General features: G+C 43.1%; 2 protein-coding genes and 2 long non-coding RNA genes across 8 annotated transcripts; 2 read left to right on the top strand and 2 right to left on the bottom strand.

Annotated features, from left to right (window-relative positions):
• Positions 1–17,719: 17,719 nt before the first annotated feature.
• DNAJB9 (DnaJ heat shock protein family (Hsp40) member B9) lies at positions 17,720–29,058 on the bottom strand. Of its 2 annotated transcripts, none has more exons than XM_083432014.1 (3): positions 29,036–29,058; positions 20,372–20,598; positions 17,720–18,850 (listed from the first exon to the last, which is right to left on the bottom strand). In XM_083432014.1, exons 1-3 carry the CDS (start codon positions 29,044–29,046, stop codon positions 18,414–18,416), a joined length of 675 nt encoding a protein of 224 aa, XP_083288140.1. In that variant the 5' UTR covers positions 29,047–29,058; the 3' UTR covers positions 17,720–18,413. The 2 variants fall into 2 exon arrangements, with proteins under 2 accessions (XP_083288140.1, XP_083288141.1); XM_083432015.1 differs by lacking the exon at positions 29,036–29,058 and adding an exon at positions 26,834–26,985.
• THAP5 (THAP domain containing 5) lies at positions 27,156–32,829 on the top strand. 2 transcript variants are annotated; one of them, XM_083431993.1, is made up of 3 exons: positions 27,156–27,331; positions 29,449–29,641; positions 31,789–32,829. In XM_083431993.1, exons 1-3 carry the CDS (start codon positions 27,249–27,251, stop codon positions 32,800–32,802), a joined length of 1,290 nt encoding a protein of 429 aa, XP_083288119.1. In that variant the 5' UTR covers positions 27,156–27,248; the 3' UTR covers positions 32,803–32,829. The 2 variants fall into 2 exon arrangements, with proteins under 2 accessions (XP_083288119.1, XP_083288120.1); XM_083431994.1 differs by having other exon boundaries at positions 27,157–27,331; positions 29,452–29,641.
• On the bottom strand, positions 29,464–56,679 carry LOC310673561. 2 transcript variants are annotated; one of them, XR_014509106.1, is made up of 4 exons: positions 55,549–56,679; positions 53,968–54,090; positions 33,267–33,299; positions 29,464–29,630 (listed from the first exon to the last, which is right to left on the bottom strand). It is a non-coding gene; the product is annotated as an uncharacterized lncRNA (long non-coding RNA). The 2 variants fall into 2 exon arrangements; XR_014509107.1 differs by lacking the exons at positions 29,464–29,630; positions 33,267–33,299 and adding an exon at positions 43,294–43,764.
• On the top strand, positions 54,423–58,948 carry LOC310673563. Of its 2 annotated transcripts, none has more exons than XR_014509109.1 (2): positions 54,423–55,412; positions 56,673–58,948. It is a non-coding gene; the product is annotated as an uncharacterized lncRNA (long non-coding RNA). The 2 variants fall into 2 exon arrangements; XR_014509110.1 differs by lacking the exon at positions 54,423–55,412 and adding an exon at positions 55,501–55,581.
• The last annotated feature ends 12,557 nt before the right edge of the window (positions 58,949–71,505 follow it).

Raw genomic sequence — 71,505 nt, 5'->3', positions numbered from 1 at the left:
GAAGTTGTGACCCCGGGGCTTAGAAAAAAATTTTCCCCACAGGTTAAGTTGTCGAGGTCTGTTTTCATGTCCTATGATAAAAATCCTTCTGTTTCCACCGCCAAACCTTTCAGGGGAGAATTTGCAACAGTTTGGCACCATTTTTGAATGAATTGGAGAATTTCAGATTTTTGCTGAAGTTGTGACCCCGGGGCTTAGAAATTTTTTTCCCCACAGGTTAGATCTTGGAAGGCTGATTTCATGTCCTATGATAAAAAGCCTTCTGTTTTCACCGCCAAACCTTTCAGGGGAGAATTTGTAAAAGTTTGGCACCATTTTTGAGTGAATTGGAAAATTTCAGATTTTTGCTGAAGTTGTGACCCCGGGGCTTAGAAATATTTTTTTCACAGGTTAAGTTGTTGAGGGCTGATTTCATGTCCTATTATAAAAAGCCTTCTGTTTTCACCGCCAAACCTTTCAGGGGAGAATTTGCAAAAGTTTGGCACCATTTTTAGTAAATCAGAGAATTTCAGATTTTTGCTGAAGTTGTGACCCCGGGGCTTAGAAAAAAAATTTCCCCACAGGTTAAGTTGTCAAGGTCTGATTTCATGTCCTATGATAAAAAGCCTTCTATTTCCACCACCAAACCTTTCAGGGGAGAATTTGCAACAGTTTGGCACCATTTTTGAGTGAATTTGAGAGTTTCAGATTTTTGCTGAAGTTGTGACCCCAGGGCTTAGAAAAAAATTTTCCCCACAGGTTAAGTTGTCAAGGTCTGATTTCATTTCCTATGATAAAAAGCCTTCTGTTTCCACCGCCAAACCTTTCAGGGGAGAATTTGCAACAGTTTGGCACCATTTTTGAGTGAATTGGAGAATTTCAGATTTTTGCTGAAGTTGTGAACCCGGGGCTTAGAATTTTTTTTCCCCACAGGTTAAGTTGTTGAGGGCTGATTTCATTTCCTATGATAAAAGGCCTTCTGTTTCCACAGCCAAACATTTCAGGGGAGAATTTGAAACAGTTTGGCACCATTTTTGAGTGAATTGGAGAATTTCAGATTTTTGCTGAAGTTGTGACCCCGGCGCTTAGAGATCTCTTTTTTCACAGGTTAAGTTGTCAAGGTCTGATTTCATGTCCTATGATAAAAAGCCTTCTGTTTCCACCGCCAAACCTTTCAGGGGAGAATTTGCAACAGTTTGGCACCATTTTTGAGTGAATTGGAGAATTTCAGATTTTTGCTGAAGTTGTGACCCCGGGGCCTCGAAATTTTTTTCCCCACAGGTTAAGTTGTTGAGGGCTGCTTTCATGTCCTATGATAAAAAGCCTTCTGTTTTCACCGCGAAACCTTTCAGGGGAGAATTTGCAACAGTTTGGCACCATTTTTGAGTGAATTGGAGAATTTCAGATTTTTGCCGAAGTTGTGACCCCGGGGCTTAGAAAAAAATTTTCCCCACAGGTTAAGTTGTCGAGGTCTGTTTTCATGTCCTATGATAAAAATCCTTCTGTTTCCACCGCCAAACCTTTCAGGGGAGAATTTGCAACAGTTTGGCACCATTTTTGAATGAATTGGAGAATTTCAGATTTTTGCTGAAGTTGTGACCCCGGGGCTTAGAAATTTTTTTCCCCACAGGTTAGATCTTGGAAGGCTGATTTCATGTCCTATGATAAAAAGCCTTCTGTTTTCACCGCCAAACCTTTCAGGGGAGAATTTGTAAAAGTTTGGCACCATTTTTGAGTGAATTGGAAAATTTCAGATTTTTGCTGAAGTTGTGACCCCGGGGCTTAGAAATATTTTTTTCACAGGTTAAGTTGTTGAGGGCTGATTTCATGTCCTATTATAAAAAGCCTTCTGTTTTCACCGCCAAACCTTTCAGGGGAGAATTTGCAAAAGTTTGGCACCATTTTTAGTAAATCAGAGAATTTCAGATTTTTGCTGAAGTTGTGACCCCGGGGCTTAGAAAAAAAATTTCCCCACAGGTTAAGTTGTCAAGGTCTGATTTCATGTCCTATGATAAAAAGCCTTCTATTTCCACCACCAAACCTTTCAGGGGAGAATTTGCAACAGTTTGGCACCATTTTTGAGTGAATTTGAGAGTTTCAGATTTTTGCTGAAGTTGTGACCCCAGGGCTTAGAAAAAAATTTTCCCCACAGGTTAAGTTGTCAAGGTCTGATTTCATGTCCTATGATAAAAAGCCTTCTATTTCCACCGCCAAACATTTCAGGGGAGAATTTGCAACAGTTTGGCACCATTTTTGAGTGAATTGGAGAATTTGGGATTTTTCCTGAAGTTGTGACTCCGGGGCTTAGAATTTTTTTCCCTACAGGTTAAGTTGTCGAGGGCTGATTTCTTGGCCTATGATAAAAAGCCTTCTTTTTCCAGAACATGTTTTTCCGCAAGTTCAGACATCGAGGGCTAATTCTGTTTCCGATGATAAAAACCAACCTTTTTCTACCGACAAACCTTTCAGGGTAACATTTGCAACAATTGGCACCATTTTTGTGTGAATTGCAGGTCGTCAGATTTTTGCTGAAATTGTGACTGCCCGGCTTAGGGATTTTTTTAAAAAAAAGTTTTTTCGCAAGTTCAGACGTCGAGGGCTAATTCTGTTTCCGGAAATAAAAACCCTTCTGTTTCCACCGAAATACCTTTCAGGGGAACATTTGCAACAGTTTGGCACCATTTTTGAGTGAATTGAGGAACGTCAGATTTTTGCTGATATTGTGACCACACGGCTTAGGGATTTTTTTTAAAAAAAAATTTCCGCAAGTTCAGATGTCAAGGGCTAATGACATGCGATGCTAATTATTTCTCCCAATAGTTAAATGATAACTAATCAGAGGCTGCTACAGTTGCAAATGGCAACAAAATATCTTTGAAAGGAAGAGGAGCAGGTTTGCTGCTGGTAGAAATACTGTTTGTAATGAAGTCAGAGCAGTAGTTTACTTGCTCTAATTAACAGATAAAATTTTGAGAATTTAAATTCTAAATTAAAATTGATTACTCAATGGAGAAGGGGATTGTAACAAAAACACTGGGGCCTAATTTGAATAGTAGAGTGCCTGGTATCTGGTGGGCAGACCAAAGCACTCGTCAGGAGAGCTATGTGATTCAGGTGAGGGTCAGATGCCTTGTGAATCCCAGCAGGTATATAATAAGAAGACCTGGCCTGCCCGGGCCTCAAAAGGTTTACAAAGTTCAGTTATTGCAAAAGTGTTAATTAATTAAGTGTTAATTTTATGCATTTTCAAAAATCACCATGGTATTTAACAATAATATCTTATGTCCTTAAGAGGAGAAATTGTTAATTGCAGAATTTTAGATACCCATCATCATCCTCAGCTTCACTCAATTTTGTTTATAACACTCTTCCATTTTCTTCTAGTTGTGAGGGTGGGGCGGGGCCACAAGTGGAGTAGGTATAAATATATTTGGACACAACAAGTATACCTGGTGTTATGTTCCTGTTCATATGTTGTGAACTTAAAAGTTGACAGACAACCTTTATTACTGTGTAATGTACTTTACAATGTTCCCGACATATATTTCAGCTTTCTGGATTTATTTTTCATCTGGCCTTCAGATATGAAAGGCAGAGTGATTTAACACCTGTATAGACTTTATAGATTTGTCATCCATGTGACAAAATCCTTAAAAAAGCTCAACTCTGGCCCTCTTTGAAAAAATTTGGACACCACTGAATTACACCTTAAATACCAAGGGTTGTATCCAACAAAGTTGGTCTGTTAGCGCAAGGACTTTGACCTGCTCAACAGGACTTCCTATATGCCTTCCTCCTGACATGCCCCCATGGTCCCCCTGTCTGCTCCAGAAGGTTAGGGGAAATCCAGAATGGATATGGGTGACAAGAGGAGAGGAAGCTCTGCTGAGGTGGAGAAAGTCCTTGCCCTAACTACACAACTTTCTTTGTTGCAACCCCAAAATAGTATTAGAGCATCTTTATCCAAAGCCAGCCCCACATGGTTATTCTGCAATCAATCCAAGAATAAGTTAGGAAACAATAGAATATTTACAAGATTTGCTTCTAGTAACATAATGGGAAAATACCCCTCCTTCTGCCAAATGTCAAACATTCTATATTTTAAAAAGAAGTCAAGAAGCTGTCTCACATCACAGCTTTCTTGTTCTCTGCCTGATTTATTAGTCAGGACAAATTATCTGTTCCTCTGGACCAGTATGTTAAATTAGAACTACAGTGGTGCCCCGCAAGACGAATGCCTCGCAAGACAGAAAACCCGCTAGACGAAAGGGTTTTCCGTTTTGGAGGTGCTTCGCAGGACGAATTTGCTATGGGCTTGCTTTGCAAGACGAAAATGCCTTGCGATTCCTGGGGTTTTTTTCCCCTCCCCCCCCCCTTTTTCCCAAGCCCCTAAGCCGCTTAACAGCTGTTCGCTAAGCCGCTTAACAGCTGATCGCTAAGCCGCTTAACAGCTGATCGCTAAGCCGCTTAACAGCTGATCGCTAAGCCGCTTATCAGCTGATCTAAGCCGCTAATAGCCTTTTAGCAGCTAATCCGCTAATCCCTTAAACCTTTAATAGCCGCTAATAGCCTTTTAGCAGCTAATCCGCTAATCCCTTAAGCCTTTAATAGCCGCTAATAGCCGCTAAACCGCTAATAGTGCTAATCCGCTAATAGGGTTGCTTCGCAAGACGAAAAAACTGCAAGACGAAGAAACTCACGGAACGGATTCTTTTCGTCTTGCGAGGCACCACTGTAAATGTATTTTTATCTGGTTCTGACTCTGAGCGTACCCACCAATGCATGTTACCACAGAGATTGCAGAGGTGAAGGCTAAATCCTATTTCTGTGACTAAAGGAAAGGAATTCAGTGAAGTGGTAGCCCATTGCCATGGCCACATAGTATTTCCTCATTTGTGAGCGAAACAAGCCACACTCCTCTTTCGCCATGTGAATTTGCAGGTGCATGCAACTGATAAGTTACATTTTACTTGCCTTCTTCACATGGCGGGGCTGCTTTGCGCAGCAATCTCACTGAAGCTGGCAACCATTTTCCTGGCTTATCTCATCACACAGTCCCTCCCGCCCTTTCACGAGGCTTTTGGGGAAGGCTGGGTTTTCTGGACCTTAAAAAGAGAGCCTCATTGCAAGACCAGGCCTGTATAGATTTCACCCTGCCTCAAGGAAAGGCCTTTGCTGGGAGCACTGTTGGTCTCTGGTTGACAGGGGCAGCAAACAATTTCACTCACACCTAATTGGCCCTGGGCGGTGAGGTTTTCTCCTTCCCCTCAGCAAGAGTTGTAAAAAATGCTTATCAACATGGACGTCTGTCACAGAGACTTTGGCTTCACCCCTTGGAGGCGCACTCCATTGTCTCTCGAGACAGACAGATGTCAATAACGACAACATGTGAGAGCATCTTTTACACATGGGAAATGAGGCAAACTGTTTCAATGAGAACCCCTCTGGATGTTCAGGAAATGGGCCTGGAAGTGCACAAGTAACATAACACACACTTGGAGATTTAAGATCCACACAGCAGGTTGCATAAAGGATAGCTGTCAAGTTGGGAGGGGGGCAGGGAACCTGTCAATTTTAGCAGATGGTGTCCAAGCAAGATTTTCAAAAAACCGAAAAATTGTTTAGGAAAACCTAGGCATATGGCAGCCCATATCAGAACTGTTTTTCTGGCAAATTCCCTTAAAAAAATTGCTTTAAAACTTCCCCAAAAATTGAGATTTTGCAAAAAAGAAGAAGATGAGCAACTTTGCACCCTCCCCAAGAAAGAAAGAAAGAAAGAAGCTCAATAACTTGGGGGGGGGGGTGTTATATACTGAGTTGAATAGGATCCAAATGCAGCAGTCTCATTGGACCTAGAACAATAGGATTCAGAATGCAGCAGTCTGATTGGTCCTAGAACAATGCAGCAGTGTGATTGGTTCGCAGGAGCCACCCAATCCAGCTCCAGGTGGAAGTGAATCCGCAACCTGATTGGCCTACAGGTGAATCCCGGAATTAGCCAATCACGTGGGGCCCATTGTGTAAATAATGTATATAAAGCAGATATTTTGGGAAAATTTTCATTCCTCACTACTATGAGCCGAATAAAGAACATGAAATCCAAGCTCGACTTCGGGTATATTTCGGGGGGGGGGGGGGGAGCTCAACAACTTTTGTGCCCCTACACTATATGAAATGCCTCTATTTTCACAGTGCAGAAGCCAAGAGTAAGCTTTACCCAAGCCTGTCACATAATGCAGCTCACCTCCCCTTTGCAAGCTAATGACATTTCTTATAAAAGCAATTAAAAAAAACTAGAGCAGGATGTATGAAACAACATTTGGCTCTTCCAATTTGGAGATAAGCCTTTTGCGCCTGGCAAAGTACCACCACTGAACAGAGTAGCACCGATTGAACTTGTAACTCATTGATCATGTACATGTCTCCAGAGAAGTAGTGATCAAAGAGCAGCCTTCAAATGGTTCAAAATTAATGGAAAACCAAATCTAGAGGATGCAATCCCTGACCAATCAATAGATACAAGATCTAAGTGAATCTGAAAAACATCTGTCATGTTTTCTGAAATACATCTGTTGTAAGCAATATTCATCTTCCGGATTTCCAGGTTTGGGGCAGTCACACCTTTTATATGTTGTTCCTGTGGTGCAGTTAACATTTGAAAGATATATTAAGGCAGCACAGCTAGATAATTTGCAACGTATTTTAATGTGATGTTGCATGTAGTGTCTGCAGTGCAATGTTGCGTGTCGAGGTCCCCAGGGCCACCCCAATAACTCACACACCACACAGAATTTTTTGTTTAAGATTTTTGGCATAATTTTGGCCACAACTTTATTGAAATACAAATTTGTGAATGGTTGCGTAGGCATTGGTTGCGACTATCTGCCCCCACCATGGGGGACAGACTGACATTCCGCACGATGCGAAAGTCAGAATGGGGGAATACACTTGGGGGTTACGCGGAGCAGGGAACCTGCCCTCACCCCAAATGCAACCAGGAGCTCATTGCTATGGCCCAAGCCCCCTTGACAGGGTGGACAAGCAATAGTTAGCCCCCAATTCCTTTAACGGAATCCCTTGCAGCAGCATTAGAGGGGCAGGCACTCAACCTACCAAGGGCAGGCACTCAACCACTTCCCTTCAACCAACCAAACCATAAACCAATGCCTAACCGCAACCTTACAAGTTGTGATGATTTGCTACGCAGTAGACAAAAAACCAAATGGCCCCAGCCAAACAGCCAGATGGACAAAATTCCTACTGGGCCCCTGCCACAAGAGCAGACGACCCCATGACAGGCATAGCAAGGTCAAAGCGAACAACCCTAATTCTAGGGAGGGGGGGGGACGGGCAATCCGATGCACGGTCGAAAAGAGGAAGCCCTAGCCTCGTACAAGGAGTTTTAGCATTTCTGGCTGTCAATCAACAAATGGCAACATTAACTTCTTCCCAACAACAAGGGAAGCCCCAATCGCATCAGTGGCCAACGAACAATTAGCCCGTCCCCAACTTTGGAGTGTCCTGGCGGCCCCCACCGCAACACGTGCTCTCCATGAAGGAGAACACGCTTTGTGAAGCCACGTAAGATTGGTTATTACAGTCATACCTTGGAAGTCGAACAGCTTATTTCCCGAACGTTTTGGCTCCCAAACGCCGCAAACCTGGAAGTGACTCTTCCGGTTTGTGAACTATTTTTGGAAGTCGAATGTCCGTCAGGGCTTCTGTGGCTTCCTGCAGCCAATCAGAAGCTGCGCTTTCGTTTTTGAACGTTTTGGAAGTCGAACGGACTGCCGGAACAGATTCCATTCAACCTTCAAGGTACAACTGTTTGTACTTTCTATTGGCCACCAGTCAAAGATCGTGTGTGTGTGTGTGTGTGTGTGTGTGTGTGTGAAGGTTTTAAATTATTTCATCCCTATCGGATAGAAATAAAATATGTTTATTTAGACTTCGCCTTGATTGGGTCAATTGTATTCAAACAAACTGATATTGCAAAGCTAGAGTGTTCCTAAATCAGGGTAAGGGACCTGAGGCTCAGGGTCTAAATATGAATCTCTCCCCCCAGGAATGGGCAAAAAATATTTATGGTTATAATGTACAGATGGAACAGTGGTAACATATATGGACAAATGGGTTAAAATAAATCCTGTGTTTAAAAGAGAATTTTTACAAAACAATGTATCATTGGTATGTAAGTTCTTGGTATCAAAAGTTACTTAACGAGTGTATAAAAATGTTTCAAGTGTATAAAAATGTTTCAAATGTTTGTCGAAAGTGTCAAGTGTAAAGAAGCTATATTTTATCATGTTTGGTGGACTTGTAAAAAAAGCTTTAAAATATTGGATACATACGCCATAATACGCCATAATAATCATAATTATAACAAATAAAGGCTTGACATATCTCGCTTTGCATGTCATGAGTCTATCTCATATATTAGTTTCTCCTTTTAAGCTGAATTATTGATATAAATGAACTTTTCCACGGTATTCTAATTTTTCGAGTTTTACCTGTATACAACCAGAAAGAGAGTATGGAAAATTATTTCACTACATGATCACTGTGGCAAGATTGTTATATGCACCAAGAAGGAAGGACTTATTATTACCGACTATGGAAGAATAGTTATTGAGATTAATAGATTTGTCTCAGACGGCAAAGTGGACATGTTTAATTAGAGAAAAATCATTGTTGACATTTATTAATGACTGGAAACCCCTTATAGACTTGTTGCGCAAAGAAGGAAACGAGCTTGTAATATCTCGATTTGAAGATTGAGGAAAGGTTAGTTTATGGAAAGCAGAAGAGTTGGATGCTGTTATAGAACAAGGGTTTTGCAGAAGTCTATAAAACTGATAGGCCTTTGGTTTGGAGCCAATTTGATTCCCTCCCCCTCTTTCTTTTTTCTTTTTCCTTTCTCCTCCTGTGATGAGGCTGCTTTTTAATATTTTATTGTTTCAATATTTTAATGTGGTATTTTAATCTTGTTTTTAAGTTGTATTCATTCAACTTATTATTATTGCTTGTTAGCTGCCCTGAGCCCGACCTTGGCTGGGGAGGGCGGGGTATAAATAAAAATTATTATTGTTGTTGTTGTTGTTGTTGTTGTTGTTAGATGGAGAATCAGAAGCCTTTTTTTCTCTCTCTATTTTAGTTTTTACTTTTGAAAAATCCTTGGTATTTGATATTAACTTTTGTATATTGCTGTTTTCTTTGTTTTTAAACACACCCACACCCCCCCTCAAGGTAGGTCATACGCCTCAACAACCACTGTTTGCCTCCCCCCCCCCCCCAAGTGCTTTTGCCTGGCAGCACTGTGTCATTTAACTCTTAACAATGCCTCTTGATGGTCTGGATGGAGGAGAGAGGGATGTTGCGAGTTGTGCAGAAATTCATCAGCCTTGGAAAGATGCATCTATAGTCAGCACAGCTACATATTTTAGAATACATTGGCATGATATCCGGTGCTGTGAAGTCACATCAGATTGTTTTGAAATTCCGGTATAGTCTGGAGACCATAGGCTTATTCTCTGTAAAAGTTTGAAAATCCTTTCATAGTTATATCTTATATCTTCATTTACCTTGACTTCATTTATTCCTTCACATTGATTAGTTAGCGGCTATACTTCTTAGGATTGCTTTTTGATGCCTTGTGGAACCTAGGCCTAAGTCTAGCATTTCCCTTCATGTTTGCTGTCCAAGAATCTTCTCCTTATGGTTCTGGAAGGTTCAAGTGCATATATAGGTATTTGAGTTACTACAGAATGGGAATGGGCAGACATTAGACTTACAACGTCAACTTTGTTCTTACTAGAAGCCCAGGAGCCCAGAGCTTACTGGAGCCAGTGGTTGCACTTAGAATTAAAAGAATTCTGAGTCCAGGAGTTTGTTATGAGTACCAGAATTGTTGGAACACAATGTCCTTCTATGCAAAAGGCCACACCCGGATACCACCAAACCTTTTTTATTTCAGCAATATAATTTAACGTGCACTGGGTGGTATGTATTCAGTAGTCTGTGTTTGCTTGTGCTTGTGTCTGGACTAATATGGATTCTGAGCCCCTGTGTTCTGATTTGATACATGATATCCAATCACAGAACATTTCAGGATTTGGGCCTCTGCCATTGGCCCTTGAACTCTGAGTCGTGATTCGCAGCTTGGAAATTTAGACAACCAATCACGTTGGGAGTGGGAGTGGCCCAGGCTTTCAGAAATGTATATAAGCAGTTGCTTTGCCCCTGTTGTCCAGTTCTGTTAGTTCCACAAAGGTTCTTACTGTTATCACTGTGTCTTGCCTTGTGGGAACCCACCTACACTTCCGGAGGTATTGGATTGCTGCTATCGTTAAGCAGTTTGAAGTCAAATATCCTTGCCAACCTACTACAAATTATTCTATCCCCTGCTGTGATACACATACTAAGCACTCAAGCCACATAGATAACAAGTACTCATAGTTCAAATTTATAATCAAGCAAGAAACAAAAGCAAGAAGATGTCACAATTACCTCACTTTGTGACTCCATCGCACATGTTCTGTTGGTTTAACCACTCTTCTGTGGGAGGGCAGATGAATGACATTGACTTACTCCTCCATAAAGAAAAGAGGAATTTCTGAAATTCATATGACACAACCTAGTGATTGTGTGGACTCTTGTATTACTGTTACAACCATCTTCCTGGAAATAGAAACAATTTAGTGCACAGTAGTTAGAAAGCCTGTACTGTTCACTTTTCAAAAATAAAAAATATGCAATCTAAGCACAAGGTTTCCTATTTCAGTCTGCCCTCCACACCTAAGACCAATTGCCTCATCTGTGTCCATAAGGGGTGCGAGGAAGGCAATTAGAGCAATTCTGAAGGCGTTCAGGAAATCTGATATTTTCACATATGCGAGTTGCACTGATGCTCCCATCAGCATTGACAGTGATGAAACAGAAATGAGCACAGCAGTGCTGCTGCTAATGCCAGAGTTCGTTACACAAATCACTTTATCAGTTGCCCATAAGGTCTAAAAATGCCCTTCACATTAAACACAGAGGCGTGCATTGAATTGGGTGGCCTGTTCCCCTCCTTTCCATCAAAACAGTGTGCTGCTGACATCCCAATAATTCACTGAAGACTTTCGCATTCCCACTGCGGCTCTGAATGACAGCCTAATGCTGTTATTAAAGAAATTGCTTATCCTAAAGTTTCCCACACTTCATGCATACTGACAACTTGCAACTCAACCAAGAAGATATTAGCATTTCCTATAACCTTGGATCTCCGCAGCGCAAAGCTCAATACTGAAAGCGGATTGGACACTTGCAGATTTAATATTTTCACACCATTGCCCGTCCATACAGAACTGGAATGACCTGTGTTTTACGCAAAGTACTGCACTTATTGTGTAGACACGTGCAACAATCAAGACACACAGGAGGCAACTGTCATAAAAGGTAAAAAAAAAGGTCAAAGGACCCCTGGACGGTTAAGTCCAGTCAAAGGTGACTACGGGGTTGCGGCACTCATCTCGCTTTCAGGCCCAGGAAGCTGGCATTTCTCCATAGACAGCTTTCCGGGTCATGTGGCCAGCATGATTAAACCACTTCTGGCACAATGGGACACTGTGATGGAAACCAGAGCGCACGGAAACACCGTTTACCTTTCCGTCACAGCAGTACCTATTTATCTACTTGCACTGATATGCTTTCAAACTGCTAGGCTGGCAGGAGCTGGCACAGAGCAATGGGAGCTCAGCCCGTTATGAGTATTTGAACCTTCAACCTTCTGATCGGCAAGGCCAACAGGCTCAGTGGTTTAGACCACAGTGCCACCGTTGTCCCTTTCAACTGTCACAAACCAGAATGGATGGATTTGGGGTAGGACTATATGGTGCTAGCATCAGCACTATTCCCCCTGCCTTTTAATTTATTTATATTTTTGCATAAACACTTTTGGGCATCATCACAAGCGGTTGCAGACCTTTGACAGGAGCAGTTAAAAGAAGCAGAGAGAGGAGGAATATTTGTCACGCTGGTGGCGCTATGGGTTAAACCACAGAGCCTAGGGCTTGCCGATCAGAAGGTCGGCGGTTCGAATCCCTGTGACGGGGTGAGCTCCCGTTGCTCAGTCCCTGCTCCTGCTAACCTAGCAGTTTGAAAGCATGCAGTGCAAGTAGATAAATAGGTACCGCTCCAGTGGGAAGGTAAATGGCTTTTCCATGTGCTGCTCTGGTTTGCCAAAAGCAACTTAGTCATGCTAGCCACATGGCCCAGAAGCTGTACACCGGCTCCCTTGACCAGTAAAGCGAGATGAGCGCCGCAACCCCAGAGTCGTCCGCGACTGGACCTAACAGTCAGGGGTCCCTTTACCTTTAACCACCAGATTAACAGTCCCCAAACCCTGCATCTAAATCCATTGTTTGTAAATGGAATCACTTTTTTTGGGGGGGGGGTATCTTTTCTTAGCCCTAGTTTCAGGATGCCCCATTCTTAACCTTCACAATATACATATATGCATATAGGTGAGAGGGAACTGACTGGTCACATTGAATCCATCATCATCTGTGGTTATGAAGTTCTCTCTGACCAGTGGCTTTGCAACCAAGTTGCCATGGGCTTTTAAAGAAGCAAAATTATTAAAGAAAACAAAGTGCACCTAATCGTATTTGTTGACTTTTATGAGGTTAGAAATTGTAACCCTGGGAATATGTCAGCTGTGGTGGCTGGTGCCCTCTGGGGCGTGCGCAAGTTGGAGAATAGTTTCTACCAAAGGCATCATTGGGATGCGGGTGGAGCTGTGGGTTTAACCACAGAGCCTAGGACTTGCCAATCAGAAGGTCAGTGGTTCGAATCCCCGTGATGGCATGAGCTCCTGTTGCTCGGTCCCTGCTCCTGCCAACCTAGCAATTCAAAAGCATGTCAAAGTGCAAGTAGATAAATAGGTACCGCTCTAGTGGGAAGGTAAACGGCATTTCCGTGCGCTGCTCTGGTTCACCAGAAGCGGCTTAGTTATGCTGGCCACATGACCCGGAAGCTGTACGCCAGCTCCCTTGGTCAATAAAGCAAGATGAGCGCAGCAACCCCAGAGTCGGCCACAACTGGACCTAATGATCAGGGGTCCCTTTACCTTTAAAGGCATCATGGACTTTGAAGAAGCACGATCTCAGGGCGAATGGGGAAAATGAGCTAAGGGGAAGGCACATTTGGCAAATCATAACTGTGATCAATTCCCACTCAGATACCTATGGCCACCCTGTGGAAGGATGCGTGGATCCAGAATTGGCCTCCATAGTCATTTATGGACACACTGCTATGACTGCGTTCATGGAAGACAATCTTACTCGGCTACGAGTGATCGCTGAAGGAGGAGGAGGTTGATCAGTAGGCAAGGAGACCAACCGTCACAGCCAATGACAGACACTCACCCCTTGACTGGTTGTAAGAAAGAAGGCAGTCAAGTGGGGACCAGCTAAGGGCACACAGGTTGATGAGCAGTGCCCTCATGGACCAGCTTCCTCTGAATGTGAGGGACACGGGGTGAGAGCTGGCTCTTGATTTGTCTGCCACAAAGTTAAGGTGTCTTTAAACCTAGATTGTCCCTATGTTCTGCCAGTTCCTGCTGTTCTTCTGCCCATCAGTCTCTCAAACGGCAAACAGCTTCAGTCTGCAAGTTTTTGCTCTGTTGTATCTCAAGAGGTGTTAGCAGTCCTCTGCCTGCCTCCACTATGTCTACTTCCTCTTGCGACCATCTACCCTGGGGTAATCGCTGTCCAAGCTGTGTAATAGCTGGAGAGCTGCTCCCCATTGCAGCGAGAGAGACACTTGTGATCGCCTGCTCCTGTATAGGCTCACCTCATTGAGGAAAATACTGTGTCACACACTCCGATTTCCGCTAGTATCATTGTGTTGATATAGAGAGACTTTTGTCCACGTGTTGCTGCTGCTATCTGGCTTCAGCAAGAGAGGTGATGAATCTGCCTGCCTTGAAACATCATTATGCTCTCCTGTGGATGCTGCCAGTTTAAAGGAGAGAGACTGGCCATTGTGATACCATGCTGATGGTGCCTGTCTGAAGGAAGAGACACAGGTAACAAAGGCAGGTTTAAGATTTATCAGAAATTCAGACTTCTTCAGTGACAATTTAAAAGGCCATGTTCTCCCATCATTCCAGGGGACTATATACAGGAGGACATAGCTCCTGAATCTTAATAACTGGCTCAGAGAGGGAATTTCTGCAGGGGAATTTTTCATTATGCATGCATGACAAACTGTTCTCTCAAAATTCTCTCTTCTCAGTTGAAAGGTCTAACTTCAGTTTTCATCATCTCATTCCACTCCAAACCCATCTCCTTTACGTATTAGGCATTTACTTAAAAAGCTATTCATTTCTGTAATCTATTAAAAAGCCCTTTAAGCCTTCATTCACTCTATCAATCCAAGCCAAGCAATATAGTTTAAATCTTTAAGTGGTTTACATAAAAACAAATGTTTCATAACTGAACATCAAGGGGCTACATATGCAGCAAGGCATGTATAAAGTTGTGCATATCAGAAATGTACCTTTCCTTATATGTTGAGCACCTGCAAAAAAACCTCTTGGATCAAGCAGAACTGAAATTCTCTAGTATGAGTATTTTTTTTGTCTTTTGTTAGGAATACTTGAAGCTCTTAGCTACTAAAAACCACTTCTCTCTATATATAGTGAAGTGTTTTGAGGAGGAACATCACTACGATTATTTCCAAGCCACAAGCACGGTGGCACAGAACTCCATTCTTAGATGAAAATTATTACATGCAATTAAATAGCTCGCTTTGTCTTTGCCTAGACCTCAGAAGCTCAGCATTTTAATTTAAAATCACACGGAGAATGCCCTCAATTCTATAATTAGTTATGGAATCTTAGGGTGGTTTTTTTCTCTCTCCCCATGGACTACCAATTAAGCAATTGTAACAGAACAATAATTGAAAGTCTAAGGGGCAAGAAGCTAGAAAATTAATATTCATATTCTGTTGTTGCTTGGATGTTGTTTTCCAAATAGAAAAGGAGCAAAAGGGGGAGTGGAGAGAAGAGGCCTTTAAAAAAAACACACAAAACTAGTGCAAAGATGCACATAGCTTCATGGATGCGATCCACTTTATTCTACCTCATTTGCTGCTGCAGAGAACAGGGAAAGAAAAGGGAAGTGTGGGTATTCATTATTCTTAATGCTATGGCATTCTAAGAGAAAACAAAAGAAAACCCCTATACTGAAAGATTTATACTATCACAGAATGAAAAGCTGACCACAGGGGAGCTGTCCAGACCCCATGTTTAATGCAGCTATTTTTCCTCGATTCTAATAAGAATCTCTGAAGGGTTGGGCTGGGAAATCCAAACATTTTCTCAACTCTCAAGATGTAATTTTAAGTACAGTACATTACTCTTGGCCTTTTATGTCTTTGCCTGTAAACCTGTGTGATAGTTGCAGCAGGAACAAATTACCGAGTGGCATGATCCATGTAAGGGACTTGCAGAGGCTTGCTGTGTTTCAGTGACATGTATTTAAGACAAGGTGGCTACAACTTGTTCTAGACACCCAGAATTGCACTCCGGTGGAAAACCATGGGTGTGTGCCTACACACACTCCTTTGTCCACCCAGTTTGTTAAAGCATGCAGGCAGCTGTTTAAGCTACTTAAGCTGGGCACTTAAGCTCTCTTCCTCTGCTGAATACGTGCTTCATAAATGCCCACCCAAGACCATTAGGGAGGTAGTCTCGCAGTAACTGGTCCTTTAACAAGTGGTTGGCTGCATAAGGAATATCCACTCTGGCAAAAGGCTCACAGTAGAACTCTCTATTAAGTTAAAAACATGTTCACCTGTTAAGTACTCGCAAGGCACTGTGTCCCATTCCACTATTGCAAGTAGTGGCCAGTGTGGTGAGGCAGAGCTACCTTCTTGCCACGGGTCACTGCAGCTTACCTGTGCAGGTGCACAAGGAGGTTTGCTAGAAAGCCTCTACTGGGGCATTCACACAATCCTAAACTCACCACTGCCTTGTCCAGGGAAATAGGAGTAACCCTGGTGGACAGCTTTGCCTCACCTCATTCACTTCTGGTTGTTGCTGCAGACTCACGTCCATGTTTCGAGTTTAAAAATATTAGTGCAGAACATAAACAAATGAAAGCAACATTAAACGCAACTGCTGACAAGATGTGTTAACTATAAAGACCGCATGCTTTGTCTTCAACTCCGAGTGCAAGAATCAAGTTGATACCAAACGTAAGGGTGTGTACTTTTACAGAACTTCTGGAATATTGATTTATACCCATTGCCATTGTTACAGTGAACCTATTTTCCTAGCTAAGTTCTCCAATGCAGGTTATCTTCAACCTTTTCAGATCCAAGACCCACTATTAACCCAAACATGGGGACCCTTTCTGATCTTTTGCCATAAATTTGCATGGTGGCGGTGGTGCTCCTGTTGTGACCCACCTTGGATGAGATCATGACCCACCAGCTGAAGACCATTGCTTACTGCATGAGCTGAAACTTATAAGCAGTTTTTCACTTTTTACACAGGGTGGTCCTCACTAAAGACATCCACAACTCCAGTACCTACACAACTCATGGGTCTATATTCAAAGGTTGCTTGCACTTCCATCACACTTCTGTACATCTATTGGTACCTCTGCACAGAATTCAGAAACTGAATGCATGCCATTGGCTGCTGAATAATATTGCATTTTGCACTGAAGTGAGGAGATACAGAAGCCTTCCCCGTTGAATTGTATATGCAATGGTACCTATCCAACTCAATGTAGTAACAATTATTTAGCAGGCTCACCATGGGGGCGTGGTATGGAGGAGTGCCAATGGTGGGTATACCAAAACTTCCTGCTGCCATTACAAAACACAGTAGCCAGACTACTGAACAGGAGGTGGAGATCTGAATATAAAATTCTAGTTCTGCCAATGTATTTCTGAGCCCAATTCAAAGTGCTAGTTTCAACCTATAATGCATCATGAAACCCTCTTTCCTCAGATCAATAGATTATCGCACATCAACACGTGAGGTCCTTCTGTGTGTTCCCTTCCAATTAATGTTCTGAGGGTGGTAACGAGAGAGGGGCCCATTTCTGTTGGTGGGCCCATTTATAGAATGCTCTCAAACTGGTCTGGTGCAGCTTGTCAAGTTTCTGACACCAAGGGCAAATATGGCTTTATTCTCCCAGCAATGTTTATGTGATTTCCTTTCGATGAGCACTTAACATTTTACATTTGTGCTGTTTTGGTATACAGTGGTACCTCGGGTGAAGTACCTAATTCGTTCCAGAGGTCCGTTCTTAACCTGAAACACCACTTTAGCTAATGGGGCCTCCTGCTGCTGCTGTGCCGCCGGAGCACGATTTCTTTTCTCATCCTGAAGCAAAGTACTTAACCTGAGGTAATATTTCCGGGTTAGCGGAGTCTGTAACCTGAAGCGTATGTAACCCGAGGTACCACTGTATTTCTTATGGCTACTGTATTTTATTATGGTAAATTGCTATGGAGTGCCCTTGGATGCGTGAAGCAATACGTAAATATGGAACTAACTCAACTTTGTTGGCTGAAGGCAAAAGGGGGAAATAATATACATACATAGAAACACACATTAAAGGCCTCTATAAGGAAGGGGTAGCTATACCTCAGCCTTTAAGTCATGACAACAAAAGAAAGATCCCCCCCCCCCCGCCTTTCATATTAACATACGCACTAGGTTAAAAAAAGAGACAAGTCAAGTGTTCTGTTTTATGCGGTACAGGTAAAACAGTAGTTTGTTACACTAGTACTGAGGCAATTCAATGAAACTCACAACTGGCTAACAGTGACAAAGCCAACCTCAGATGCTGGCCATGATCGTCGCTGCTAATGCTTCCCAACTTTCTGTGCTCAGGGCCTAACAATAAGAGCTGCAAGGTCAATTTTGCTCAACACTTGTCACACGTCACCTAAAAAAGTCAAATTTAATGTTTCATGGTATTTTAAAGTGACTACTAATAACTCAGGTTTGGAGTAGGCAAACTAATTAAAAGCATAAGATCAAACAATCACTCAACAGGATAACACTTTATAGAAATAGAAATCTGACAATAATAATGGTTATTGTACCACTAACTCGGCACTAGTGAGGTAATCTGTTAACCTGCTTCTATGTTATTAAAAATAGACCCTAACACTGTCATATGGAGATTTTCCCCCACATGCACATTCTATGTAACCAATTAAATAAGGTCAACATCGTCTCATCTTGCTTTGTTGCAGTTCTGGGTAATAGTTATCAGTTTAGCTACAGCTTATTTCAGCAGTTAAAGTACTCTGATTAAACAATAAATCTCACACAGTTCACAGAAGAACTTCTGTATTTCAGCAGCAAAGAATAGAAAGAAAGAAAATCGTTAAGGGCAGGGCAGAGGAGAAACGCCCAGGTACTATTGTCCAGAACAGTCTGTGAATGTAGTAACCATGTTTCCTCGACGCTGTGTGACAGTTCTGCAGTGCTTACTAGATCCATGGAATTTATTTTCAGTCTGCATTGTGTGTCGGTGTGTGTTCTCAAACCCATTAAATGAAAACATTTTTTCCATATCTTCAAACATGTCATCAAACAGTCCCCCTCCGAAGGAAAATTCTGGGAAAGAACGTCTTTGCCTGCTGTGAGCATGCTGATGGCTCCGAAAATGACTTTCGAAATGTTTCTTCGACTGTGTGTTGTGGTTTTGGCCAAAGAAGTCAAAGTCTTTAAACAAGTCATCAAAATTGAAGTTAAAAGGCTGCTGGAAAGTGTTTCCATTGCTTCTTCGTCCTTCAGCATGGCCAAACTGGTCGTATTCCCTACGTTTGTTTTCATCCGACAACGTTTCATATGCTGTTAAAGAGCAATGCAAGAGAAAGTTTAGCACATGCTCAGAGAGAGAACAGTTTTAGCTCAGTAGAAGTGAATATACTCTGCATGCAAAACATATATTCATTCAGCTCCTGGCCACTTCAAGTTCAAGGTTCTCGTGTAAAAGAACTTTCAAAATGCTGGAGAACTGTTACATCACTGTTGATGATACTAGGTCACAGATAGAACACACTCCACAAAGTCAGACAACTGAGCCATATAGCTCAATACACTAACAAGCAGACCTAGGTCCCAGACTTATGAAGATGGAACCCAAGACTTCTTGCAAACAAAGTATGTGTTCTACCACCGAACCGTTCCAGATCAGTTCCTCATTCTTTTGAATTTAGAATTCTGTCAAAATGTCAACACCTCAGCCAAGGACATGACTTGGGCAAACTGTTTCACACATACTTATGTGAGAGTAAGCATCCCTGAACTCAGTGGGACTTACTTCTGAGGGGGCATGCACAGAATGGCCTGTAAAGATACAGGGCCTGTAGAAGAGCCTCCCTAAGTGCTCTGCAACAACATTGTTTTTTTAATCCACTTGCAAATTCTGTTTTATCAAGGAGCACGTAAAACTTTTTTTAAACATATGTTTTTGAGCCTCTCTGGATCTTTTATGTTAAAGTCTCCCTGGATTTGTCTCACGCCAGCGGAAGATAGAAATTAAGTGAAACAAAAAAAAAACGCCTATTAGTTCAATTTGTGTTTCAATTGTAACTATTTTTAGTTACAATTTAGGAGGTGTAGTTGCTGGAAACTACACTCTCCTAGAAGTCAGAGTATAAATATTTACAATAAATAAAGATGTGCCTGTGTGCAACAGTTTCCAAAGATAGCCAAAAGGGTTATTATGGCCAGTTGACTCTTTAATCCCTGGAATATAGAATTAAGATTCTTCTAGTACTAAGTACAGTGGTGCCTCGCAAGACGAAAAGAATCCGTTCCGTGAGTCTCTTCGTCTAGCGGTTTTTTCGTCTTGCGAAGCAAGCCCATTAGCGGATTAGCGCTATTAGAGGTTTAGCGGCTATTAGCGGCTATTAAAGGCTTAAGGGATTAGCGGATTAGCTGCTAAAAGGCTATTAGCAGCTTAGTGCCTTAGAAAAAGGGGGTGGGGAGCGGAAAAAAACCCCCAGGAATCGCAAGACATTTTCATCTTGCGAAGCAAGCCCATAGGAAATTCATTTTGCGAAGCACCTCCAAAACGGAAAACCCTTTCGTCTAGCGGGTTTTCCGTCTTGCGAGGCATTCGTCTTGCGGGGCACCACTGTACTAGTTCCTTTTGTGCTCCAAGGAGTACACAGAACTCCTACACAAGCAGACAAGCTTCATTACTTTCTGAAAATGCAAGTTTTCTAGATTTGGAGGTAGTGGATGGGAGGGATAGAAAGTTCTATTGTTCCCTGTGTGCAATGATTTAGTTTTCTAGCTTTACTCATCTCCATGCAAAGTGGAGATCAAGAAATACCAGGTAAAACAGAATAGGATTCTACTTGCCTTCTGCAATTTCCCTGAATTTTCCTTCCGCTCCAGGACTCTTATTTTTGTCTGGGTGGTATTTCATTGCTAGTTTGTGAAATGCCTTCTTGATTTGGCGATCAGATGCAGTCTTGGGAACACCTAGGATGTCGTAATAACTCTCAGCAGCCAGGATTAATTCTGTTATCATTAAAATGCAGAGTGCAAATATAAAGACAGCCTGTGTAGTAGCCATTGCAATATTCCTGTGGGGGAAAACAACATGATTAGCAACAAAGCCTCTCACGAGTGAATTATTTACCTATTTTAAAGGAAAGTAATTTTGAAGCTGTATTTTTACTTTCGCGCCAACTTCTCAGGCAGCTAATATGTTTACAGCTGCAGCTAATATATTTCCTTTCACCATGGATACAGTGATACCTCGGGTTACAGAAGCCTCAGGTTACAGACTCCACTAACCCAGAAATAGTACCTCAGGTTAAGAACTTTACTTCAGGATGAGAACAGAAAAACTGTGCGGCAGCAGCGGGAAGCCCCATTAGCTAAAGTGGTATCTCAGGTTAAGAACAATTTCAGGTTAAGAACAGACCTCCAGAACGAATTAAGTTCTTAACCCGAGGTACCACTGTATTAGTAGTCTTCCTTCAGAGCAATATATACTTATCCCTAGCTACTAAAAGACTGATCTTTCTTTATTTTTTAAGGCATTTTCCGAGCAAGGTGTGATGTACACCTAAGTTATATTCAAAATAGACCCAGGGAAAACAAATTACTTTGAGTCCATTGCTTTCAATGAATCTACTTCAAATGCTGAATATCACCCAAAAGGTTTAAACTGTGCAGTCTATTTTTTTACAGTTTTTAATATACAATGGTACCTCAGGTTACAGACACTTCAGGTTATGCATTTCCGGGTTGTGCACTGCGCCAAACCCGGAAGTACTGGAATGGGTTACTTCCGGGTTTTGGTGCTAGCGCATGCGCAGAAGCACTAAATCATACTTTGAGCATGCACAGAAGTGCCGAATCGTGACCTGCACGTGCGCAGACGCGGCGCTGTGGGTTGCAAATGCGCCTCCCGCACGGATCATGTTCGCAACCCAGGGTTCCACTGTACATGCATTATTTAAATATCCTGCCAAATGTTTGGGGTAGGATTAAACGAATGCGTCCCGCCAGCGGAAACCCTGTGCAACAACTTCCACTTGCACAATGGAGGTCCCCCCTCCTTTGCCCCCCAAATTGGCTTGGGGTGTGTCACCAGAACCCCTAGAATATCCTGTGGTGGGAGGAGAGGGAATCATTTCACCAGGCAAGCCAAAACGCTTGCACCAATGGAACCATCAGAAGAGCGTGCCTCTGAATGCTTCCCTTACATTGCTGCTATTGGAATCAAAGAGAGGTAAGTACTTCACTTTGGTTGGATCAGAGCCACATTTCTATATGTATTTATGGTTTCCACCATACAAGGGTTTAGGATCTATTCTCAAATTTCTGCCGTTAAAGATCTACAATCATCAACAAGAACCACAGCAGGGAAATGCTGAATTAGTCCATGTTGGGAGCCTTATCTTTTTAGGCCTGCCTAAAATGCCTCCCTACAAATATAAATTTTTCAGAAACATCAGGAGCAGTATCAAGGAAACATTAGGTGACCTTATAAGGTTTACACACTCTCTGTGAGCATATGTGCAGAAATACACAATATGCATGCACACGTTTCTAAAGATGCCTACTAACTCACATTTGTAATGACTAAAACCACTCGAGAAAGGGCAAATGTGAATGTCTGTGTATCTGTACACTAAGGTAACCTGGTGTTACCTTGTTATTTTTTCAGTAATGTCAGAAGCAGTGGATAAAGTTTGGGCTATTTTGCGTAAGTTGGCTTTATAATCAGGCTTCTCCTTTGTTGCAAAAACACTGCCTACCCTGTGCAAAATAAAAGCAATCAAAATAAATTGTAGCATTCTTTCCACCTGGTGTATCTGCAGGTAACTCTCAACATACATGGGGGGGGGGGGGGGGAGTCTTTTTTTTCCTGGAGGCCCTTAACGTGCACAAGTTAAATGTGTGTAAGTTGCAAGTTACCTGTACTTCGGCCCTTCTCTTTTCATAACAGTATTGCTAAAGACTACATACATCACTTAAAAAGAACTGCAGGAGTGGGGGCAGTGCAACAGGTCCCTCCCCCCCCCCCCATTTTTAGCTGTGTATTTTTGGCATGAGAATGGAGAGGTGGCAGTGAATGGAAATAAGTGCAAGCTTTTTTATTTTAGGGCAAGGGGAGCAACAGTGATCGTAAGTGGAAGCAATGTATTATTCTTAGTGTGACTGCCTTTGTTTCCTCAGCCATCAAAACCTAATGCTTACTGCAAGCCCTTTGGGGACAAAGATAGATGCTGATGAAATGGCTATGAGCTACTCTGAGCCCATGGGATATTGCAGGCTATAATAATAAATAAATAAAATTGATAATGCAGAAATGCACTTCATAACTACCAATTCCCAATTGAAAATTCTGTTCCCTACAGTTGTCAACACTCATACTGACATTTATCACTTCCTAACATGGGCAATTACAATTTCAATGTGTACACTAATACCATTTTTGATACATATGCAAATTATTATACATGTCTACACATGCCTGTTTTGCATCTTATTCCTGGTAATGAGACCACAGCAGGCAAGACTTGGACACAAACAAGTTGTTCTTTATCTACACTCTTACATATGTTACACCCTCCCAAACCCTCCTTCCTCCATTTTCATCTTGCCCCTCCTTCCTTCTAGCAAAGCTCTCTAGGGTTGTTTAGGGACAAGCTCTAAACATATACGTACAGAGAAATGAAATAATAAAGCTATACCTCAGTATAGCAGTACCTCAGGTTAAGTACTTAATTCGTTCCGGAGGTCTGTACTTAACCTGAAACTGTTCTTAACCTGAGGCACCACTTTAGCTAATGGGGCCTCCAGCTGCTGCCGCGCCGCTGGAGCACGATTTCTGTTCTCATCCTGAAGCAAAGTTCTTAACCCGAGGTACTATTTCTGTAACCTGAAAACATATGTAACCTGAAGCGTATGTAACCCGAGGTACCACTGTACTTTGCTTTCAAAACTAAATTGTGCTGTTCAACATAAAAATGAAAGTAAAAATTGTTCTTTCTATTTTGATTATGTATTCTGTGTTTTTATATCATGGTTTTATTCTGTGAACCACCCTGGGATCTGTGGGTATATGGTGGTATACAAATTTTATAATTAATAAAATAAAAATAATAGTAACTACACAACATCCCAGTTTGCTTCTGCTTCATAAAGCTAAGTTTCTATCCAAATGCGATTTTGGTTTTAAACGCAGTGTGAGGTAGTCTCTGTGGGAGTATATTTTATTTATTTATTGGGTATCAGAGTTTTTAGGGGGTTAACCAGGCTGGGATAGCTGGCTTGTTGGTTTCTGAATGTCTGATGTAGAATTTTTCAATTTCGTTGTTCTGTATGGGACAATGACAATAAAGATTATCGTATAGTAAAGATTACTGTATCGTAAGTAGTGATGAGACAGAAACACTGATGGGAATAAGAAGTGAAGGGTTTGGGCATAATATTATGAGAATAATTCAGATTATGGTGTGGCCTGGTTCAGGTAAAGGCTCAATAACCTTCAGGGTAAGCTAGAAAGAACTGCTAACTATCTTGTCTGAGAATTGGAAGTCAGGGGGGAAATGTATTGGCACAATTAAGACAATAGACACCACAATTTTAATTATCAACAAGCAGTGGAAAATTCCTTTTGTGTGAGGTGGGATGGGGAGGAGGAGCTTCTGCTTTCACTTTTTACTAAGCTGTATTGGCCTGGTTTGTAACAACATGGCAAACCAAACTATGGCTTACCAAGAATGCATGAATGCACCTTGGCTACAGCTGATAGTTAGCAAGTAAAGGTGTTAACTAACCACAGTGCAGGATTAAAAATAACAACTAGGGAGGAACAAACCAAACCTCTCCTGGAGACCACATGTTCATGGTAGGGGATAGTATGGCTTACTGTGTCATGCGAACCAGTCTAACTCTAGTTAAGGAGATCAAACCAAGGTTTAATTGTGGTTTGTTTGAATGAGAGCAAGTGTAGGGAACCTTTGGCCTTCCAGATGTTGCTGAACTACAACTCCTATAGTCCCTAGCCAACGGCCATTCTTGCAAGGACTGATGGGAGTTGTAGTTCAGCAAAAGATTCCCCACACCTGTACAGTGGTACCTCAGGTTACATATTTTTCAGGTTACAGACTCCACTAACCCAGAAATAGTGCTTCAGGTTAAGAACTTTGCTTCAGGATGCGAACAGAAATCTGGCTCCGGCGGCGTGGCAGCAGCAGGAGACCCCATTAGCTAAAGTGGTGCTTCAGGTTAAGTACGAACCTCCAGAACGAATTAAGTACTTAACCTGAGGTACCACTGTACCAGGACTTGGGCATAAGCTACGAGGCTAGAGCTTTGCACTCGTCTTCTCCAAGCTATACTACATGCAAGGACTGGGAACCGTGGTTTAGTCCACTGGTCTTCAACGAGTGTGTCAAGTGGGTTTGCAGCCAGATCCAAGGTGGGTCACAATAGGAGCATTACCACCATGCAAATATGGGTCTCCAAATGTATGTTTGGCTTAAAAGTGTGTCCCGGGACTGAAAAGGGTGAAGATAACCAGTTTAATTTAACTCTAGTTCAGGACAAGCCTCTCCTTTGTAACTTAAATTGACAGTTTAAAATCTTAATTATTTTAGGTGATGCATTCATATGCTGAGTGCCTTGTGCTCAGAGCTGAGCTAATGCAACCTGTATTCAGATATAATTACAGGGAGAGAAATAGCAGTCGGGAACACCACCCATTGTAAGCACTTAAACTCACATCTATCTTATTAGCATGCAGTGTAGCTGGAACACAGCTCACCTCCTTCCAAAAGGATCTAGCTCCAGCTTTTCTCCTGGTTTCTTATTTCTAGCTGGTGTGTTTTTTAATGACAGTTTTCATCCCTCAGCATAAGCAAGCTCATCCCCCACTTAGTTCATATCACCACCTCGCCCACTGCAGCTTAATTTGGATCTGGTTTGCACAACATTAGGGTTGCCGCACGCCCGGAATTTCCCGGACATAGCTGGAAAACGGCAGTTGCAAACAGTGTCCAGGTGGAAATCGCTGAAATGCCTGGGGAAATCCGGACAATCCATGTCAGAAGTCAAGATTTTGGTAAATTTTTCTAAATAGCTGAAAAACGTCAGTTTTCAACAACTATGGGCAAAACTTAAAACTCAAAAAAAATATGTTTGTGTCCAAATTTTAACTTATTGAAACATGGCAACCCTACACAATGTCACAATAGATGAAGATGCCTTCAAGTATGAGTGAAGTACTTTCCTCCCCCTCCACCCCCATGTTTACTGCAGCCTGGTATCTTTCTTACCCTTCGACATTACAATTAAAGAAGCAGGAAATTCCATAGAGGTTTGCACAGCTAGAAGACCCTCTAGGAGACCAAGGTTCAAATCCCCCACTTAGCCATGTAGCTTACTGGGTGGCCTTGGGCCACCAGTCACCACTTCTCAGCTACACCTACCTCACAGGGTTGTTTTGAGAATAAAATGGGAACAGGTGGTTTACAAATGCAAAGCATACATTAATGAAAACTCAAGCTCAAAGCTCAACTCAGCCATGACCCTGACCGTGGACCTCTCTCTCTCTCTCTGCCCCCCATCTACATCACAGGGCTGTTGTGAGGAAAGGGAGAGAGAGGGAGAAAGGAAAACCTTTGACCCTGTTGGCCATCCTAAAAAGAACTTGAGATAATGGGCGAGGCTAAGACATACTTGGGGAGAAAAATAGAACACGCTATACAGGCCTCATTCCTGATGCATAAAAAAACCTCCCTAACCTTTAACAACCGATCTCACAGCTATGGAGACTTGGTGGGTGGAGGGGAGGAACCATTTAGGTTTTTTCCACCTCTGAGGGAGCAGAGGGGAGATGAAATGGGGCAAAGTGATGTTAAAAGGGGGGGGGAGGAAAGGGGGTGAAAATGGGAGGAAGGAGAGTTAAAGCAGGGTTTAAAAGGGATGTTAAAAGGGAGGAAGGTGTGTAAAAGTGCTGTTTAAAAGTGGGGGAAAGGGAGATTAAATGGAGGAAAAGGGGGTTAAAATGGGGAGGAAGGTTAAAGTGGGGTTTAAAGGGAAGCAAAAGGGGGGTAAAGGGAGATTAAAAGGGGGCAAAGAAGGTTAAAAGGGAGTCGGAAGGGGGAAGGGGGTTAAAAGGGGAGGAAGGAGTGTTAAAGCGGGGTTTAAACAGGGAAGCAAAAGTGGGGTAAAGAGGGAGCTTAAAAGGGGGCAAGGGAGATTATGAAGAAGCCACGAGGGGGTTCTTGTCCCCCATCCCCCTTCACGGGAGCAACAGCTAACGCTTCCCCACTGCGTCGCCGCCGCCCCACTCACCGGCTCTCCACATACACACTGCCAGGCGCTCTCCCCTCGACGCTCCGCTGCCCCTTCTCCGGACCGCTCCTTCCCGCCTCTCGCCCTCCCCTTTTTATAGCCTCGGCCCAGAGGAGCGTCGCGAGGACGGAGGGGCGGGGCCGCTCCTACCACCACGAAGCGCTCCCTGATTGGCCGCCCGCGGGAGGCTGACGCGGCGCGCCCGCTTTCGGCGCACGTGGAAGAAGGCTGTTGTGGCTCCGCTTCGGGGTGACTCAGCGATTGGCCGGCGCCCGGCTTCCGGGGCCGAAGGGCCGGAAGCCGGAAGCAGCTTCCGGAAGCGGAAGCCAGAGGAGGGTTGGGAGGCTGCTGCTCGTTGGTTTTTTTTTGTTGCGAAGCTGGGACCCGGGAGGCTCGGGGTGAGGGGAGGGGAGCAATGCCTCGGTACTGCGCTGCTACCTGTTGCCGGAACCGAGCGGGGCAGAGCGCCCGGGACCAGCGGAAGCTCAGCTTCTACCCGTGAGTACCAAGGGGAGGCTGAAGGGACGGGCTGCGCGATCACCGACCCGCCAGCTGAGCTGGGAAGTCGGTGGTGTCATGAAGCGGAGGGGAAGGAGAGTGGGTTGTGGCAAAATACAAGGCGGTTTTTCCTTTTCAGCTGGTGCTGAAACGACACCAAAGAAAATCCCCTGTGTTGCAGAACAGAACACTCTGAACAACATCAAGCAACACATTGGCTAATAATAAACTGACAGTATTTTTATAACACTATACTGTTTCAGAATTCATAAACAGAAGACATAATGTGTGCATGGAGTCGCAAACTAATAAGAATCAAATAAATGTTCCATGAACAGGAATAGTAGGAGTGGTAAGTCACTGTCAAAAATCACTGAAATGGAGGCAAAATGCCTTTCCAGTCAATATCCTACAAACGTGATATGATGGGTGCGCCAAAAGTCACAATAAGGTGCTCCGAGCACAACAGCAGACAGTACAGTTCTTCCAGGATAATGAACAAATTAATATCCCCAAAGGTACATCAAATGGCCATGGATGAGCTGTCACTAAAAACTGACTTCAGAGCAATCCACATCCGTTACAACCCATTGCAGCCCAACAGGAAGCCCCCTCTGGAATTTGTCCAGAGACATGTAGATGTTAATGTGTTTTAATCTGCCTTTAATAGTCTTTTATGGATAATTGTAATGGATTGTGTGGGGTGTTGTTGGATTTTTTGTAAACTGGTCTGAGGTTTATTGCAATCTTAACGATATGCAGCGCTTTTTTCTGGGAGGACAGGGGTACACATGCCCCTGAACATTTAGGGGATCTTTGTCCTTTTACTGTATTTTTCCTGATTTGGACTATAAAATGATGGTTTTTCTTGAGTCAAAGTGAGAGTACCCATTTGTTTAGGGGAAAAAGCACTGACAATATGTAAATATGAACTGGGAAGTAAAGGAATGGAGAAAGTGGGAGTCCACTGAAACGTTTGTGTTGAAAGGGTAGCAGTCATTTGGCAGATTCATGTAAGCGAGCATATCTGGTAGACCGGTAACATGCAAGTGTCAATCTGTCTTTGCTTGGCTACTCGGCACTTAAATACATGACCTTTCACACCCCCGTTACTGTGCAATGCTGCATTGTATCAATTTACTTAAATTACAATTCTTTCTAAGTGCTATAATAAATTGGCCAAAATAAATAAATACTCGGCACTTTACACACATCCATTCAAAAAGGGTAGGTTTTCAAAAAGTAATGTATTTCATCCTCTTCTCTGCAGCTTGCCTGATAGTCAATTTTAAGAGTGGCTGGGTCCAGTAAGAATGGTGTCTCTAAGGGGGCTACATACAGTTTGGTTAACAAGGTACAAACTAGCAAAGAAACATCATAGTATAGTCTGGACCTAATTGAGGAAACAGAGAGGCAGGACCTGCTAGCCAAGATCTAGGTCTGGAGGACTATACCTGTTGCTGTGTGAAAAGGCCACGTAAGCCCATTTCAAAATATAATCAATGCTTTTTACAAGCAGCATACTGTGTGATACTATTGTGAATGCACACAGTGTCCATATGAATGCCTAGCATTTGTTTGACATCCTGCTCTTCAGAGCAAAGTTTCCAGAGAAGTTCCCTACACAAACAAGCTATATCTGTTGTGAAGTTTATCAAAATAGCAGCAGCACAGATAAATAAAATTTGAGTCTATGATATTGACCTTAAAAGCATGGGAAGTTAAAGATTTTCAGCTGTCTCCAATCATCACCTGCCTCTTGTCTGAAGGGACCCATGGAGGGAGCTCCAAAGCAGATCTTAATGAAGCAGCAGTTTCATTGGGAAAAGCAGTCCCTGGGATACCCAAATCCTAAGCCATTTAGGATTTATGTGTTGGCGCTAGCATTTTGAACTGTGATGTAATGCCACTGGCTGAATTGTGATGTTATGTCACTGGCTGATGTATTATTAAAATCACATAATTTATCCAGAGCTCTCGTTCTTGCGAAGTATCTCCAGTAACAATATGTTTTGTAAGAAACTTAAATGGATACCTTTGCACATAAAGTCTAAAAGGTTGCAGGTATGAATTTTACTTGAAGCGTAACATACTGTTCTTGTAAAAATCTTTTAAAGCAGATTTCCTCTTCATGATAAAGAAAGATTAGAGAAATGGTTACGGAATATGAAACGTGACACTTGGACTCCCAGCAAGCACCAGGTTCTCTGCAGTGACCATTTTACGCCAGATTCTCTTGATGTACGATGGGGCATTCGATATTTGAAAACGACAGCAGTGCCGACTATTTTTTCATCATCTGTTAATCAGGTAAAACAGAGAATTTCAAATTAGAAACAAACTGTGTAATACAGAGTAAGGATGTGCACAACCCGCACCCTCTTGATCCACCCCTGGCTCTGTTCTGAGACTGCTGGATGATGCCAACTCAGGGGCCACCTGCTCCTGAATTGATTAGGGGGCAGGACTACCATTTAATATTTGTTTAAAACCCCAAGTAAACAGAACTAGGTGGGAGGAAGCAGAACTAGGTGGGAGGAAGGAGATACCGTGTCTTCTTCCCTCCAAAACAAGAGTGGAGGGTGCTTTGCGGAACATCATGGGACTTGGTTTTTTTTTTCCCCCTCTCCTGGTATGCCCCACAGAGAAACCTACGGTCTGCAAATAAAAACATCCTGAAGGTCCCAGGCCTCAGAGAGGTTAGGCTGGCCTCAACTAGAGCCAGGGCTTTCTCGGCTGTGGCACCAATCTGGTGGAACGCTCTGTCACAAGAGACTAGGGCCCTGCGGGACTTGACATCCTTCCGCAGGGCCTGTAAGACAGAGCTGTTCCACCAGGCCTTTGGTCAGGGCGCAGCCTGACCCCCTCCTCTGGCAATCTGCACAGGGTCTTGCTTGCTGGTTGCCATCAATTTGTTTTTGATTGATTTTATGGTGAAAAGTTTTTAGAATGTTGGATTGTTCTGACCGTTGTTAGCCGCCCTGAGCGAGGGCGGGGTATAAATAAAATTTATTATTATTATTATTATTTCTTAAACGTAATAATAAAAATTATACTCCTATATACCAAAATGGGCTTCTGTGAAAGGTTTGTACTGTTATACCCAAAATTCTGGGTTTAAAAGGTAAAGGTACTCCTGACCATTAGGTCCGGTTGCAGACGACTCTGGGATTGCACGCTCATCTCACTCTATAGGCTGAGGGAGCCGGTGTTCGTCCGCAGACAGCTTCCAGCTCATTTAGCCAGCATGACTAAGCTGCTTCTGGTGAACCAGAGCAGCGCACAGAAATGCCGTTTACCTTCCTGCCGGAGCGGTACCTATTTATCTACTTGCACTATGATGTGCTTTTGAACTGCTAGGTGGGCAGGAGCTGGGACCAAACAACAGGAGCTCACCCCGTCGCGGGGATTTGAACCGGCAACCTTCTGATTGGCAAGCCCTAGGCTCTGTGGTTTAGACCACAGCGCCACCCGCGTCCCTCTATTCTGGGTTTACAGTGGGGGGGGGGGAGTATTTGATCCCCTGCTAAATTTGCCTGTTTGCCCTCTGACGAAGAAATGACCAGTCCATAATTTTAAAGGTAGGGTTATTGTAGCTGTGAGAGAATAACAACAGGAAAACCCCCAGAAGACCAAAGTCAGATTGATGTGCATTATAATGAGTGAAATAAGTAGAGTGGTGCCTCGCAAGACGAAAAGAATCCGTTCCGCGAGTCTCTTCGTCTAGCGGTTTTTTCGTCTTGCGAAGCAACCCTATTAGCGGATTAGCGCTATTAGCGGTTTAGCGGCTATTAGCGGCTATTAAAGGCCTAAGGGATTAGCGGATTAGCTGCTAAAAGGCTATTAGCAGCTTAGTGCCTTAGAAAAAGGGGGTGAGGAGCGAAAAAAAATTGCAGGAACTCGCAAGACATTTTCGTCTTGTGAAGCAAGCCCATAGGAAATTTGTTCTGCAAAGCACCTCCAAAACGGAAAACCCTTTCGTCTAGCGGGTTTTCCGTCTTGCGAGGCATTCGTCTTGCGGGGCACCACTGTATTTGATCCCCTATCAACCAGCCAGATGTCAAGCTACCTGGTATCTTCACTGTATGTAACGAGCTGAGATTAGAAGCACCTGCTGTAAGGGTCTTACAATACCTGTACAAAAGACACCTGTTGACAGAAGCAATCAATCCAGCAGATTCTAAAGTAGCCACCATGACCAAGCCCAAAGAGTTATCCAAGGATGTCAGGGACAAGATTGTAGACCTGCACAATGCTGGTGTGCAAGCGTCAAATTTATTTTGAATGGTAGGACTATGGAATAATATTTCAGGTTGTAGTCCTGTGCTCACTTTCTGTGGACTAAGCCCTCTGAGAAAACATGCATAGGCTTACGCTGTAATACAATATAGGAGAGGGAACCACCATGCAATGTGTTGTAGCAACTTTTATAAAATCAATTATTTTCTCTTCTTTAGGAAAAAGGATTTTCCCAGAAAAGAAAACAAGAGAAAATAGATGTCAAACAAAGGGATATGAGTGTAGCAACTGCATCTCTTAAACTTGCTTCACCAAAGAAAAATATCATTGAAGAAAGCCTATATAGAAAAGCACTTTGTACAACTTTAAGCAAGTCTCCAGAAAACAAAGGACTGCTTAAGAACACAGTAAAAGTTGAGGAGGATGTTTCCTGTCTAATTAAGTCTGTTACACAGAATACGGAGCAAACCAGCCCAGTCTTAATGCCAGCTGATGTGCAGAATTCAACAGGCCACAATTACAGCTCCCCAGAAAATTGTAGTTTTAATAACTCTATAGATAACATCTTCAGTAGCACAACCACAATTTTGCAAACTTCAGTTCATGATCTTCATTCGTGTCTTGAGCGCATTTCAGAATCCAAAGTCACAGTTCCACAGACACATCTTGAACACTTCGGTTCGTCTCCAGAATTAAATAATATCACTGTACCAATTAATGACCTTCCATCTGATCAACTGGACTTTCCCATTACAAGCTGTTCGGTGGAATTGCAAGAAACTGATGAAAACACTGTGTTGCTCCACACTGTTTCACAAGCTTTAGAACAGTTGAATGGTAATAAAGATTCTGTTATCACCATTATAGTTCCTTCTGAGGGTTCAAGAACTCCCTTGCTGTTAGAGGGTTCATTTCTACCAGCAGAACAGGAATTAATAAACATAGGAACTGAAACATCTGCATGTATTGCCAGTTACAGTGGAATTGATGTTCTGCAGACCGAGCATTCATATTGTAGGCAAGACTCTGACAGGGAACAACTCTGGCAGAAAATTACAAAGCTGCACTCCAAAATAGCACTTTTAGAAATCCAGGAGAGAAAAACCTTAAACAGGCTCAAATCCTTAGAAGCGCTTATCGCCAAACTGAAGCAGGAAAATCTGCTCTCTGAAGAAAAACTCAAGATTGTAGAAAACTGTTTCACAACATTTGAAGTTACTATGATACAATAAAGGTTTTGCACTGATTGTTACAACTGATTACTACTTTGTACTTTGAAGATGATTGAGTCCTTCATTCATTTTTAAGGGTACTATTTAATGGCATTTATCAAATGCTCAAGTTTCTTAAAGGTGCAACAGCCAGGTTATTCATAATGGAGAAGCCTTGTATTTTATTTAATGATTGCACTGAAGTAAGTTATTTGATATGGCTTAATCGAAGAGTTAGGCTTAGCAGTGAAGCTTGAGATTTGCAGGCTTATTTGAATGTATGTTCAGTGAGTTTTTTATGCTTAGGCCCAAGTAAGTGTATAGGGGGCAGCCTTAACTTTCTAAAAAGCAAAAATGTCACTCGAGCCCCTTTAATTTAAAAGTTGCAGCTTCTTTGGTCTACTCGGTAGTAAATGTATTCCATGGGAGGTGCACATAGAATTGCAGCCTACATTAAGATTCAATAGATCTTGGTTTCCACTTACTTTGTTCAGGAGAGAGGGACAGATTGAGTTGCTCTATGGAAATAAAAGGGATTTTATTGAAATAAGATGGGTTAGGCTCAAGACCATAGCGTTTTTCTTTGAAATATGAGTGGAATACCTCCACTTGCCCCAGTACCGGGGAAAAATAGCTCCAGTGGTTCAACTGAATTGTTGATTAAACCACTGTAATACTGTAATTTCTAATATCTTCCTAACACGGTGTTCCAATTACGTCCTCTTTCTTTTCAATTGGATAAATTGACCATGCAAGGTGGTAATTAATTAGTTTTCTACCAGATCCTGGAAAGGGAGATACTCTGTAAAGATACTTTGCCACTGAATTACAGTTGACTCTACAGTTTGTTTCTTATTCAACACCGAGTTGCATAAGCAGCCTGCAGACTGAAGGAGTGGCTTTTATGAGCCCCTTCCCATCCCCTAATAAGCTGTAGGCTACCCCATCTCTTTGATAGGGATATGGTCCCTCTCAAGATGCATCAGTATTATCCATGATCATAAGTTTTTTGTTGCACAATTGGCTCTAACACACAATGCTCCCAGACCTTTGTGAGATGAGCTGCAGTTGGAGAAGTGGGAAAAAGGAAGCAGGAAGGGATAAAAAGTGAAGAAAGAGCAAGCTGGAAAGGAAAGGTGATAAGCAAGGCAAGAAGTGCAAGGAAAGGGGAACCCAAATTAAAAGGGAGAGCTAATGGAGTTTCCAGCCACAATAGGGAGCTGGTTCCATTACTTTCAGAAAAGGGTCAGATGGATTATGGGGCCTGATTAGGATCCACATGCAGCTCTGTACTGATGGAGAACATCCAGCTAAGATGCTTTTTATATGTCCCTGTCCCCATCAATCTAGCTACAGGTGATTCTATACAACTGGATTTTGACTGAACACCTAAATATTGATACGATATGAATTCTAATTCCACAAATCGGCATTTTCCCCAAGTTACTGCCAGGTGGATGAAGCCTGTGCCAAAATTTGTGTAAATGAATAAGGAACAGTAAGTGGTGTGAGCTTTGGATTACACAAAACCAGGCACGCTTCCAGTTTTGTTTTTTTATTGCGTTCATGAATTGCTTCACATAAAATATTCCAAAGCAATTTCACAGCAAAAACAAACAATTTAAAGATGCAGTGGGAAGTTCTGTGCAATGCACATTATTAACGTGATACCCTGAGACCTACACTTAGGAGTAAGGAAAATGAGCCAGTTGCTGGCCTAAAATTATAGTTTGGACAGCTGAAATGTTTGGCACATCTAATGATCATTTATTGTTAGGTAAAAGAGCACAGTGGATGTGAAGGTTAGTGCCATTCTAGATGGTATGAAACGTAAGTACTGATTATCCAGCTCTTACTAGGACTACATAATGGTTTGACAGATAAATAAGGTAATCATCTCAAGTCTTAATCGAGCAAGCTTGTGTTTGCCTTAGCCTGATGAACTTTTGATCCACAGGTGAGGCCTTGAGAATATAATTATCTCTACACCTGAATAATTGCCTTTGAAAGTAATACCTTCTCTAATCAGCGATATTATTTTAAGAACAAAGAAGCTTATGTGTAATGTGGCTGTTCTGAAATAATCCAACAAGGAAGCTGCTTCTTTTTTAGTGCATATGAAAGTTATATTTTATTTAACCCCTGATTCTGACATTAAAACATCTAAATAAATTATATTTTGTTACTAGCTGTTTTTCCTTTGTTGTTGTGGTACATGTAGAAAGCTTGTTTTGCTTGTTATCTTTCTAATGAGATACTCCTTTTCTTTCCTCTCCTAAATCTGATCCCATTTTTTACTGATGCCAAAAGAAAAAAATCCAGGGTTAAAAATGCTTTATACAAGTCCCACATATTTGTTAATTGAGTATGTATTATTTGTAGACCATATAGCATCATTTCCAGTGTGGGAGTCTTCTATAACTATAGGTTTCTAGATTTTTTAATATGGTTGATATATTGCTTGTTTTCTTTGACTATTTATTTGACATCAGCCCATATTATTGACTTCCCCATGTCTGTTTCAAACGTGAAAGAAATACTAATGGAATTAAGAGAAACTCCACAATCATTAAAATAGATGCCTGCAAATTATAATCATACTAAAATGCTACTTAAAATTGGTTTTTAAACAAATACAATAACCATTAAACACTTATCTAGCAGTATGGCTAATGGTGTTTGTTTTATCCATTGTCTCTAGACATACGCTTGCACATTCGACATTCAAACATATTACTTAACGTAACCTCTGCACTATGTCTTTATTTTGGTCATTAACATGGTCAAAGAAAGGAGTCCACGTTTCTTGGAAGGTGTCTCTATTTATTATGCCTTTAACTGCCCTCCTGTATCCAGACATTGCTGTATCCCAGATACAGTGGTACCTCGGTTTTCGAACAGCTTAGTTCCCAAACAACTCAGAACTCGAACGCTGCAAACCTGGAAGTAGGTTTTTGAACTTTGCCTCGGAAACCGAATGTGCTCCTGAGCTTCCGTTTTCACTGTTGCGCAGTTAATTTGAGTCCCCCGCAAAAAAACTGAGGCGTTCTTCTTTCCATTTTTATTACTGCGCAGCTCATTTGAGTGTTACCCCCATTGTAATTAAGGCTTTCCCCCTTAAATAAAGGCAATCTATGAAGGGCAAAAAGCCAAACTGATAATTAATAACAAATTTACAGAACCCTTTAATATAGAAAAAGGAACTAGACAGGGATGCCCACTTTCTCCCTTATTTATTTTAATTCTGGAAATACTCAATCAGGACATAAGGAATGATCAGGGAATAAAAGGGATAATACTAGGCAATAAATCCTTCAAATTAAGGGCATTTGCAGATGATCTAATACTAATGTAACTGAATGTAATATGGTAAAATAAAAATAAAAAATTGCAAAAAAAGAAAGAAAGAGCCTGGGCAATCTCGAACGTAGCAGGTTCCCACACACTGAACAAAGTGGCACGCTTCAGTACGGGTTTGGTCACCTTATTGGTTGCAAGGAAGAACTTGAACCGGGTGGTGTATGAGTCCTATTTCTCTGGCACTATGGGGTCAAATTCCTCAATGTGGCCCTGGGTGGCCATAAGGTCTGCTCTGTGTGACCTGCCTTGTAGGGTTGGGGGGGGGGTCACAAAAGCAACTGCTGGAGCAGCAGTGGCATTCCCTCCCCCACCAACATGATGCCTTTCTCTTCCCATCAGGCCCCGGGAGAGAGGCCCAAATGCAGGCATGTAAAGGGGAAGAGCCTTGGATGCCACTGGCCCACTGCAGCTGCTGTAATGTGTCTGGGTGCGCTTTTTGTAAGGCCTCACCCACCCACCCACAAATTGTTGGTGCTTCTCGGTGGGAGACAGCTTTCTCCCAGCACCAGTCCAGAATGCATAGCACAGCATTCACTCCTCCAGACATTCAAGCAAGCAGCAGAGCTTAGCAGAAGCTGAGACTGAGGATACGTAGCATCTGGGTCTAGTGATTTATTTACAGGATCGAAATAACAGAGCCATTATGGCATGTCTCTTCTCCGAGAGAGAACAACAGAACAGAACAAAGAACTAAGAAGATGGCCCCAAGGTAAAAGACTTCTGGGAAAGGATTTATAATGAATTGAAAAAAGTGTTGAAAAACACATTTATTAAAAAAAAAACCAGAAGCCTTTTTACTTGGTATAGTGGGGGGGGGGTGAAATCCCCCAAAAGGATGTTACTCTTTTTCTGTATGCCACAACAGCTGTGAGAATATTGTTAGTGAAGAATTGGAAGAAACAAGATTTACCAACATCGAAGAATCGCAGATGAAGATGATGGACTATATGGAACTCGCCGAACTGACCGGGAGACTCCGAGACCAGAGAGAAGAGACGGTGGAAGAAGACTGGAAGAAGGTTAAGGAATATTTGGAAAAAATATGTGAATATTTAAACCTTAGAATAGCTTTGGAAGTGGATATAGGCTGTAGGGTTAGAAGTAGAAGATAGAGTATTTTAAAATAGAATTATTTTTAAGTGATAAAATGTGAAGTTATTTTAAGTGTGATTAAAAAAAATGGTTAGCAATTATGATATACCGGTATGTAAGCTGCTAAAGATGAAGTAAAATGAAAATCAGATAGGTGGGACTTGGGGAAGCCCACTTAACAATGTTTAGAAAAATAATGATATGACAATAATTTTTTCGAATTGTTTGTTTTTTCTGTTTGTGTTTTTCATTTGTGTTATAAAATGAATAAAAAAAATTGGGGGGGGGGGAAAGAACAAAGAAGACAGAAGTGGTGCACAGTTCCTTCGGTTCCCACACTTCCAAAGAATGGAATGTCAACACACAGAGTGTGTGATCTAGTAGTCACACACACTCTGCAGCACGGGAGAGAATGGAAATCCTGACACATAGATGCTCCATTTCCCCTCTTTTCCTCCTTCTCTGGTAAGACACATCACAATAGCGGAGGACTGGGATAGTGGGTGCACATTGCCCGGGGTGGGTGGTGAGGAGTGGGCAACTGGGCTGGCGACATTATTTCTTTTTCTCAAATGAGATACACAGCCACCTAAGGCTACCCCTTCCTCTCAGCATCTCCTTGTGATGTTACAGAGGTAGTCCTTGCCTTCGCCTCTGGCCACGAGGCTGCATCCCTCTTGGGGACGCTGGGGACATTGAGAAGCTACTTTAAGTAGCACAGCCCCCATGTGTGTCTCTCCTCAGAAGAAAGTCACCTTGGATTCAAGTGGGGCTTGCAGCCCAAATGGGAAAACAAGCAAGCAAGCAAGCAAGCAAGCAAGCAAGCAAGCAAGCAAACAAACAAACAAACAAACAACAGGGAACTTTGCAAAGAAAGGAGGCGCTTAGGGAGTACAGTCCCTGCCATGGCTCTCCTCGGATTCAGTGGGACATCTTGAACCTCTTTCTGGAGCTAGGTGAAGACCCTTTTTTATTCCCCCAATTTCTGAGATACAATTTTAATCTAGTTGACTATTTTGGTGGCCTTTTAGGAGCCTTATTCTCTTTTGTAAAGTGCCTCAAATATAAATTAAAGGGTATAAAACTACTTAAAATGAGCAAATAAGAATTCAAAATCATTGAAAAAGTCCTAGTTACTTATGTAATATGCTTTCGTATGCATTTTTGGCAGTGCTTCGTTTTTGTATTATCTTTATTTCATGCAAGGCGTATTGTATACTTGCATAAAATGGCAGGATATAAACAAGGTGTCATTTTTGACAGAAGTGACTTGATAGCTACTTTCCTTTCACACTGATAGCATATCTAATTCTGCATCAATTTACCTTAATTAAACCAATTACTGTAATACGCACAAAGTAATTCACTGAACAAACAGTTCAACAGATATCATTACTGCAAAGCCTTCACATAAGCAAATACACATAACTGATAACCTTCTTAATTGCTAAAGACAGGATGTGTCCCTCTATGAGCACGTAATCCCCACTGAATCAATAGGAAAATACTTTATTCGTCCATGTCAAAATGGGATGATGCTAACAGACCACAAAGGAGTTAATTTCATGCTCCACCTGTCGGGACTGGTCCAAAAAGAGACATGTGACGCCTCTTACCAACACATTGCGGCCTGACATTGACTAAGAGGAATCACGCGCCCCTCAACTGCTGAGAATTGTGTGGTGACTTCACTCTCCGTTTGTGTTCACAATAGGTATGTCTGGGGCAGCACCATAGGACCCATTACTGTAGTCATTTGCATTACTTTATTCTACACAACAGCCAGAGAGAAGATTGCTGGGAGCCCAAAGTGAGGAAATACAGGTGGAGCAAGTTTCCATTTCTCCAGTTCCTGCAGTCAATTGCTCTCCTCATTTGCACATTGAGAGGGCAGACACAAATATACCATCTTCAGGGGCTGATGAGAACCCTCAAGCCATCACTGACTTGCTCTCTACCTAGGAAAACTTTCAGCTTTGGAATCTTGTCCCCAATGAGTTTTAAAGCTCTGGTTCCACAGCCCATCTTGGAGCCATCGATGGAAGAATCATCATCACTGTAGGCAAAGATTTGGGAGAGGCTCAGCCTCAAAAGGAGGGGAAGGGGAAGTCCTCTGTGCTACATCATCATAGCTCCTTTTGAGGATCAGGGAAATGAATCAACTCTACATAGCTATTTTTCATTCTGCATTAAATAGACACACAAAAAAAGGTCTCCCTAATGAGCTCTGTAATTTCCTTTTTATTTTTAAAGCATATTCTCAACTTCATTGCAATTTCACAATGGAAGAATTCCTTAAAATATATAAAAGAGTCTTTTCATACGTCTCTCATTTTGTCCTTGACTCAGATGAAGGACTTGTCTATCTCACTGCTAGATTAAAAAAGTATGCCTGCATTGAACTTGGAAGTTAATTTCGTGTTGCGATGGCATGTGTAGGGTGGTGAATAGATTATTCACCAGCAGTGAGGCTCCACCATGGTGGAGACTTGTTCTTTTATCTCGTATCTAATAGTAGTCAGTCAGATGTCTCTAAGCCACAGATGAAGGCAATGGTTTTCCATTTCTTTACTCCCCAACAATAGCGGTTCAGAGGTATTTTGCCCCTGAACATGGCTGATTCCGTTTTGCTGTTGCGGCTACCTTGATCCTCCATGAATCAGTCCAATCTTCTTTTAAAAGCATCCCAGAGAGAGGCTATATCTTGTGCCAGCAAATTCCTTATTGCCTTAATAAATTCTTTCACCTGGGATCTGCTACTGAATTTCGTTGGGTGACCTGAAGTTCTCAGGGGAGGAAGAGGAGAGCTCTATGTCCATTCACAATTTGATAGATGCCTATCATGCTGTCTTATGAAAGAGGACCAAATATCTTAGGCTTTCTTTGTAGGAAATGTGCTCCAAACCCTTGATCATTTTGGATTCTTGGGTTTTCTTTTTCTGCTTTCTTTCCAGTATTATTGTAACCTTCCCAAACCACAATTACTATCTGCCTAGTTCAATGGTTCTATTTCAATTTAAAAGGTGAGAAACAAATCTTTCAAAAACAAAACCTGTCTAAGCACTACATTAAAATGCAATAACTAGTAAAGTTAGTTTTTTTTAAAAAGCCATCAAAGACCATTTGCAAATCAATATGCCTCCCTACAAAGGTTTTTTGCAGGTGGAAAGCAAACCCAAATTTCCTCACTATTCTGAAAGCAAAATCCTTGGAGAAATTCCAAACAAATTCATGCAACTTATTTAAGGGCAGGATACCAAATTATATTTACAGCATTTCACATTCTCCCTTTAGATCTAGTAAAATTATTTGATCCTATACACATAGCAAGCCAGTATCTTTCCTTCCACTGTTTTCTGGGGCAACCTCATTGCATGGGAAATAACTGGTTTGCTATTCCATCCTATTTACAATTTAATATTTAAAAGTTATTTCATCCCTAATTCCTTACAATTTCCCCTCCGGTTTTCTTAATGAGTAATTCATGTTGCTCTTTTGTAAGCTGACTATTCACCAGAAACACACTAGGACCCCCTCTTGTGGAGTGAACTGCAAGAAGAATGGAAAGTAGCTAAACAAAAGTCACCTTTAGTTCTATCTAGAAGTTGTTCCAAATGTTCTACACATTTTCATGAAGAACACCATCCAGTTCCCAAGTGCTCACAACTGTACTCCCTGTGTAAACAAACTACCTTAAATTTTAGACAAAGAGGGCAAACTAAGCAAGGAAGAAATATATTATTTTGTTTTTGCAAACACAGCCTAAAGCTGCTTATATTTAGCTTTTCGTGCATATTATTTCCCAGGAAGAGATAGAGAAACATACTCCCCCAGCAAGCTACAGTTCAGCATTTGCCCCAATCGACTTTTCGTGAAGAAATACTTTGGTTCCTGCCTAATTCATATTTATTTTTGTGGGCATCCCACAGTCCAAAGTACAATTTCCTTCTTTAGTATGTGAACCATTTAGGGTGTTGTCACATAACTAAGACCTAGATTAACAAGGACAGGCACTTGGCTAAGTTTTAACAAGCTAGCAATAGGGGTTTTCAGTGAGCAGGACGTCATCCTTTAAGGGAAAAAAGCTAAAGTCTAGAAGTTGCAGGCCTGGTTCAGAGCCCTAAAAGATTTATTATTATAAACTAATCTGGCCAATAGGGAGTTCACATCTAATTTGCTGAGCAAAAAAATAGAGGACAAGGCAATAACTGTGAACGCTCTTTGACTGCTTTCAGGTGCGGCAATTCCTACCCCCTCAGCTGTTTTGTCGTTGAGCTGGGAAGACAGTTAATGGCTTTTAATGAGATGGAAGCAAAGTGCTGACAATAAAATAAAGTCTTGAGACTTGAAGGTTTTCTAAAAGAGCGAAAACACATGGCCAAATAGCTATGAAACTGGCAACAAGCCCACCACAGCCCTTGAACTAGTATGGAAAAAATGAGACAATGTTCACAATAAAAAGAACCCCCACCTATTTTTCACCACAAGCAGGTATGCCCATATACTAAAGTATGTTGTCTGTCTTGTTATACAAACATTTATAGACTTTTGAGCCATCTGAGCTGCTGTTGTCTGTTACTGTGAGAGACTCTTCTCAGCCTTACTATTTACACTTTTTTAAAATGGAGATGCCATTGATGGAATCTAGGTCCATCTGTGTAAAGCATATGCCCGCTTATAAGTTTTTACCCATGAAATTGGTAAAGTCACCTTGAAATAGTCCTGTTGACTTTGTGACTTGGCTTCAATATAACTGATTTATTGTTATCACTCATAGAAAGACAAATGGCGTTGCTCTCAGTTGCTTGGCTTCAGGTAACATTCATCACCTGTGACTAATTTACTGGGGGGTGTTATTGGGCTGTTTGTCTGTGAACCGCCCTGAGACCTCCAGGCATAGGGCGGTATATAAAATCAATCCATCCATCCATCCATCCATCTATCAATCAATCAATCAATCAATCAATCAATCAATCCTGCTCTATGAGTAGCATGACATAACACCCTTGTGAATTTGTTTAACTAGAATTAACTTGAGTATTCCGAAGTCACTAAAAGTGGAGAAGATGCAAGTCAGAACTCCTTGCAAAGTTTCATACGCGTTCATTGGCTTTCTTAAGTTTGTTTCTTGCTCTGCTAAACCGCCTGATCAGTTCCAGTTAAGATGGCGTCAGGCCAGGCAGTCAGCTCCAGAGCTCCACAGATTTTAATCGAGCTTTAATTGATTTTAACTTGTTTTAAACGAAGTATTTTATTAACTACCAATTGTTCTTTTAACTGGAAGCTGGAGAGCAGAAGAATGTTGAGCTGGGAGATAAGCAATAATTAACAAACTTGGAGCTTATCTGTTCTGTCAGCACCATGTTTATCAAGTGAAAGCACGGAAGGTTGCTGAATTCAACACTCTAACGATTGAGATTTTAACTTAGCCTCCTGAACCTAAAATGCCACCCAGAGGCAAGAAAAGAATCCGGACCAGTCCCAGTAATATACTGGAGCTCATAAATCCAGTAAAGCAGATGAGGATCTCCCACCCTAAGGACAACGCCACACTTTCTCCGTATGCTATTCTCACTTTCCTGTAGCTTTTTAAATCATTAGTAAAAAGAAAAGCCCTAAAATAATCTGCTTTATCTCTCACACGTTCAATGCAAGCAATTCCCCCCTGCACACCTCTCTCTTAAGCCATCTTAGTAAGGAAACTGCCTTACTTATAAAGATCCTCTGACTCCGCCTACAAGCTCGCTCACCTATCAAACACCACTTTCAATTTCTCTCTCTTTCAAATTATTTTTATTGATTTTCCAAATTATTACAAATCAAACCAAATTGCTTTATTACAATTTCTTAAAATCAGGTTTCCCGCTCCTGTTGCAAACATATGTCAATCATTTCCTCCTGTAGCTGCATCATTTCTTTCTTTTTTAAAAAACAACTTTTTATTCAAAATTAAAACAAAACATATTATCCAAAAACATATCATCCTTATTCCCCCCCATTTTTTCTCCCTCCCCCTCCCTCCCCCCACAGAACCCACCCAGCCCCACCCCCCGACTTCCCTCAGTTCCAGTCTTTGATTTCTCTAAAAATGCTGTTTTCTGCATGTTACACAGTTGTATAAATCCTCAAACTATTTAGCTGATTATTATCAATAAAAAGTTTGTGAATGTTTATTCAAAACCAGCCAAGGAGTCCAGTTCGCTTTGCTGTGTCTTCAAATACTTTGTAAACGGTTCCCATTCATCTTTAAAGTCACAGTTATCCTTGTCCCGTAGCTTGTATGTCAGTTTTGCCAGTTCTGCACAGTCCATCAATTTTCCTTGCCATGATTCTTTAGTTGGGTTTCTTCAGTCTTCCATCCTTGTGCTACCAGAACTCTCGCGGCCGTTGTCGCATACATGAAGATGTTTTTCAACTTTTTGGGCAGATCTTTCCCTTGCATCATTTCTTATTTAATGTACAGTTGCCATCCTTTACTTGTCATTAGTCCATTCTTATAGCTGACCGCTTACACCACTTTCACTGTTAACCCTGTAATGAAATGCAGGTGTGCAACCATGTGACCAAATTCCATTGTTTGTCTACTTGGAAGAAAGCCCCGCCGTGTGAAACAGGACCTGCAGCCTTAGAAAACTTACACCCCAGCAGAAAACCACTACAAAGGCTACTGAGGTTGCAATCATAATCACGCTTACTAGGAAGAAAGGGCCACCAGGGGTGCCAACTTGAATAAAATATGGTGGGGGCCCAGGTAAGTCCCACCCCACATAATCACATGACACACTGCAAGCACAATCTTTCCTAGTAGCCATAATAACAAACTATTTGTTATGCTTGGAGCTTTAATCCTAGAATAATAGGCAGGTAGGATTTTAGAATGTAGTAATCTGATTGGCCATTCCGGCTCCAGAAGGGAAGTTTGAACCATGGAGTGGTTCAACCAGCCTATCAGGTGTGACCTGGGATGTGAACAAAGGATATATAGCCTGGGGTCTAGGAGGGGCCATGCCAGAAAAGCACTGGAAGACACCCTCGATCACCGACTGTTTTTTATTACTGACATAAACTCCATGAAACTGATGGTTCCTCGCAGTGGTGCCTCGCAAGACGAAATTAATTTGTTCTGCGAGTTTTTTCGTCTTGTGAATTTTTTCGTCTTGCGAAGCACCACTGTGTATTGACGGTTTCCCATAGGAATGCATTGGCGGTTTTAAAAAAAAGGGGCAAGACGTTTTCGTCTTGCGAAGGAAGCCCATAGGGAAATTCGTCCTGTGAAGCGCATTGAAAAACGGAAAACCCTTTCGTCTAGCGGGTTTTCCGTCTTGCGAGGCATTCGTCTTGCAGGGCACCACTCTACATCTCTTTAATAAATAAAATATCCTTGATCACACCCAGGAAGCACATACAGTATAACATTGATGGCATTAATGAATATTGCAGAAACTGCCATCCACATTAACTGATGGCATCACTGGAGACTTTAGGCTTATAAAGACTTTCTCTAGGAAACAGAAGGTTAATGTTTCCATCGCGTGTGCTCTGCAATTGTTTTTTAAGTTTGTGTTTCCATCCCCTCTGTTCTGCAGTTGTCTCTCATTAATACGGTTCACATTCAAGCACCTTTTGCCCTCTTTGATTACACCCTAATCACTCTTTGTAAGCAATATAATAGGAAACCTTTTCGTTATTTCTCTTGTGCACATTAAAGGCCCTATTGAAATTTGTCTTGAAATGGAATTAGATGGATGTCTCTGCTCTTTCTGCACTGCACAGCTTGATCTGGCACAAACCGAGAAGCCAGTGGCCCCACTGAACCCAAACTTAGAGCAATAAACTTAAGGTCCCACGCAGTGCAGGAAGCACACCATCTTCACCAGTCGTAATGTGGCATCCAGGAAACTCTGATCATGACAGCCAATCATAGCACCAATCATAATGTTACACAGTGCTTTTTTTCCTAAAATACATGTTTAGGGGTACTCTCATTTTCCTACTCATATTGAAATACTGCCCCTTAATGAGGCCAAACTTAGATTCCCAAAATGTTTAGGTGTATGCATACCCCTTCAGCCCCCCCCAAAAAAAGCACTGGCTTACATCAGGTGCTTCCCAGTTCCACAACATCCACTATGATATTGCAGATACCTCCCTCTTTTGAATCCAAATTCACGTGATGATAGCTGCTCTTTGGATATGGCAAGGGCTGTGGCAAGGATGGGGAGAATTTGCTCCCCCTCAAATATTTTTAGACTCAACTCCCATCAGCTCTGGCCACCATTTCCAGGGATGGTGGACATTGAAGCCTAGCATCTGAAGAGCCACAGGTACACACACACACACACACACCCATCCCTGGTCTAAATCTGTGAGCACTCTGCTGATGCTGGCATGCCTAGGGTTGATGAAAAATGAACTACTCTAAGGCCAAATTATGGGGACGTGGGTGGCGCTGTGGGTTAAACCACAGAGCCTACTGCTTGCTGATCAGAAGGTCGGCGGTTCGAATCCTCGCGATGGGGTGAGCTCCCGTTGCTCGGTCCCTGCTCCTGCCCACCTAGCAGTTCCAAAGCATGTCAAAGTGCAAGCAGATAAATAGGTACCGCTCCGGCGGGAAGCTAAACGGCGTTTCCGTGCGCTGCTCTGGTTTGCCAGAAGTGGCTTAATCATGCTGGCCACATGACCCGGAAGCTGTACGCTGGCTCCCTCGGCCAATAAAGCGAGATGAGCACTGCAACCCCAGAGTCGGCCACGACTGGACCTAATGGTCAGGGGTCCCTTTACCTTTAACTAAGGCCAAATCATATGATCATTTATGTTAACTTTAGTAGGGGGAAAGGGGTGAAGGAAAGCATTGTGCACAACAGAACAATAGAGTGTGATAAAATTTAAATTAGATCTAGTTGGAGCTCAGCAGAACTGACTACATTTGAACAAACATGTTTTGAATCTGCCACTTTTCTAAAAAATAGACGGTCGTACAAATTTTTCCTCAAAACACTGAATTCAACAAGCCAGGAACTGGCTAGTTTTATCAAATTAAAATCCCGAGAGTACATGCAAAGCATTAATGATGTGAAGAGAAAATTAACTGTAAGAAATCTGTAAGAAAATCGTTTCAGTTTGACTTGCAAAGATTAATTTAAAAATTAGTTTACTGATTACTTAACCAGTAAACTAATTTTAAAACTCCAAGTTAATCTCTTTCAATTTATTTGATAATTTACACTGAAAATGCAGAATATCATGAGTATTATGTTTTAGTTTGGCTGATTTGAGGCGCTTCCTGGTGATACAACTTTACTTGTGAATAAAATGAAAATATCTAGAGCTTTCTGTTGTATCAACTGGTTGGCTGTCACCTGTTTGTCTTGGAAGACAATGGAAGAGTGCTCCTTTGGAGTTGAAGTCAAACTGTTGGAAGGCTACAACACCTGCTGTGGCTTGTAGAGACCAATATGGGAGAGACATGTTTTGTTGCAGCTGAATGAAGATGAAGATGAAGACATCTGCTTCTCCTGCCTTTAAATGAGAAGTGAATAGCATCTCCCCGCATCCCACCCCACCCTTGCAAGCCTTTCACTGCATATCATTTTAACTCCACTTTTTTTCTTCTTTTTAGATCACTGCTGAAATACCACAGAAGCACCCAAGATAGCTGTCTAGAACCCAGCCTATAGATCTTACATTTTACTGTGTGTCTGCCAGTAAACGCTCCCCTCAAACTGTGCATGTGTCAGGGAGAGGGAGAGAAAAGAGATGTTGACGCGTGAAGGAGAGATTTCCCCCCCCCCCCCACGGTTTGCTACTTGTGTAGTAACAGGTGCAATGGAAGATTGCATGCTTTGGAATTTACCAACCTAAATTTACCAGCTGACTGCAGGCCTCTAGCTGAAAGCACATCCCTAACTTACCTCAAAGGTCCAGTTCAGATGTCATGTTCCCAGCCTGCAAACTGTGGAACTATTGTGTTGTTGTGCACTTTGAAACAATTTTTTACTTTTTGAATGTTGTCTAGATTTCTACAACAGATTTAGGGTATTTTTGCACTGCTGAATCAGGAAATGGCATCCGTTTCTCTCCATCAGGTCAGGTTTACTGTAAACTGAATGGTGGGCATTGATAAAGGTAAGTACACGTAGATTGCATGTTGCTTCACCATTTTTCGGGGCTTGAACTTCCATTTCTTGGAACTCCTGGAATGCTCAGCGGCAGGGAGGTCTCTCTTCAGAGTCCAACAGTAGTCAGCCATCATGACTGCGTCCCAGCGACCCTGATACCTGGTCTCCATCTCTTTCATGTCCTGATGGAATCTCTCCGCCTGCTCGTCACTCATTGAACCCAGTTTCTCAGGAAACCGGTCCATATGTGAAAATAGGTAGTGCATCTTGACGCTCATGTTGCAGCCCAGGTTTCTGAAAGCAGTCAGCATGTTGTTGACAAGTTCTGCGCAGTTTCTGGCCTTATTATTGCCCAGAAAGTTCTTCACTACCAGAACAAATGCCTTCCACGCTTCCAGTTCCACTTCGTTCATTGAGTTTCCGAACTCTGGCTCTCTGATGAGCTGACGGATCTGAGGACCGTCAAAGATGCCAGCTTTCAACTTCTCCATGGTCAATCCTGGAAAAGCCTGGCACAAGTAAGTGAAGCAGTCACCATCCTAGTCCAGAGCCTTGGTGAACCGAGCTTGATGTGCAGCAGTGGGAAGTGTATTCTGTCTCTGTCCACCAGATGGTCGTTGATGACGTTCCTTTTTTTGCAAGGCACCAATTCCTCCCGCACAGGCCAGTCCTTCTTCGTGTAATGCTGAGCACGGTCCCTACTATCCCACATGCACAGAAAACATGGGTACTTGGTGAAGCCAGACTGTTGTCCCAACAAAAAGTTCACCATCTTCAGGTCAACACAAATAAACCACTTATGCTGATCATAACCAATTTTCTCCAGCACATACTTCACCGCTTCATAGTTCTCCTTCAGTGTACTCGAGTGAGCCAGGGGTATAGAGGCAAACTGGTTGCCGTTGTGTAGCAGAACACATTTCAGTGATAGCTTGCTGTTGTCAATGAACAGTCTCCAATCTTTGGGTTCATACTGTGGCACTCCAAGCTTGAGCAGAAGCTGCACAATATCTGCACAGTACACCAAGTCCTTCTCTTCCGAGAAAAAACGGAGGTACTCTTGATGCCTGTTGCGGAAGAAGCTGATGCGAGCACTGTCAGAGAGGAGGTTTTTTCCCTTCAAATTAGTCATAAGTTGGCGCATGCGCGGGTGGAGTTTCCTATACACTTCGTGGGGCGGCTGCCCCATTAACTTAGTTTTGATTCCCCAACTTTATGCTTTGCCGCACCAATTTATGGAAGATTTCGAGGTCTTATGACTTCAAACTGATCCCTTTTCGACAAAATCACCCAGAACTATTGGACCTGAATACTTCTTGTCATTAAAATAATCATTTCCAATCAAAACAATTATTCGACATGGCATTTTACCCCCACCAACTTCTTCTAAAATGCTCCACACAAGCGTACATGTGAACAAAAATGTAAAAAAATGACATGTGGCTATAGCTCAAAAACTTGACCTGATTGAGCAAAACCAATGTGATTTTTGGATTCAGCGCATCAGATTCATCCTAAATCAACTGAAAAAACACAGACAACAAATTTGTTGTTGACCAGTGCTGCCTGTGGGTGTGCATTGGGGTCCCCCCCCAGGATCAAGACACTGCTTTTCAAAGTGTCAATACCCATTCCTAGTCTAAAATTAATAAGAGCTTTTGAAATATACTCAGAGTCCTGTAGTGATTCAATGCTCTTTATTGCAGCTTGTAAAACAGTGATTTAATTGCCCCCCAAACCTCAGGCTTTTATATACATTATTTACACAATGAGTCCCGTCGGATTGGCTGATTCTGCTTCCCTCCTGGAGCCTGATTGGTCTTTTTCTGCAGGCCAATCAGTTGTTGCATTCTACGATCCTACCAGCCTAATAGGCTGATTAACTTCCTCCTGGAGCCTGATTGGTCTTCTCCTGCAAGCCAATCAGTTGTTGCATTCTAGGATCCTACTTGCCTATTGTTCTAAGACCCAAGCTTAGTATATAACAGGTTTTTAAGCAGCCACACTACGGGTGGATCATTTTTCCAGCCTTCAAATTTTGGAGGTACTAAATCACACAAAGAGAGCTGTGCATTAATAACCCCTAAATTTTAATTAACGTAGTGTCTCATTCATGTACAAAATTGAAAGCCCAGCTTTTTCTGGAGAGGCTTCCCTATTTAATTAGGAGCTTTTGCTGCACTAATTGTTACATTTGTTCATTCCTTTCAAATCATACTAATGATGGCCAGATGGTCCGTTCCCCCCTCCCTTTAGATTACTTACGAAGGGCAGAATTCTGCTCTGCTCACACAGAAGATGGGGGGGGGGGACCAACCTTTTCCTGCCGACATTGACCCTTTAGAAACTGGCTGTGTTGCCAAATTACTCAGATTTCAGGCACGATAAACACCAACACAGTTTTTCAACATGTAGTTCCTAGAGAAGTCAGCTGGAACACTCTGCTTATAGCTGTATGTAGAACTGCAACAAAATACTCAAATTACACTGTGGATTTGTCTTGTTTGAAAATACAGGTTGCATTTGTGTGGGTGTTTGGAGGGGAGGTTATATTTTTTACATAAAAAGGCCAATGGGCAAGCGTTGGTGGTTATACCCAGTGTGACTGGTAGGGCAAAAAGCAGTGAGCCCAGCAGTAGGTGGACCCAGAGCAAATTGCTGGTGGAACCAACAAATTCTAGTTTTGTTCCCAACCTAGTGCCTGCTGTGCCCTAGAAGGGGCAGCATTAGGACTGAGGAAGAGGAAGATGGCAGGCAGTACAGAGTGTGCCAGTCAGTTATCACACAGCCCAAAATTGTTGAAAGAAAGAGTGCTGGTTTTGATGGGCTCCTTCCTTTGATCCAGCAAAAAGCAACTTGTACATTCTTAAAATTTTATTCTATCTTTAAAAATAAAGTAAAAAGTCAGCTGGGACAGAAAGGCCCGAATAAGGCAATTGTGATCTGAAAAATGACATTTGAAAATTAACATGCGGCTATTGTATTGTAAGCTGTGATAAAACTTCTATTATTAACACCCTGCCCTTTCTTATTGCCAGCTTAATTTCATTCAAGGTTTAACACTCTGCGCCTCAATTGTGCCTTGGGGGGTTGCAGTATAATAGAACAATCATTTTCCTTTCTAATTTTCTATTAAAATACCAAGCTGCTTTACCTCTAAAGTTCAATACTCTGTTCTAGTTCTCACTTAGCTGCTTAGGTGGAAAACTTGTATCTGGGCAAGACCGCTTAAAGCTGCGGAGGGGTGCTCACATGCTCCTCATCACTTGCGTGTGTAGGTCCCCAGGCCACCCCTCAAATAACTTCACACATAAGACGTAATTTAGTTTTGGTTTTTTGGGCACTATTTTGGCCACAACTTTATTAAAATACAAAATCAGTGAGTGGTTGTTTAGACATTGGTTATGACTATCTGTCCCCCCGCCTGGGATAGAACTGACATCCCGAGGTCCGATCGGTAGCCAGTAGAAGGGAAAGTCAAACTTGGGGGTCATTTGAGCTAAGCGTCGGACCCACGCCGTTCACCCCAGCAGCTCCCCGAAAGCTTGCCGGCCCTGGTCCTATGACAAGGATTCCCATGACAGGGATTGGGCGGCCCTGGTCCCATGACAGGGATTGGACATGGCAAGCCCCAGGATTCCTTTAACGGAATTCCCTTCAGTGCAATAGGAGGGGCAGGCACCGCCTGTTCAGGCCCCTCCACCACCAGCATATTATAACCAATGCCTAACCGCAACCTTACAAGTTGTGACGAATTGCTGAGTAGTAGGCAAAAACCAAATGGCACAGCCAATCACCAAATGGCAAAATCCCTACTAGGCCCCTGTGCCAAGGCAGACGACCCCATGACAGGCAAAGCAAGGTCAACCGGAAAAGAGGGCGGGCGGGTGGGTGATCCGATGCACTCTGCAAAGAGAAAGAGAAACCAGAGTGCACCAATATTTAAAGACTATGGTCCCACCCACCCAATTTGCAAAATACAATTTGCCCCAGCAACCTGGTTATCCAATCACAATGCCAGGCAACAACTATTAACCTGCCTGGCATTGTGATTGGCCTGGCCCGGTGGCCCACACCGCAATACGTGCTCTCATTTATTGGAGAACACGCTATACAAAAAAAAAATTCATTGGAACTCTGGCAGGAATTTCACATTTTGGGGGGCCCTGAGGATCATTCAGTTGTGAGCCCACACATCTCAGCCACAAGTTGGCTATCTCAGTAAGAATTAGGTTGCTCTTTAGCAGATGTTTCTCATTGGATTAAGAATACCAAACCCAGACTGACAACCTGGACATGTATTTGTTCAGGTTTGTAGAACAAGATGTTCATTTGTGCTTTGAACTGCCCCACAAAGAACTAAGAATCATGTAATTGTAGATTTAGAAGGGACCCTGAAATATACCCGGAGTCGAGAGTGGATTTCATGCTCTGTATTCAGCTCATAGTGGTGAGGAGGAATGGAAGTTCCCCCACAATATCTGCTTTATATACATTATTTACACAATGGGCTGCACGTGATTGGCTAATTCCGGGATTCTCCTGTAGGCCAATCAGGTTGTGGATTCACTTCCACCTGGAGCTGGATTGGGTGGCTCCTGCGGACCAATCATACTGCTGCATTGTTCTAGGACCAATCAGACTGCTGCATTTTGGATCCTATTCAACTCAGTACGTAACAGACCCCAAGGATCATCTTAGTCCAACCCCCTGCAATGCAGGAATCTCAGCTAAAGCATCCATGACAGATAGCCACCCAACTTCTGCTTAAAAACCTCCAAGGAAGGAGAGTCCACCACCTTCCAATGGACTTCATTCTACAGTTGAACAGCCCTTATGGCCAGAAAGTTTTCCTGGTGTTTAGTCAGAATCTACTTTCTTGTAACTTGAAGCCATTGGTTTGAGTCCTACATATAATCCTGCAACTTCCCAGTTTCTGACTGGTCTGTTCTTTTTGAATAGGCTATGCCCTTCGATTTCTACATTCCAGTCATGTGTCTCATGCCACCAGGTTTCAGTAATGCCTGTTAGATATTTGCCACTCAGTATTAAGAGCTCAAATTTGTCTTGTTTCCCATACACTGTGTATTAGTACAACTGAAACTATGAGCCATTCCCTCCAGCAGCTTCCTTCTTGTAGTCTCCTGCCCTTTAGCAGCTTTCTGTAGCACCACTTCAGTTTCCTGTGCATCGACAAAGCTATTATCCCCAGTACCAGATGTTCCCCTGTTGTCTGTAACATTGTCTACCTCCTCCCCAGGATTTAGTTTAAAGTTATCCTGATCAGGTTCGTGAGACGTATAGCAAACATATTCTTGCCAACCACTATGAGGTTTCCAATTAAACTTTTTATTGCACTAGCCATAGGCCATGGCATCGTTCAGAAGGAGAACAAAAAGAAAAAGGGGAAAAGGGAAAAACAACAACAATAACCATAAAAATCATCAGGCACAGACATACAATAAAACCATGGTCACGGCTACTAGAATTATTTGTTGCATTAAATAGAACAGAATAGCAGAAGATTCTCAGGTAAGATATGCCAAATTAAATATCCGAATCCCTTTTGCAGTTTTGTCTAGTTTTGTCTAGTTTTGTCTAGTTCCTTCCTCCTGATCTTCTTAGCTGCCAGCGCATAGAGGGCTACTTTATAAGTAACAAAGTCGTTGGTGTCGCTCAGCAGCCATTTCACCCTTTCCACCCTATTTAGATGTGTTAACCACTATGAGGTGTAACCCAGCTCTTGCTAGAAGTATTTTTTTTCCCAAGGAAGCAGAGGCCAGTGTCAAAGAAGAAGTGCATTTGGCTCTATTAGCTTCTGAAAATTGTTCCACAAATATCTACACGTGTGTGTGTGTGTGTGTGTGTGTGTGGCATGTGAATGCACCCACGTGCCCCAAATCTGCTCAGGATGGTCAGGAGAAGCCCTGGAACAGCATGCAGGGGAGTGGGGAGATTCTTCTACCTGCAGAAAATTGCCTTAGCATGGCATTGCATTCCACCCATGTATACTTAATCACAACTTGATTCACTCATCTAATGGCGCTTTGAGATTTCAGGAACCAAGGTCTTATTAGCATTGCTGGGAGGTGGTGTGACAGCTGTGGCACACATGAAGCATTTATTTGCTCCTGTCAAGTATTCCCCCTGCCCCATCCCTCAAATCATTCCATGAGCATAATTCTGGTCTTTCCAGGGACATTCCTTCCCTGGTAGCGGGAGTCTCTTCTTAGTGCTTTACTAGAACTAATCAGCTTCTTTCCTATTTGAGTGAAACAAGGTGGGGTTAGCTTTGCTGCACTTCCTGAAATGTGCAAAGGAGCCCTCAGAGTAAACATTCTTACTGGCCCTTCATACCTACATAACCTTACATTCTGCTACATATTCTCTCTTAAACATTTGACTTTCAGATCAGCAGCTACACAGACTGCCTGATGCCAGCATTTTTCAAGCCATTTGTTTCCCATATGCTTCTATTTTCTTCCTCTTCACGCCTGCCTGCCTGCTTATAAGCAAGCAAGCAAGAGAATAACTTGTTCCCCACCTACACGTCCTTCCTCCTATTTGCCCTGCTTGCTTCTCACTGACATATTCTCCAGACAGACCTGCTGCTTACCTATTGAGGGGTGTACAAAGGCATTGATTTCCTTTCTGACTCATGTTTGTCGCATGCCTTGATTTTGTTTCTGTTCATCTGCAGTTTGGCCTCTGACAAAAACGCGAGTCGTCTCATTGCCTCCTGTGGTGGAATTTTACAGAATTAATTATGTGATTATTATCTTATTCTACACCATTTGTTTCATTTGAAAGGAAACACAATTCAAATTGAGGGTGGGGTTCATTATGTATTGTTTGAATACTGAAAGCAACAGCCATTGCCAATTGCATTTGCTAGATTGATTTCTTTTCCGGACATGGGAGGCAAATAATTGGCAATTTTTAGCCCCATTTCTGTTGGAATTCTCCAACATCCCTGCCTGCTGATTTAACCTTTCTCACTAATGAAAGAGGGGAGCTAACATGATTGAGGGATGGCTTATTTGCTACTGACTCACCAATGCCACACACACACACACACACACCCTGCACACGCACACGCGTCATTACAGAATCATTGGGGTTTGGCACTTGACAGCAAATACTTGAAAGGCCACTACTGCAAATGAATGTCCAATCTGATCTGCTCACTTCTCCACATAGCACTCAGCAGTCACAAGAGCCACCTGTCTGCAGCAGCACTGCTAAAGATTAACATGAATTAACTCCCTGCCACCACAAAAAAAACCCAATGGCGGCAGTAGGCTCTCAAGCAACTGGGTGCTCAGGGTCTGTGACACATTGTTTTATGAGAGCTTTGGCCTGATCGTATCCCATGCTGAGTAAAAAACCGAGAGCGAAGCTCAGGGTTGAGATTTTAGTTGCCACAGCCTGTTTCCACGTGGATTGAAAATCACCATTCATAGTTAGTGGGGCAAGGCCAAGGGAAAATAAAGATAATCTGAGCCAGTAGTTGAGTATGGTCATCCACACTGCAGCCTCCACTTTTATGAAACCTGTCTCTAGTCTCAGGGTGGCACTAGGGACACGTTTTGGGATTTGAAGGGTTGATCTTAGAAATTTGGAATGTACAAGTTCTAGGGGTGCAAAATTGGAGAAGGGGCCTGTGGCATTCATACAGAGTCCCTGGTCGTCTCACGGACTATTGACCCTTACACCCCTAATCCGCTGCCACCAACCAGGTCCTCCCTGGTAAAATCACTTCAGTCTCAGTCAGGTTCTCAAGTAAATAAAGAAGAGTGTATTTTATTTCAGACACAAACAAACTTTTACGGCATTCCAAACGTTGTTACTCTTTACTTTCTTAGTCTTATTTTTCTCTCTCTATCTCTTCTACCTCCCCTCACTCAAGAACCCACTGCCCTAACTGTCTATTTCCAACTGCCTGCCAACTGCTTCTCCAACTGCCTTTCCCAAACAACCAACCCACTAAAACCAACCAACTACCCACCACCAACTCTCAACAACTAACTCAAACCTTGGGTTAAGCCCTTTTATACACAGGTGGGCTCTGCCTCCGGCTTTCCTATTGGTCTATATTTTTAACTCTATCTCTTCCCCCGTTCAAACATTTTCTAAACAAACGGGCAAATGTGAAGGGAAAATCTCCTAGTGCAAAGATGGCCTCCTACTTTCCCACCTAGCGTGCTCCCTGAACTGCTGGACTGATGAGGTGTTGTGAGAGGCATTTGGTTCCACAGGGGAAGGAGAGTCCTGGCTCTGATTCTATGGGCTTTGCTCCCATGGAAGATTGTTGTGTCAGCTTCAGACTGATTGGGTTTCTGCTCCCCTGAAGCAGCTTCACAACCCTGAAATTAGTCCAGCTCCTTGGGGGATGGAATGGGAGTCCAGCAAGCAAACACCAGACCTCTTTTTTCAATCAGTAGCTGAACTGGATTCCACACAGTCACAAAAACAAAAAACAAAAGAGCCACAGAAGGAAAAACGCAAAATAAATAGCAAAAACAGACAGGCCTCAGCGTAACACTCAAAAAGGAAGCGTAATACTCCAAACAGAGCATGTTTGACTTCCGAAAAAAGTTTGCAAACCATAACACTTCCGGGTTAGCAGTGTTTGGGTTCCAAGTTGTTTGAGTACCAAGGCGTTTGAGAACCAAGGGACCACTGTATATGGTATGCCCCATGGAGGACCTTAAGGTCCACAAATGGCAACATTTTGGAGGTCCCAGGTCGCAGTGTGGTTAGATTGGTCCCAACTAGAGCCAAGGCCTTTTCAGTACTGGCCCTGACTTGGTGGAACGCTCTGTCACAAGAGACTAGGGCCCTGTGGGACTTGACATCTTTCCGCAGGGCCTACAAGACAGAGCTGTTCTGCCTGGCCTTTGATTTGGAGTCAGTCTGACCCTTATGTCTTCCCTCCCCTTACGGTTTTGATCTATGGGCTACTTTTAAAATGAGGCTACATTTTAAATTGCATTTTAACCTGTATTTTAAATTGGTTTTTTCCTATTATGTTTTTACTGTAATTTTATTGGTGTTAGCCGCCCTGAGCCCGGCTCTGGCCGGGGAGGACAGGGTATAAATAAAATAAAATTTATTATTATTATTATTATTATTATTGCAAGGAGATGCCACCAGGGCTAAAGTCTGGTAGGAAGCACAAGCTCAATGGGCCTCCTAAATCCAGAGGGGAGGAAGTGGCTGGCGGTTGTCCAGTGTAACCCAAAGAAAGCTCTCTGCACGTGCTCAGAAGTGCATTCCTTACAGCTTCAGGATCTCCAACCATTCATTTCTCGGTTGCAGCCCAAGGCAGCGAAGCCACAAGGATCCAGGGATTCGTTTTCTGGTGCTGCCCAACTTATCAACTGCTTACCTGCCCAACGTTGCTGGCTGGGGTCGGTCGAGTTTTATTTTCGCCCGTTGCTGTGACTTCTACCTCTTTGGTCATTTCCCGCTTGCCTGGGATTGCACTGGGAATTGCAGATTGAGGACACGTAGGGAGACAGGCCCGAAAGTCCCAGTGACCTGAAGAGTGGACCGTAAGATTATAAGGTGCCGCCCTATATGGAGCCAGATCATTGGTCCATCTAGTTCAGTGTTGGCTACATTGGCTGGCAGCAGCAACTTTCCAGCGTTTCAAGCAGAGGATTTATTGCCCAGGACTGAACCTCCTCCATGCGAAGGATGTGCTGTACCAAGGAGCAGTGGGCTCTTCCCCTGTTATTGGCATTTTTTACAGAAGGCCTTGGGTTCCATCCCTGGCATCTCCAGGTAGGGCCAAGATGGGAAAGGCTAAAATCCTGGACAGCCACCAACTGTCAGTGTACACCAGTATTGAACTGGCCTAGTTCTTTAAAGACTTTTTTATTTGAGTTTTTCAACAATGCAATTATAGTAACATACAAATAAAAATGGGAAGTCAAAATGGGAAGTTGATATGAGTTATAGTGTTTCAACCATACAAATATACTGTATCGCTCAGTATGACGCATGTCTCAAGCTAACCAAATGTTCTCATATTTCTCCTCATTGTGTACTTGTCAATAAATGGCCAGTTCAAATAAGGGCAGGGAGTGCAAATTGTTAATCCACAGCAATGGCAATGCCTTCTTCCAATACTGAAGCACCTTCCATTTGGCTGACCCAGCAGACACATGACACAGAAAAGGCCCGGTGGTAAATTCCAGTTATTGAGGATGTAATTCAGCAAAACATGTACATCTTTTAAATGCTGTGAGGTTTCTAATACTAAATTAATAATTGGTGGTGGAAAGAGGGAATCAGAAAGTGAGTATGGTATCCCTTTCCATGACTGGAGCACTCCAATGCTTCCCATGGCCCCAGGAGGGCAACCCAGCAGAATATTGCAGGGTTAATCTGTTTTCTTTTTCAGAATTGCACATATATTATTGCTGCTGCCAATATCCGATTATCAGAGAACAAAAAGTTCCTGCTAAGCCAGCTCTTCTCAGCACTGTGCCTGCTGCTCTACAGCAGGGATCTATGCTTTTCCCTGTTCCTTATTTCCACAATGCAGAATATGCAGCGTTAGACCTTGTAATTCAAATAGTAACAAAACAAAGTTTTTATTTCTGTGTCTCTTTAAGATTTGGACTCAACTCCAGCTGGAGTTTGAGAAACCTGTAAAGCAGAGAGATAAAGAGTTCAGTATCCCAGGATTCATTTCCCAGATGATTTTATTATTCCCCAGAAATACTTTTCTAACATGTTCAGGATTCATGCCTCCACATATGTATTCATAAGAATAGATTTTGCATGCATTCTAACACTCCTTTGACAAGGGTTCACTGGTAGCTGTGTGGAAATCTCTTGACTTGTTTCTTAAGTTTTTTGCTCCAGGAAAGCCATACCCTGAGGACAGCCTATATAACCCAATATGACTTCACAACACATCTACTAAAAGGCTCTTCAGCAGACACCAAATGACTGGAGAAATGACAGCCACAGATGATTGACACTGATTCTGTAAAAATTTCCAGAGGTGTAGTCACATAAGTCTCTTGCAGCAAAAAAACAAAGGGTCTTGTGGCATCTTAAAAACTGATTATGGCATAAGCCTTTGTGGGCTGACAAGTGGCATTGCATCCCAAAGAGCTCCTGCTCTAATAAATTTGGTAGGGTGGTATTCAGCTATGCTTCGTTCAGAATCAACCCACTGAAAATAATGAACATGTCTAAGTTACGTCCAGTGATTTCAGTGAGTTTACTCCAAGTAAAACATAGTTACTGTACATATCACCCTTTGGCTGCAATCCTATACCCCTTAACTGGACGTAAGTTCCATTGACCTTGTTGAGTCTTACTTCTGAACAGCAGACAAGTTTAGGATTGTGTTGTTAGTCTTTAAGGTGCTACAAGCCACTTTATTTGCTTTTTATTTTTTTAAAATGAGGCTGTCTAGTTTAAAATAAATTAAAGTTAGTAATAAATGTTGGAAATGTAAAGAAAAAGAAGGAGCATTTTATCACATGTGGTGGGAATGCAAGAAGGTGAAAAGCTTCTGGGAAATTATATATAATGAGATGAAAAAAATGTTGAAATACACATTTATAAAGAAACCAGAAGCATTTTTACTGGGCATTGTAGGAAGTGATATAAGTAGAAAAGATTGTAAGCTGTTTTTATATGCAATGACGGCAGCAAGAATATTATTGGCACAAAAATGGAAGCAAGAAGAATTACCGACGAAAGAAGAATGGAGGATAAAATTAATGGACTATGCAGAACTAGACAAATTAACAAAGGATTCGAAATCTGCAGGACCTGAAATTCACAGAAGACTGCTGTAAATTTACAGACTATTTGAAAAGTAATTGTGATGATCAGATTACGTTTGTAGGTTTGCAAGAAGTTTTGTGAGGTGAATTATTGGAACTACTGCAAAAATGGATAAAGGGGAGGATGGTTAGTTAGGATACTTAAAGGCAATATGAACTTAAGAAATGCATAAGAAGTGATAAAAACTGTGGATCATCAGAGGTGCTGATGGAAGTCCAAAAAAAGATTGTATAAGTGGTGAAGTTTTGTGGTACGTATTATAATTTATATGTTAAAAATCAATAAAATTATTATAATAAATAAAAATAAATTAAAACCATAGTAGTGACTAAAATGTTCTAATGTGCTCCCAAACCAGTTACCAATAACGACTTTTTAATGTCAGAAATATATGAGAAGTGGACAGGATACCTGAGCCAGGAGCATAGCAATCCTTGCCGGCACCCCTGGAAAGACCAAAGTTATTGAGTCTTTTTTAATGATGTCATAGTTGTGCAGCTTTTTTTTTTTTTTGAAAATCAAAGTTGTTGAGCTTCCTGTCCTCACCAATATCAGGAACAGGAAGTGGCTCCCCTCCCCCTGCAGCCTCCAAAATGCCCAGCGACCGCCACTATCTCTCAAGCTCCCCTGCTGCCCAACACAAAACAGCCACTGTGCCACCCCAGAGACCCTCATGCCACCCAGTGTGGACCACCCACCCCTGGCTAGCTATGCTACTGACCTGAGCGATAACTGATTCTCTAATTTTCTATGGTAGTGGCTCATATTAATTCAATTGAACTATGAAGATAGATTTGCTAACCAGAACACATTGAGTTCTACTGGTAGCATCAGCCTATGGAGGATGTTCTGCTTGCGGGAACTCATGCTAGTGGCAATGACAGCTCCTTTCTTCCTCCATGGGCACAAAGAAAACTGCTTTCTACTGAGACTGTAGGCCCACCTAGTTCAGTGTTTTTTACACTCACTGGCAGCAGTTCTTCAGTTTGAGACAGGAATCTTCTCTAGCCACACCTGGAAAAACCTGCCTCTGTGGGCATATCAAATATTCCATAATCATTTGCTTCTGCTCCATCATGCTTGGAGCTTGATTTGAACCAGGACTGTTGGCTATAGTTCAGTTCCACTTTCATAGGACTTTACTGCCATGGAACATACTCAGACATCACTCCACTGCAATCATTTCAGTTCACAAAACATTTGCAACTGACTCATAGAATCATAGAGTTGAAAGGGACCCCAAGGGTCATCTAGTCCAACCCCCAGCAATTTAGGAATCTCAGCTAAAGCATCCATGACAGATGGCCATCCAACCTCTGTTTCAAAACCTCCAAGGAAGGAGAGTCCACCACCTCTTGTGGGAGTCTGTTCCACTGCTGAACAGCTCTTGCAGAAAGTTTTTCCAAATGTTCTTTCTTGCAACTTGAAGCCATTGGTTTGAGTCCTACCCACCAGAGCAAGAGAAAACAAGCATGCTCCCTCCTCCATGTGACAGCCCTTAAGATATTTGAAGATGGCTATCATATCTCCTCTCAGTCTCCTCTTTTCCAGACTAAACATACCCAGCTCCTTCGATTGCTCTCCATAAGGCTTTCCAGACCCTTGATCATCTTGGTTGCCCTCCTCTGCACACGTTCCAGCTTGTCAACATCCTTCTTAAATTGTGATGCCCAGAATTGGACACAGTATTCCAAGTGTGGTCTGACTAATGCAGAATAATAACAAAAGGTAAAGGACCCCTGATAGTTAAGTCCAGTCGTGAACGACTGGGGTTGCAGCGCTCATCTTGCTTTACTGGCCGAGGGAGCCGACGTTTGTCCACAGACAGTTTTTCTGGGTCATGTGGCCAGCATGACTAAGCCGCTTCTGGCGAAACCAGAGCAGCACACAGAAACACCGTTTACCTTCCCGCCGGAGCAGTACCTATTTATCTACTTACACTTTGACGTGCTTTCGAACTGCTAGGTTGGCAGGAGCTGGGACCGAGCAACGGGAGATCACCCTGTTGCGGGGATTCGAACCACTGACCTTCTGATCGGCAAGCCCAAGGCACAGTGGTTTACACCACAGTGCCACCCGCATCCCATAAATGCAGAATTTGTTGTTGTCGTTTAGTTGTTTAGTTGTGTCCGACTCTTCGTGACCCCATGGGCCAGAGCACGACAGGCACTCCTGTCTTCCACTGCCTCCCGCAGTTTGGGCAGACTCATTTTGGTAGCTTTGAGAACACTATCCAACCATCTCGTCCTCTGTCGTCCCCTTCTCCTTGTGCCCTCAATCTTTCCCAACATCAGGGTCCTTTCCAGGGAGTCTTCTCTTCTCATGAGGTGGCCAAAATATTGGAGCCTCAGCTTCATGATCTGTCTTTCCAGTGAGCACTCAGGGCTGATTTCCTTAAGAATAGATAGGTCTGATCTTCTTGAAGTCCATGGGACTCTCAAGAGTCTCCTCCAGCACCATAATTCAAAAGCATCAATTCTTCGGCAATCAGCCTTCTTTATGGTCCAGCTCTCACTTCCATACATCACTACTGGGAAAACCATAGCTTTAACTATACGGACCTTTGTTGGCAAGGTGATGTCTCTGCTTTTTAAGATGCTGTCAGGGGTTCAGGAGCAGAGGCACAAGAAAGGGAGGAAATAGAGAGCGAGGGGGAGGAGTCCGAAGGAAATGTTAGCGATGACAGCGGTCCGAGGTCTCTGAGTCTTTCCAGCGAATCGGAAGATTCACAGAAAGGGGCGCCCATGGTCAGAGCAAGGGGGGTGCCTAGGGGGGCACCCCAGGAAGAAGGGGCCAGAGGGGACTCAGAGAGCAGCAGTCGGAAATCAGGACCAGCGTCCACACCAGAGTGCAGTAGGGGGGAGGAGTCCCAGGCATCGGGATCAGGCGGCGCACTGCCAGCGGGAGGACATGAGTCAGGATTGGCCACGCCTCCATCGGGGAGCGAGGAAACGGTCGAGAGGAAGGTTGAAGGCTGGGCGCGCGCGCCAAGTTCAAATGTACAGGAGGGCGGCGCAGTTGGCAGCCCGGATAGGGAGCCAGGTCCCAAAGCCCGCCGAAAAGAGCGGGAGGAGTCAGGGGGGTCAACGTCAGCGTCAGAAGAATCCAGGAAGGAAGGGACCCCGGGGGGTAGCAGAACCCAGAGGAGAAAGGAGAGACGGAAGAGGTGGAGTAAGGCTAGAATCTTAAACTGGTGTACAGGGGGCGGAGATTCAGATGGAGCTTCGCCGATCTAAACCCTAGACGTAGAGCTGGGGCGCTCCGGCTTGAAAATGGAAACTGTACTTCAATAAAGACCTTTGTACATTACTACCGGCTAGCGTTGGTCCTCTGTGAGCTGGGACCTGGAGCCAGCTCTGACAGATGCTGTCTAGGTTTGTCATCACTTTTCTCCCAAGAAGCAGGCGTCTTTTAATTTCATGGCTGCTGTCACCATCTGCAGTGATCATGAAGCCCAATAAGGTAAAATCTCTCACTTCCTCCATTTCTTCCCCTTCTATTTGCCAGGAGGTGATGGGACCAGTTAGAATCCCCTAGGACAACCAATCTAGGTGTCTCCAGGAGAACATCCACCATGACCTGAAGCAGCTCGGGCAGGGAATCCTTGGTGCAGTGGGGAGGTCAGTACACCAAAAAGACTCAGAGAACTGGGTCTTCCCAATGGGACGCCTGGTGCAAACTAGTGGCTTCCTAAAAATCACTGCAACTCCCTCCCCCCTGCCCACAAGGCCTGGGTTGCTGTACATAAGATAAACCTGGTGGACAAGCAGCGGCAAGGACAGGCCCATCTGCTTCATCCAACCAAGTCTCTGTTACACATGCCAGGTCAAGTCCTCCATCCATGATCAAGTCATGGATGGCAGTGGTCTTATGAATCATTTACCTGGCATTGCACAGCAGCACCTTCACGTCATGTGGGTATCCCTTGCTGATTCTAGTATCCGTCTGGTCAGGACCAGACCCAGAGGCAGGGATAGTCCTCAAACAACAACTAAACCTGCCTCCTCGGTAATGACATGGTCTGGTCTTAGCGTAACTCCTCCTCCTACCTGTGATCACTGAGATCGGTTGTCCCACTGCATCCCCCCCTGTGGAACCTGCCCCAGCCATTCTGTTGGGACCCATTCCCCGGCAGCCCTGACCCCTCCCCTTAAGAACAAAATAAAACCTTTTTTTAGTAAAAACAATACAAACAAAAAACTGTAAAAATTACAAACACATCAAAATCAAAGCAAATTCCCAAACCCAACCAAACATTCATCCCACCCTCACCCCCCCCACAAAAAATTCAAAAGGGAAAAAGGCGAATTTTAAAACATTTTAAAAAGAACACTGTGCCGCTCCGAGTCCTCCTGGCCAGCAACAGCAGCAGCAGGGCCGTGGTGAGTGGCAGGAGCGGGGCCCTCAGGCACTCATGCAGGGGAGTCCATCAAAAAAATGAAGCTCATGGCCACTGGGCCCATCACCTCCATCAAATCCACTGACAGTTCAGCTGGAGTTTCTGCTTCAGCCACAGCTTGATCTTCAGCTATAATCTGCTCATCACTCTTTTCACAGCACTGGATGAAGACAAGACAAAATCCTCTGGGATATCTGTGCAGTCACCTCCTATAACAGGTGTTTCAGGAATCTTCCTTTTATCTGGACTTAGGATTCTGTGAGTCTGACAATCCTGCATAGGCGTATGAAAAGTTACCTTCATAGGCTTCAGCATCCCCTTTGGTGGCACATTTTCTATCTGTGACGGGCGAAGAATAGAAGATCTGCCTACGACTTCTGGAGATGTGAAAAGTATGGCACAGCTTTCAGCAGCTATGTCATCGCTAGCGTTATCTCCACTTAAGGTATGTAGACTCATTCTAGGTAAAGGTAAAGGGACCCCTGACCATTAGGTCCAGTCGTGGCCGACTCTGGGGTTGTGGTGCTCATCTCACTTTACTGGCCGAGGGAGCCGGCGTACAGCTTCCGGGTCATGTGGCCAGCATGACTAAGCTGCTTCTGGCGAACCAGAGCAGTGCACGCTGTTTACTTTCCCGCCGGAGCGGTACCTATTTATCTACTTGCACTTTGATGTGCTTTCGAACTGCTAGGTTGGCAGGAGCAGGGACCGAGCAACAGGAGCTCACCCCGTCATAGGGATTCGAACCACTGACCTTCTGATCGGCAAGTCCTAGGCTCTGTGGTTTAACCCACAGCGCCACCCACTTCCCTCAATTCTGCCTCCCTTCCAATCCATAGAGACGCTTATTTGCCAACTGAGGTAAGCATGTCGCAAATTCCTCACGGCACTTTAGCAGAAATACTCAGAGTTCCAGGTTCTTCAGTGCAGCATTATTTAAAGGTAAAGGTAAAGGTACCCCTGCCCGTACGGGCCAGTCTTGACAGACTCTAGGGTTGTGCGCTCATCTCACTCTAGAGGCTGGGAGCCAGCGCTGTCCGCAGACACTTCCGGGTCACGTGGCCAGCGTGACAAAGCTGCTCTGGCGAACCGGCACCAGAGCAGCACACGGAAACGCTGTTTACCTTCCCGCTGGTAAGCGGTCCCTATTTATCTACTTGCACCCGGGGGTGCTTTCGAACTGCTAGGTTGGCAGCATTATTTATTGTGAGCTAAATATATATACAAATATCTACAGAAGCAGTTCATACAGCCAGACAGAGTACCTGGCTGCACCTTGAGGCAAATAGGAAGACTCTTTCTCTCTGACCACACTCCTCTACACCACCCTCTGACCACTTTTACTGCTGGACAGGTTTCCCTTTTAAACGGATGACAGCCAATCAACAGTCAGCACATCACTGCTGAGTCATTCTGACCCAGACCTCCATAGAAAGTATTGCATCATCAGCCTGTTGCATCAACTAGCAAACTCAAGCCTGCAGACTTACTATCTTGCACAGCATTCTGTGAATCCCAACAAAGCACTGCCGCGGCCGCCCCGTTCAAAGAAATCAGATTGGTCTGGCGTGACTTATCTTTGAGAAATCCATCCTGGGTCTTAGTAATCACAGCATTGTTTTCTAAATGCTCACAGACCGACTGTTGAATTATCTGTTCTAGGATGCTCCCTGGTATTGATGCCAAGCTCACTGGTCAATAGTTACCTGGCTCTCCCCCCCCCCTTTTTTGCCCGCCTCCAGTCTGTAGGGACCTCACCTGTTCTCCCAAGAATTCTAAAAGATAATAGACAAAGGCTCTGAAATTACACCCACAAGCTCCTTTAGTACCCTTGGGTGCAGTTCATCAGGCTCTGGAGATCTGCATTCATTTAAAATAGCTTGGTGTTCCTTACTACCTCTTTTCCTATCTTGGGCTGCAGCTCACTCCTTATATTCTTTAATCACCAGGTTGGGCATCACTTTCCTTTTGGGTGAAGACAGAGGCAAAGTAGGTGTTGAGTAGTTCCGCCTTTTCTCTGCAGACTCATGCAGTCTGCACCAGATTGCACATTAATGGGCATCAACCTTTCAACTGCATACCTGTACAGAACCCAACCCTGATTAGCCCAATGTATGGAGAGGCATCACTGTCAGGTTGCTACTTGTCACAATATGCCTGGTTGCAGACATATATCCTCAAAATCTTTCCATCACTTCCTGCCTTAGCGTTATTACAGTCTGTTGAATTTCATGCAAATTCACAGCATTTTGGGGGGCTGTGGAAAAGTATGCAGTATGCTTTCTCCTATTTGGGTCCCCCCTTCACAACCACACAATGCTAGCAAGTTACATTAGCGTTGCAAAACACAGAGAAAAGAGAGCAATAGCTGCACAAAACAAATGTCAGGTGCTTGTCTTAGGCAGGCAACTTCTCATATTTATTTTAGAGCTCAACATTACTATATTGTTCTTTTTATTTGATAACAGCTTTGGTAATGGCTTTCATTTGCAGTAAATCTCTCATTCTGTCTTTCTCTTTCTATTAAAGCTAGGACGGTGACCTTTCTGAGATGCCAACATGAAAGCTTTAAGAAAGAAAAGATAGAAATGTAGCCAGTGCTAAGAGGGTATTTAATGAAAATATAGTAATTATAATATCCTGGAGCCCTTAGAAAAAGCTGCCCAGCCTGCAGAATACCCAAGAATGTAATAAAGTATAATCAGTTCAGTGGTTAAAATATGTAAAACAATATACCAAACAATATACCAAAATATTTTATCAGTCAGCAAGTTTTCCATAATGAAATGTCACAGCCACAATAACTGTTGGATCATAAATCACATTCATCCTCCCAAAGCTTGTGTGAATAAGTGTTTCTTCAAATGACACCTACATTTTAAGACAAAGCATAGTTGTAAGGGAAACAAATTTCAGTCAAGAGTGCCACAATGGAGGAGGCCCTGCCCCATGTCCCAGGAGTTCACCATGGGACTACACCGAATGATCAAGTCACCTTTTAAATTTCCCTAATACACCAGGGTGATGCTATGCTGGAGGCATGGAGGGCAGCTGGGATATTTGCTCAATGAAGCTGCATGGGGTGCTTTGCTGCAACTACCCAGTGCATTTTTCAGCACTGGTCATCCCTTTTAAGAGGTTTTAGGCCTTGCTTTCCAGAGCTCAGTGGCGTGCCAGAGCGAACTGTCTCTTTCTTCATTTCTTAATGCCATGGAAGGGAATAAAAGGTCAGCTCTCTTGCTTCTGCGTATATAGAAAAGTAGGTCATTAGATCCAGCACTGTAGACAGCATGTAATGCTTAACCAAACTCCAGCACAGAGTTAAGAGCTGCCCATGTTTTTCTAATTCATATTGGCATCATCCATTTTTTCATCCTGGATAATAGCTGCTATTGCCCCTCTCCATTATGCACTTAATAAGGGGACCGTGTGATGTTGTCAGCTACCATCTACAATATTGCAGTCTACTTGCATCCTGAGATAGCTCCAGCAAGGAATTTTCCAAACTAAGGCTGCAATCCTAACTCCATTTACTGAGGAGTGATGTTCCTTCATGTCAATAAGGACTTATTTCTCAATAGACATGGTTAGGATTACACTGCAAACTGTTTAATGACTACATCCCCATTAGGAAGTAGTGATTTGGGAATTTTGTAACCCAGAAGGCATTTCCATGCAGTCAGTCACACAAGAACTGTATGGTGATTCTAAAACCATGTATTTTGACATGTACAGTGGTACCTCTGGTTAAGTACTTAATTCATTCCAGAGATCCGTTCTTAACCTGAAATTGTTCTTATTCTGAAGTGTTAAGTTGTGGGTGAACATATCAGACAACACAGTGATTCTTCAAACAGCTCTTGTTTATTCACAGGCCTGAACTGAAGGGTTCAGCCAGAACTGAAGGCCTGCTTATATAGAGCTCCACTACAACACAACTGTAACCACTTTCTGTAACTATCCAATCACTGAATGTCACTTCCAATCCCTTATTTGCATAAGTGGACCTGAGTGAAAACTATCTACAGTATCCCCCTGCTGGCCCAGGGTGAGAACTTCAGTACATAACATGAAGTACCACTTTAGCTAATGGGGCCTCCCACTGCTGCCGCACTGCTGCTGCGCGATTTCTGTTGTCAAAAACCAATAAATTTATTAAGGAACAACTGTACCACTAACTGGAACCAGTTATTGGGATTGTATCTCACTGGTGCTTAAGTAACTACACTAGCTCCTGGTCCATTTCCAAACACATTTCAATGTGCTACTGTGGCGCTTACTTGCAAACAGGCTTTCTAGTGAATATACACTGCTTGTGCTGTATGAAGTATATATATACATCATGCGTATGTGCACATGGATTACACACAATTTCTTAGTACCTTTCATACAGTAGAGCTGTGATGTGTCAAATGCCCCCAGCCCCAGCACACTTTGTGTGTTAAGTGGCAAAAGGAATTAAAGGTAATATGTTCTTTCTGGTCCTTAACTCTCTCCCCCACAACTCCATTCTCCATCACTACCATGCATTACCATGGTACCTTCACTTAAGTGTGGGTATACCTCATGCTGCAGGAGGTACCGTATTTTTCGCTCTATAAGACGCACCAGACCATAAGACGCACCTAGTTTTTGGAGGAGGAAAACAAGAAAAAAAATATTCTGAATCCCAGAAGCCAGAATAGCAAGAGGGATCGCTGCACAGTGAAAGCAGCAATCCCTCTTGCTGTTCTGGCTTCTGGGATAGCTGCACAGCCTGCATTCGCTCCATAGGACGCACACACATTTCCCCTTACTTTTTAGGAGAGAAAAAGTGAGTCTTATAGAGCAAAAAATACGGTAGTCAGTCTGGTTATACTGCTGCCTTCCATTTGAATTTTAAAATTATGCATATATGGATGTGCAATAAGTATTGTAAAATAACAATATAGTCTTATTTAAACAACCTTCTTTGGGATGAATACAAATTTAATACGGATAAATATGGTAATTTTAAATATGGTAATTTCACTTCTTTAAGCAAATAATTATCCTTTTATTACTTGTTACATGTGGGATGTCATAAGGAAATAATTCAGTTCCTAATATTCCTTGCCCCTTCACAGTCCCTCCCCCTTTTCAGGTCCCATAGGTCTTATGTGACAAAATATATCCAAGGCCGAATACAACAGGATCTATGATTTTAGCTACACATGCATCCCACCACATAATTAGAAGTTCATCTAACAGAATTATCATCTATTAAAAGGGATGACTCCTACTATGATTTTTTGCATTTAAAACAATGTTTTAACCTTAATCAGAAAATAAGGCAAAATTACAGTGGTTATCTCAAGTTAAGCAAGCAGTTTAAATTCATGTCGAACAATGACTATTTTGTTAGCTTTCCGAGCCTCAATTAGGTTATCATTTTCACTCTATAATTCAAAACATGTACTCCTCTGGTAAAGATGTGTAATAGCTGTAAATTGTGTGTGAGTATGGGCATACTTTTGACTGTTTCGGCTTAATGTGCTTTGATTCTTAACAGACAAGATAAAACACAAGAAGGTAGCGATTATCCACAATGTTGTATGCCTCCACATTTCTCCACCTACCTGCTAATATGCCACATGCACTATGGGAAAGAGACTCTGGTTGTAATATAAATTAAGAGGGCCACTTGTTCTAGAAAGAAATGGTTCTCGAAATGAATCCATCAGCTCACCACCCTGCTTTGCGTGTTTTTAAACATACACTGCCAACAGCATGTTTTGATTTCCCTTGTGTTTAGGCAGTACAGTGGTACCTCGGGATGCGAACGGGATCAGTTCTGGAGCCTCGTTCGCATCCTGAATGGAATGCAAGACGCGGTGGCGTGTCTGCGCATGCGCGGGTCGGATTTCGTTGCAGCCACGCATGCGCGTGATGTCATTTTGAGCGTTTGCACATGCGCGAGCGGCGAAAGCCAGAAGTAACGCGCTCCGTTACTTCCGGGTTGACGCGGAGTGCAACTCGAACACGCTCAACCCGAAGCACATTCAACTCGAGGTATGACTGCATCAGCAATCTTAAGTGTCGGGGGGAGAACGATGCATGTGAATGAACTAGCAGCCTGATCCTGCTTCTAGGAGGACCTTGTTTTCTTTTATCAGTTGTTATTTAGGTCAATTCAGTTGCAATACACATCCTACATGTTTACTTGGAAGTAAACCCAGGTAGCAGGTGGGGCCATACCAGTGCTCAACCAGTCCTCCAGTCAGTTGTTTCACTGTGGGAGGCAGTGGGGTTTTACTGGGAGGCACTGGGGGAGGACCAGGTGGCGGTGAGATTGCCATGCTGCAAACACACAAGCAGAAGCACCAGATTGGCTTCACAAGCTTTTGTTGTTCTACAAAATAGCACTCATATTTCAGTAACTTTTCTTCCCTCCGGTATTGTCATCAAAACAAGCAAGAGCCTTACAAAATCCATGGATCGCAGGCCAAGACCCTGTTTGGAGAATCTGGTTCTGGTCAGAACAACCACAAAGTTTGCATTATCAGAAAAGAAAAGAAAAAATTAAATGCAGAGCCAAATGCAACTTTCTCAACTGTTTCGTAGTCTAAGACATTGAGCCTCTTGAGCTTGCTGATCAAAAGGTTGGCAGTTCGAATCCCCGTCATCAAGTGAGCGCCTGTTGCTCTATCCCAGCTCCTGCCAACCTAGCAGTTCAAAAGCACATCGGTGCAAAGAGATAAATAGGTACTGCTGCTCTGGTTTCCATCAGTGTTCTGTTGCGCCAGAAGCGGTTTAGTCATGCTGGCCACATGACCCGGGAATTGTCTGTGGACAAATGCTGGCTCCCTTGGCTTGAAAGCAAGATGAGCGCCGCAACCCCGTGGTCACCTTTGACTGGACTCAACCGTCCAGGGATGCTTTACCTTTTTACTACTGCTACTACTGTTATTACTTACACACCACCCATCTGACTGGGTTGCTTGTGGGATGCTCTCCCTGAAGAGGCCCACCTGGGGCCTTTCACCATATATAATAATAATAATAATAATAATTTATTATTTGTACCCCGCCCATCTGGCTGGGTTTCCCCAGCCACTCTGGGCGGCTTCCATAGAAACAAAGAATACAGTAAAATATCACAGATTAAAAACTTCCCTGAACAGGGCTGCCTTAAGATGTCTTCTAAATGTCAGGTAGTTATTTATCGCTTTGACATCTGCTGGGAGGGCGTTCCACAGGGCGGGTGCCACTACCGAGAAGGCCCTCTGCCTGGTTCCCTGTAGCTTTGCTTCTCGCAATGAGGGAACCGCCAGGATGCCCTCGGAGCTGGACCTCAGTGTCCGGGCAGAACGATGGGGGTGGAGACGCTCCTTCAGGTATACTGGGCCGAGGCCGTTTAGGGCTTTAAAGGTCAACACCAACACTTTGAATTGTGCTCGGAAACGTACTGGGAGCCAATGTAGGTCTTTCAAGACCGGTGTTATGTGGTCTCGGCGGCCGCCCCCAGTCACCAGTCTAGCTGCCGCATTCTGGATTAGTTGTAGTTTCCGAGTCACCTTCAAAGGTAGCCCCACGTAGAGCGCATTGCAGTAGTCCAAGCGGGAGATAACAAGAGCATGCACCACTCTGGCGAGACAGTCCGCGGGCAGGTAGGGTCTCAGCCTGCGTACCAGGTGGAGTTGGTAGACAGCTGCCCTGGATACAGAATTGACCTGTGCCTCCATGGACAGCTGTGAGTCCAAAATGACTCCCAGGCTGCGCACCTGGTCCTTCAGGGGCACAGTTACCCTATTCAGGACCAGGGAGTCCTCCACACCAGCCCGCCTCCTGTCCCCCAAAAACAGTACTTCTGTCTTGTCAGGATTCAACCTCAATCCATTAACTGCCATCCATCCTCCAACCGCCTCCAGGCACTCACACAGGACCTTCACCGCCTTCACTGGTTCTGATTTAAAAGAG

This window comes from Podarcis tiliguerta (assembly GCF_965153285.1).
Source record: "Podarcis tiliguerta genome assembly, chromosome: 3".
Taxonomy (NCBI): Eukaryota; Metazoa; Chordata; class Lepidosauria; order Squamata; family Lacertidae; genus Podarcis; species Podarcis tiliguerta.
This window is presented reverse-complemented; position numbering and strand designations above follow the sequence as displayed.

Coding starts and splice junctions, on each gene's coding strand:
- DNAJB9 (XM_083432014.1), bottom strand. Junction 18,851..20,371: donor ATTCAGGGAAATTGCAGAAG/GCAAGTAGAATC, acceptor GCTCTTTAACAG/CATATGAAACGTTGTCGGAT.
- THAP5 (XM_083431993.1), top strand. CDS start 27,249: ATGCCTCGGTACTGCGCTGCTACCTGTTGCCGGAACCGAGCGGGGCAG. Junction 27,332..29,448: donor CGGAAGCTCAGCTTCTACCC/GTGAGTACCAAG, acceptor AATCTTTTAAAG/CAGATTTCCTCTTCATGATA. Junction 29,642..31,788: donor TTTCATCATCTGTTAATCAG/GTAAAACAGAGA, acceptor TCTCTTCTTTAG/GAAAAAGGATTTTCCCAGAA.